The 68,460-nt window shown below is 43.6% G+C and overlaps 6 protein-coding genes across 6 annotated transcripts; 2 read left to right on the top strand and 4 right to left on the bottom strand.

Moving 5' to 3' along the window:
- Window positions 1-967: 967 nt before the first annotated feature.
- On the bottom strand, window positions 968-8,100 carry RAB27B (RAB27B, member RAS oncogene family). The gene is made up of 6 exons (XM_088527892.1): window positions 8,030-8,100; window positions 4,608-4,779; window positions 3,112-3,197; window positions 2,119-2,222; window positions 1,803-1,926; window positions 968-1,154 (listed from the first exon to the last, which is right to left on the bottom strand). Exons 2-6 carry the CDS (start codon window positions 4,758-4,760, stop codon window positions 968-970), a joined length of 654 nt encoding a protein of 217 aa, XP_088384018.1. The 5' UTR covers window positions 4,761-4,779; window positions 8,030-8,100.
- Window positions 8,101-12,324: 4,224 nt separating this feature from the next.
- Window positions 12,325-17,969, bottom strand: DYNAP (dynactin associated protein). Its single transcript, XM_088527882.1, has 9 exons — window positions 17,880-17,969; window positions 16,305-16,529; window positions 15,698-15,904; window positions 15,102-15,335; window positions 14,721-14,874; window positions 13,474-13,583; window positions 13,240-13,353; window positions 12,783-12,929; window positions 12,325-12,446 (listed from the first exon to the last, which is right to left on the bottom strand). The coding sequence occupies exons 1-9, from the start codon at window positions 17,955-17,957 to the stop codon at window positions 12,330-12,332; spliced, it is 1,386 nt and encodes a 461-aa protein (XP_088384008.1). The 5' UTR covers window positions 17,958-17,969; the 3' UTR covers window positions 12,325-12,329.
- Window positions 17,970-22,516: 4,547 nt separating this feature from the next.
- CUNH18orf54 (chromosome unknown C18orf54 homolog) lies at window positions 22,517-29,988 on the bottom strand. The gene is given in 7 exon segments (XM_088527881.1): window positions 22,517-22,613; window positions 23,204-23,277; window positions 24,525-24,633; window positions 25,285-25,435; window positions 26,694-27,455; window positions 29,657-29,951; window positions 29,953-29,988. Coding segments are annotated over 7 exon segments (1,524 nt in total).
- Window positions 29,989-31,145: 1,157 nt separating this feature from the next.
- Window positions 31,146-37,538, top strand: STARD6 (StAR related lipid transfer domain containing 6). Its single transcript, XM_088527856.1, has 7 exons — window positions 31,146-31,270; window positions 31,643-31,736; window positions 31,866-31,915; window positions 34,596-34,722; window positions 35,717-35,834; window positions 36,391-36,484; window positions 36,834-37,538. Exons 2-7 carry the CDS (start codon window positions 31,647-31,649, stop codon window positions 36,985-36,987), a joined length of 633 nt encoding a protein of 210 aa, XP_088383982.1. The 5' UTR covers window positions 31,146-31,270; window positions 31,643-31,646; the 3' UTR covers window positions 36,988-37,538.
- A 686-nt stretch (window positions 37,539-38,224) lies between these two features.
- POLI (DNA polymerase iota) lies at window positions 38,225-45,413 on the bottom strand. The gene is made up of 9 exons (XM_088527855.1): window positions 45,327-45,413; window positions 44,570-44,734; window positions 44,246-44,398; window positions 43,557-43,793; window positions 42,718-42,896; window positions 42,334-42,425; window positions 41,501-41,634; window positions 39,854-40,056; window positions 38,225-39,064 (listed from the first exon to the last, which is right to left on the bottom strand). Exons 1-9 carry the CDS (start codon window positions 45,361-45,363, stop codon window positions 38,234-38,236), a joined length of 2,031 nt encoding a protein of 676 aa, XP_088383981.1. The 5' UTR covers window positions 45,364-45,413; the 3' UTR covers window positions 38,225-38,233.
- A 1,326-nt stretch (window positions 45,414-46,739) lies between these two features.
- Window positions 46,740-65,360, top strand: MBD2 (methyl-CpG binding domain protein 2). Its single transcript, XM_088527853.1, has 6 exons — window positions 46,740-46,957; window positions 54,547-54,706; window positions 58,919-59,056; window positions 62,503-62,593; window positions 63,315-63,492; window positions 65,231-65,360. The coding sequence occupies exons 1-6, from the start codon at window positions 46,845-46,847 to the stop codon at window positions 65,358-65,360; spliced, it is 810 nt and encodes a 269-aa protein (XP_088383979.1). The 5' UTR covers window positions 46,740-46,844.
- Window positions 65,361-68,460: the final 3,100 nt, after the last annotated feature.

Raw genomic sequence — 68,460 nt, 5'->3', positions numbered from 1 at the left:
AGTAACTATTGAACCAGAATTTTCATTAAAATGTGTGTTCCCTGCATGGAGCTGCTCTCCTACCACCGGCTGCACTCAGCAATACGCTGCCCCTTGATTGCCAGAAAGATCCATGTAAGATTTCCAAAATAATCCTGCCCTTTTAAATAGAGGAGTTTTCTTTCTTTTTTCCTTGCTTGTAATGAGCCAGTTGCTGTTTCCGGAGTTTTTTGCACTTCCAGCTTCAAGGAACACCCCTCGTGTTTCACCCTCCTACAATAACACCCTCCCAGGCCCCCTCTTACGGTGAGATTCAGAAGATGCTTCACAAAATCAAGGTTGTTTTTCCATAGATGATGCTCTTCTCTTTCCAAACTGTCCCCGCAGCGTGAGAATCCGATACCTGGTACTTACTGCCTGCAACTCTCCAATCCCTGCTTGGATTAGCGGCAAGACCAGCGCCGTTGCACAATTCCCTGATTAATTTGTTCAGAATTCCCTCTTCCTTCGCCCCATCCCCAAAGCGCCTCCCGCACCCGCTAGTAACCCTGGCACCTTGGCAGCACTCCCTCACAGGCCCCATAAAATCCTTCGTTTGCCTTAAAAATCCCTGATGCAGAGCAAGAATTATAAAGGAATCATAAAGCGGCACAGAAAACCCACCCGCTGCCGTTCGAATTCCTATAGCCCGTCTACATTGACCTCATATAGTTCCTTCTTTAAAAGTGGAGGCTCTTTTTAAAAAAATAAAGTTACTTTCCTTCTAGGCGGTAGCCTGAGCGTAACGACGAGGGCCGGGGAAGAAACGAGGGCAGAAATTTTCACCAAAACGGCACCAATTGGGAAGATGATTCCAAGAGCCTCCCGGAGACAGAGCTTTGCCTTTCGAATCAGTTCTCTGGAGGGAAAACCGAAGCGCGATCCCGAGGGAAGGCGGCAGGTTTGCTCCCGCTGGATTCGGCGGCGCTCCGGGAGGCGGGATGGGGGCCTAGCAGCCGCATCCCCCGCGCGGCGCCGGCGGCGGCTCCGGCTCCGGCTCCAGGCGGGCGGCTCCGTCGGGGCCCGGCGCCCGCTCCACGCACTGCTCCATGCGCCGCATGATGAGCTCCAGGAGCGCGGCCACGGCCTCGGCCACGGCCCGGCCCGTCGCCGCGCTCGTCTCCAGGTACGGGATGCTGCGGCACAAACGGGAAGAGCCGCTGGGAAACGCGCCCCCGGGATGCAGCCCCCCTCGGGGACGGCTCCGGGGCCAGCGGAAGGAATTGGGCGGATTTGGCCTTCGGGTTTGGCTGGATGCTCCTTCCCCCCTCCAGAACTCTGGTTTCTGCTACATATTTTTGAACGTACATCCCCGCTCAAGCAGAACTCTGCTCCCTATGAGGACCCTCCATTTGAAAGCCCAATAGGTGACATATATATAGGTGATATAAGCCATTTATGCCCATTATTTTAAAGCCCTGCCCTTTTCCCCATCATGTCACCATGATCTCGTGGTCCTGCTCATGCTTTCAGCCATATTCCCTGGCTGCTGAAGCAGAACTTCCTCCTTGAAGTCCACCCTGCTCTTTAGCTATTTGCCCCTCAGTGAAAAGGTGCCTATAGATAAGCACAATTTAGCCAAGATGGAGCTGTCTCCATTCTGCAATCCCACCTCAATCCAGTAGAGTACCCTCCAATTCTTCTTTTTCCATCATATAAAGCTTCCAGCATATTCTCCTCAGCATCCCCGAGTTACAGGATGCCTGTGACTGCCTCTGGGTAGCCCTCACCTCCACTTAGCCACTGTTATTAACTAAATTTAGCCTCTCTCATCGTTTGCTTACCCGTATTTGTCGGCCAGGTCTTTCGCTTGCCTTTCGTTGACCTCCCTCTGGTCTGATAAATCCGCCTTATTCCCAATCAACACGATATCCGGGTTCTCACAATACGCATTGGCTTGCAGCTGACCTAGGAGGAGAAAGAAATTGGAATTCCTGGAAGCCAAAGAGACCCCAAACAATCCTGCAAGGGCCTTCTCTACAGCAGCTCTACAGCCAAACACTTCCTTTGCCTGGTTTCCAGCTCACCACGACACCTAGAAGCCCAAAACACACGAGGAAGCCTCAAGAAGTCAAGCAGTGTAGGCACAGCTCTACTTACTCATCCAATTTCTGACATTTAAGAAGCTCTGTTGGCTGGTGAGATCAAACATCAGGAGGAAGCCCATGGCGTCTCGGAAAAACGCCGTGGTGAGGCTCCGAAATCTGCAGGGAGGAAAAAAGGGGAGACAAGACAGCTCTGTTAATGCAAACTGAGCCCTAACGCTCGAGGTGAACGTATTTTTGACAAGTCTTAATTGAATGAAGGAAAATGAGAGGTAGCGCAAAGCTTTTCCGAGTCATTTGGGCAAAAATTCCATTAAACTCTCGTGAAATACGAAGCATCCGTGTGATTTAGTGGATACAGGTTCCCATGGAAGCAAAAGCCACGACCTTCATCTTCACTGTGATGCATCACATTGCTCGATAGCTCTTAATCAGAGTGTTAGCAACCCACCAGGGGAAGCTTCTGTGTGAAAACAACATTGCTGGTGACTAAGGAAATGGGACAAATTCTGTCCGATTTAACTGCAGAATAAAACCCGGGGAGGGGAAAATAACAGGAGCCTTTCACAGAGCTGGGAGCTGCATTTAAGTCTCCACAGATGACACCAGGAGTGACACGAGGCAACCACACATGCTCTGTGACAGCAAAGGCCAGTGCACGTGATGGCATGAGGCCACTGAGGCCACTTAGGGAAATGCCATGGGCAGTCGGCCCTTTAAAATATAATAGGATCAGAAAAACAGGAGAATGGGATAGTTAGTCCCTTCCAGAAGGGCTTAAAAACACGTTATGAAGCCAAAAACCACTACAAAACCCCAATGAATCAATAACCCACGTGTGCTGGAAACGAGAGCTGTGCTGTGGCCATGAACAACCGGCTTGAAATTCCTTCCAGCCCGATTTTCTGGGATGCTCTGACCTCAGTAACAAAGCCACGTTTGGAAAACTCGTGACACACACGTTTGTTGTCCCAAAATAACATGATTTGGGATTCTTCTCCCCCTCAAAACAAAGCAGGAGCTGCAGAGACTGCCCTGAAGCCGTTACCTCTCCTGGCCGGCCGTGTCCCAGAGCTGGAGATGCACCTTGAAGGCCTTCCCTGGAGCTCCATTGGGGCCTTTGCTGCTGTACACCTGCAGAAAGAGCAGCTCAGATCAGGGAAACGAGCACCAAACCCAGGCCTTAACCCAAAGCTGGGCTTTACTAGTAACAGCCACTTCAGAGGGAGGTTGCAACAACACCTGGAAACCCAGAAACATCTTCACGAGGTGCCCCTTAAAAATAATTTGGTCATATGCAGGGGTCTGGCGCTCATTAGCAAAAAGAAAGGGTGAAAATTAACTTAAAGACAGCAATAAAACCCCCCATGGTCCATTTTTGTTGTCTGGGTTAGTTTAGCAGATTCTTGGCAATTTTTACAAGCAGGAAAACAGGGCTCTTGCATTTCCCTCATGGCAACATGGGGTTTATGGACAAGGCCTTATCCAGCATTAACTGGGGCACCAACCACACCGGATTTTGTAAATTAAACAGCTTTCCTGGGGCACCTTCCTATAATATTTAGCAAAGGAAACTGGGAATCACAAGGAGCCAGTTTTTGAAGCGACTTGAACACACCAGAAAACCACTCATTTAACCTTTAAAATCTCTTCCTCAAGAGGAAGGGTTTTTTTCATGTAAGACGGTTTCTCCCACCCTTATCAAGCATCCTACGCCAAAAATACGCTGTAATAGGGAAATTAGCAGAGAATTTAGACAGCAACCTTTAGCAGGAAAGTTCAGCACTGCAGGATGAGCCCGGGGTCCCTGTGCAGACACTTTAATGAGCCTCTGAGCAGCCAGGAAAGAGCACTCCAGCAAGGAGCGTGTTCAGACACTCGCTGGCAATAAAAATCCCCATTAATATTTTACTCTCGTTGCCTCGGTGGAATCTAACGTGGGGAAGGAAGCAGCTTCCAACCTGTGCATCGAGCTGAACCGGTCCGGGCTTACACAACACCGAATCTGGGTGATTTCAGCCCAAATCCGGATCCAAGGCGCTTTTATTGCACCTAAGGCCTCGTGATTAATTTTCTAGCACTGCACAACTACAACTACTGCATTTTAATTGGCAGCATCCCTAGGGACCTAAAAGCACCAAAATATGCCCTAATTAGAGTATATGCAGATCTCATGCCACTGCCTGTGAAATACTTCAGGAACTTAAAAAACAGCGAGTTTAAACAGGTCCCTGTCGTTCAGCTGGGCAAGTAGCTACAATTTCCAACAAGGAAATGTCTATAAGCATTGCCCAGGCTCTAATATCTTGTATTTATTAGGCTTTTATTATTTAAGCAAAGTACAACTGCTGCTATTAGCAAGTTGATTTTACACCCTATATCTAGCCTGTATCTAGCCAAAAACTGGATCAGGAAAATCATTATGAATATAGGTGTTATCCTACAGTAAGAGAAGCAATATGCTAATTTGCTCAGAAATAATGAATAAAGAAGAAAAAAAAAAAAAGAAAATAAATCAGATGTTATTTTTACAAGACAACTTACCACCCGTTTTTCCCGGAAATCTATGCCCACCGTCGTGATGAACTTGGGATTGAATTTGTTATCGGTGTATCTGTACAGGAACGTGGTTTTTCCAACCCCGGAGTCTCCGAGGGCCAGGAGTTTGATCAGATAATCATAGTCTCCATCAGTCATAGTGCTAATTTTGAGGAACCTGTGCAAAAAGGAGGAAAAAAAAATTATTGAAACCAAAACTCCTGTTTGTTTTTGCTTCATTTCTATTTTTGTCCATGGAAATGCTGCTGCCCGTGATCGAGGTTGAGAATGATGTTTGTGTAATCGCATTCCTTTAGGCTGCGAGGTTTTCTCCTGAAAAGGCCAGAAAATACTGAAAAATACCAATGAAAAGGATGCAAAGTGCTGGGGGACAGGAGCAGAGCCCTGCAGAAAAGGTCTTTAATTGTGTCCCCATTTGGCACCATCGCAGGACAGCAGCGGCCAACAGGCCATACCCCAAAGGGATTCCAGCAATTCTGCTCTCTAGAATTATTTTCTTATTTCAAAGGCAATATTTCTATTCCAATTTGATCACGTACCAATTTTATTACACCTTCCCTCACCTTTAAGACGCAACATTTGAGCTAGACTCTTCAGTGCAAAAAAATTCACCTCATGTTTACCCATCTGCAGCCTTCTGCAACTCAAGTGGGGCAAAATTCACCCTTTGGAGAGGAGGAACACGCGGATTTCTCCATCCGGAGTCCAAGTCTTCTGGCAACCACACGTCTAAATCCATCTAAACTCCATCTAAACTCGTGACAAACCAAGCCTGACAGTTGTGGATGTTTCCTTTTGCCTTATGACAGATGTTAACTTAAATTATATGTGCCATAACCACCACACGCCACAATGCGGGGAACGAAGTTGGGTTCTTAAATGAAGTAGGCTTGTTTTTTTTACTGAAGGAAAACCAAAATTAGTTCAAGGCTATTTCTTTTACTGAAAACATATCCATATTTTCTATTAAAAAGTGAATAAAATAGCATTTTAAGTTAAAAAATACGGGCTGCACTTGCACTGATTCACGAGCATGGAAAGGGATGGAGAGGAGAACAAACCTGGCTTCCTTCTTCCATGTGCAGCCTATTCCTTAGGAACTGGGAATATGGTAATTAACTGGAATCTAAATTGCTTTCCGAAGTGCAGGAGCCATCTCCTCTGCTGCAAAGCAAATCACCGCCACCACGGTCCAGCTAAACTTGAAAAAATAGAGATTAAATTAAAGCGATCTGATCCAAATGTGATACTAAGATATAATGCCGCATTATTCCCAGCTCCATCTGCCCTCCCAAAAAAATCCTAAGGGCTGAAGCAAGGAAGACTTCCTAATATAAACCTGGAAGAGCTTCTTGGTCTTTGAAATTCTTCAGTTTTCTCCTTGAAATAGAAACGTGACGTTCTGTAACACTACCGGAAAGCCTCTTCCAGCCCTTTTTTTGGGAATATTAGAAAACCTTCCTTTTCCCACATTTCCTTTTCTTCTCAAGCTCCGGACTGGTATTTCAAGACATGGATACTGTGTCAGAATATACTAGAATATCCAAGGGAAAAACGTAGCTACTGGAAGGAGAAAATAAAGAGGCACACGAGAACACCATGGAACACTAAAACGGCTGCTTATCCATGAGGTAAATCGGGCAGGACGACAAGGCCTTCCCGCTGTAAGCCTATTTTTATCCTAATTTGAGCAATTTCAAGCATATTCCCCCACTCCTCCTCTAGTCCCTCTGCCCTAGAGCACTAACCTCTACCTGTCCCCGCGTTCCACCCCACACGGAAAACCCCAGAAAACCTGTTGCCGCTCAGCCGGGGCGACGTTTGTCACCGAGGGAGTCGATCCGCTGCCAGGAACACGGCCCACGGGAGCCGAACGGGCTTTGGTTCCTCCTCAAAAGCAAACAACCCGACCAGGATGCAACCGGAGCCGGCTTTTCTATTCACAAACCAGGCCCACGTAATAACCGGCACGGAGACGCGGCCAGCAACGGGCGCCGGAGCGGGAATACCGCGCGCCGCGGCCCATCCCGCCATCCCGCAAAGATTACTCGGGATGAAGGAAAAAACCCGCTCCGAGCTCCTCAAACCCGTCACGCTGTCCCAGGAGACCCTGGCAGCTCCGGGGGTGCCATTTTCCCACATCCTGCTCCATGCCGGTGGATCCGCTCCGAATCCCTTCCCTCCACCCAGGGCTCCACCTCAACCTGCTCCTGTGAGGCGAGGAGGGCCCAGCTCCTTTGTGGTGGATAGGAAAAGCAAACACCTTGCAAAAATAAAGGGGAAAAAAAACCCCAAAGGCGGCCAAGGCCTCACCCAGCTGCTTCCAGACGCTCTTATTAAAAAAATACCCGGGTTATCGCGTGGAATAATCCCCGAGGGGCTTCCAGCAGCTCCCTGCTGGCCCTCGGAGCCTCTCCTGCTCATTTGAAGGCAAGCAAAAGCCACCGTTCATTATGTTACTTAGCTGCCTGCGTGTCGGGTGAAAAAAAACATAAATGCTATGAAAATTTATGAGCTAATATAGTTATCTGGGAGGCACGACGGGGTTCGACTTCCCTTTTAACTGCAGCAGCAAGATATCATTATCCGCACTTCATCTCTCACTGACCTTATCAAACTCCTGTTTTGCATCCAAAACTCATCAGGAACGTTCTGCAAAACCCCGACAAAAGGCACCGTTTTTCATTACCGCAGCTCTCCAGATCGCTATTGAAATGGAGGAACCCTGATATGCTGGTGAGGACCCAAAACCGGATGATTCCGTGTGAAAGGGGGACACAGGGCTGAACTCAGCTCTCCACCTGATCCCCAAAGCAAAAGCTTTGGAAAAGCTGCATGGAAAAGGATGCACTGGGATGCAGGTGTAAGACTAGGGAGGCTTCTGGGTTGTACTGCCTGCAGGCTGGGGCGATCTACAACAGAGGAGAAAAATAGATGAAAAAACAGGCAGATTCGTGAGTCAGAATGAGGCAGAGCTGTCTGATCTTCCTCTCCAAAGTAGCTTCTGAAATGCAGGAGAAAACGCGGTTCCGCTTGGGAACTAAATTTAGGGATGAAAATTTACTGGCAATGGTAAAGAAGGTTTCTCAAGAGAGAAAGTCACCAGTTCTAATACACCAGGGGCTTTTAAACGGCGAAATCGCAGCCTTCGAAGCGGGAAATTATTTCTTCTTTGTACCTGGACAAGCTTACGTGAGCGCTGGAGCACTCTGATTACTCCATGAAAGGTTTTAGGAATTTTGGGGAAGGCTGTTCCGCATCAGCCGAGAGCACGGCCCCGCTGCTTGCACCGGGACGGGCAGAAACCAGGAAAACTCCCCGATTTTCCCATCGGCAGCTTCTTTCTCCCAAGGAAGAGCCGTTCCGGGCTCACTCCAACTCATCTGCTCGTTGCTCCTCCAACCTACCTCCGGACGGGACCATCCGCGTGCTGATCCCCGGGAATTGTCTGCTCATCCCTGGGAATCCGCCTGCTCCTCCAGGCTTGCAAAGGAGGAGAAATCTGAAAGCTCATTTTCTAACGTGCAATTGCAAGACTGCAGGATTCAGGATTAATCACCCCAGAGAACTGCTTGTTGCCTGATCAGATTCCTGCTTTTTGGAACGCAGCGGCTTCCCAGACTTTCCTACTGCCCGGTTATTTCTGAACGCCACATTCCTAGCCTGGAATGGGAGATATTCCAGCACTCACCTGCAAAGAACAGTCAGATTCTGATCCCAGCCGCCAAATCCAAGGAACCTCCAAGGTGGGAAGCTCCTTATTTGCTTTTACACCAGGAAGACCGGCGGGGGCGGCGCGAGGCTCCAGCTACTCCGTAAGATTTCCTGAATCAAACCCCATTTTTTCCTGTTTTATTCCCCCCACACACATGCCTGCAGGTTGGCGATCCGTGTAGCCCATGGCAATCCCTCCCGTCTCCAGCTCCGGATCCGGAATTATTTTAAAGGGGAGGAATTGCGGAGCACGGGAGCTGCGGAGCCCAGCTGGGAAGTGCTTGGGAACGGCCACCCTGCACATTCCGGGGAATAAAATGGTGCCTCGCGAACGCGCGAGGGGCTGCGGGAGACGGGCGGAAAGTTGGAAGGGAAAGCAAAAATATATGTGGAAAAAAAGGGGGGGAAGCGAAAGAAAAGGGGGAGAAAAGAAAAAAGGAGAAGCAAAAAAAAGGAGGAAAGCCAAAAAAAGGGGGGGAGAAAGCAAAAAAAAAAAAAGGGGGGGGGGGAGGGAGCCAAAAAAAGGGGGAGGAAGCCAAAAAAAAAAGGGGGGAAGCCAAAAAAAAGGGGAGGGGAAGCCAAAGAAAAGGGGGGGAAGCCAAAGAAAAAGGGGGGGAAGCCAAAGAAAAAGGAGGGGGAGGGGGGAAGCCAAAAAAAAAGGGGAGGGGGGAAGCCAAAAAAAAAAGGGAGGGGGGAAGCCAAAAAAAAAAGGGGAGGGGGGAAGCCAAAAAAAAAAGGGAGGGGAAAGCAAGAAAAAAAGGGGAGGAAAGCCGAAACAAAAACGAAAAAGCAAAAAAAAGGGGGGGGGGCAGAAAATGAAGGGAGCGAAGAAAAAGAAGGAAAAAAAAAAGAAAAAAAAGGTGGAAAACGGGCAAAGAGTAAAAGCAGACAAGGGGCAGGGGCTGCAGCTCGGGCGCTCGCACCTGCGCGCGGCCGCGGCACTTACCGGGGCGCCGAGCGGGGTCCGCAGGCCCCGCATGGAGGCCGGGGCCGCCGCGCTCCCTCCTGCCGCGCCGGGGCCGCTCCGCTGCCCCGCGGCTCCCCGGGAAGCACCGGGAGGAACCGGGAAGCACCGGGAAGGAGCGGGCGGCGCCGCGGCCCAGGCGGAGGCGCCGCTGCCGGGGCCGCGCGGCGGGGCCGGCCCCGCCGCCTCAGGGGCGGCCGCGGGCGGAGCGCGGGGCTTCCTCACGCAAACGTCACCCGCGCGGGGGAAAATGAGGGGAAAAACCGAATTTAGATTTTTTTTATTATTATTATTATTCTCCCCACTGGTGCTCGTGGCTTTCCCTCCTGCCCCTGTAGCCCCCCAGCGTGGTCTTAGTTCTTGGAGCCCCCGAGAAGGGGCTTCCAGGTGGATCCTGGCCCTTGTAGACCTCCAGAAAGAGAATTCCAGGGGGATCCTGGTGCTTGTGGCGCCCCAAAAAGGGGCTCCTAGGTCAGTTCTTGTCCCCATTTCCCCCCCAAGCACCCAAAGGGGCTTCTGGTTGGGTCTTGGTTCTTGTAGCCTTCCAAAACGGGCCTTCCAGGTGGATCTTGGTCCTTGTTGACCCCCAAAAGGGCCTTCTAGGTGGCTTTTGGTCCACATGGATCTCCATAACGAAGCTTCCAGGTGGACCTTGGTCCTTGTAACTCCCCAAAAACGGCTTCCAGGTGGCCTCCATCCTCATGGCCTCCCAAAAGGAAACTTGCAGGTGGATCTTGGTCCTTGTTGACCCCCAAAAAGGGCCTTCTAGGTGGCCTTTGGTCCACATGGATCTCCATAACGAAGCTTCCAGGTGGACCTTGGTCCTTGTAACTCCCCAAAAACGGCTTCCAGGTGGCCTCCATCCTCATGGCCTCCCAAAAGGGGACCTTTAGGTGGATCTCACCCCCTTTTCAATCCATCCCAACTTCCTACACGTGGACTTAAGTCCATACCCCTTTCACACCAAAGATGCTCCCAAAACTTGGGGAGCATCTTGGGTGAAATTATAGCTTAGCAGGTAGTTATGGCTTTTTAGATGACATTTTTTGTGGGAGGTTAGTGATGAGAAGTGATAGGGAGATATCACCGGGGTTAGTAGTGTGCATGGAAGTAGATGGATACCCGTTACCATCAAGTGAGGAAATTAAATCTTCTTTATTTATTACTGAATCGAACATGGAAAGCTCCGTTGGTACCTGCTGATGCCTGGCACAATAAAACTGTCCTGAAATAATAAATGTAGCCAGAACTGTGGTAATATTTTTCATTTTGGTCATCTTAACCCTTTTGCTTGTGCATCTGTGGTCCCAGCAGGAACCGAGTAACACATTGACCCACGTCTTTTTGGGAAGGTCTCATGGAATTGCAGTTTGGGAAGCCCTTCGCTCGCCCGTCCTTCCCCATCATCCAGCCCAACGCTTCCTCGCCCAACCAAACAGTTTTCCCTTGCGTTTCTTTGGAGTTATTTTAATTTAAGGGCCCTCCGTTTCCTGCTTATCCTGCTAAAATTCGGCTTCATGCACAGGAGCAGGAAATCTCTGTTCTCTCCAGATAGAGGAGTTTTGTGTGAAATGGCAGCAAGAGAACAACTACTCGACGGAGTTAGCAGAGCAAATCAGAAGCAAATAGGGCCGAGGGGGTGATATTTGCTGAATAAACCCTCCTTTAAAGGCGGGCCGGGGCTGCTTTGGTGACAGGAGCAGGACGTGGTTGCCGGTGACGAGTGTATTTGCATTAGCTATATGGCCCCACGATGAAAGCAAATATGTTATCCCACTTGTTCTGCCTGTATTTGAATGGAAACCGCCCCTGCGGAGCGGCCTTTTCCTCCAGGAACAGGGAGGAGGCTGCAGCCAACTCTCTCACTCCCCTTTTTTGTTTTTTTTCCCCCTTTAATTAAAGCAGAAAATCATTTCTTAATCAAATCTGTGCTTAAAGCCTGCTCTGCTTTGAGAGAAAAAACATATTAAAGTAATAAAATCATTTCAACCGTGTTTGGCAAAGCTGGCGTCTACCCAAAACGACATCAGAATGTTTATTTATTTATCGCTACCCGGTATCAGCAATTTCGAAATTCCAAGAAGAGCTTTGAAATGAGACCTCATTTCTGCACCTACAAGGATGGGTTAGATCCAAGGGAAGTGTCTGCGGGAAGCGGCGCTTCCCGGCTCCGCCGGCAATTCCCGCTGTTTCCCATTGCTTTCCCGAGCACTGAAAATCCAAACCTTTATGACAGCATCTTCATCTATTCCGTTGCTTTTCCCCAAGCGTCTCCAGGTTTTTGGCATTTTTCCTATTACGCAGCACCCAGGGAATGATATATTTGAAGGGCAAAGCCCAGGTTTTCATTTCGCAAGTTTTCCACCACGCCAGCAATTGCAGAAAGGAAAAAAGGTTGTGCAAAGTAGCAGCCAGTTTAAATAAAATTAATACCATTATTTTATGGTATTAATACCATAAAATTGTACAGTTTGCAAACAGGACAAATCTGTTTTGCACACAGCGAGCCTGGCTCTTTCCAAGGTATGAAGAAGTCCGGAATGAAATTTTCTATTAAAAGGGTGAATGTTGGGTAGCAGAGAAGCAGGTTTTTTGGGAAGCGAAGCAGCTCCCAAACTGGTTTGTGCGATGGTTGATGCTGCTGCTCCAAAAGGCAGCGGAAAATCCCATTTTGGGGAAAAACGTTGCCCTGGCAACCGAGACGGATCGTTCAACTGGAGAATTGCAACTAACAGAGCAAAATGGTATCAAAATCAAAAATAAGGAAATTATGATGATGGGTGGTGCACGGAGCAAAAGGAAACACAGGAGCACAGGTTTCTTTGATATACAAAATCATCACATTGCACTATAAATAAAACAAGTTAAAAAACAAATAGAAAAACACCTCTTGTAAGTGAGGACATGAAATTCTTCCGTTTTCCGAACATGTCGGGATAAATAGCAGGAAAAGTTCCACGAAGTTCTGCTGGAAATTGGGCAGTCGTGAAAAATACTGAGTGCCAGAACGCTGACATAGGTTTTTTGCCTTATTTTTTAGAAGCCTGGGGGATCTTTTGAAATTCCTTCTGCTCCTTGAAGAAAAGCTGAGCGAGGATGTGATCTGCTGTCTTATGGAAGTAGTCATTCATCCGGAGGGTTTCCAGCTATAAAGGAAAACACGGTGTTTTTAAAAGAACGGTCACAATGACTTGCTCAAGTTTGCAAGATGAATAGCGTGGAGTGGTAACGTGGATATCGTATGGAACTTGAACATGAAAAATAAAATAAAAATAAAGTAAAATAGAGTAAATAAAGTGAAGTAAATGAAAATAAAATAAAGCAAAATAAAGTGAAGGAAAATAAAATTACTTCATTTTGCTTTTTTTCCTTCACTTTGTTTTACTTTATTTAAAGTAAAATAAAATAAAGTAAAATAAAGTAAAATAAAGTATGTAAAATAAAATAAAGTATAAAATAAAGTATTCCATGTGAATTCCTACCTGGTTGCCCGTGCTGTAGGCTAGGATCAGGAGCAAGTCCTCATCGCACACGCTCTTGATATAATGCTGGCTTCCCACAGGGAAAAAGATGACGTCTCCAATGTCGATGTTGAAGTTGGCCGTGACGTCAGACGCAATGACCCCAACCTAGAGCAAGCGAAACAGCATTATTAAACACAATTATTTCTGCTTTTTGGGTTTGTTTTTTTACCTCACACTCCCCGTATCCAGGGAAGTGGGAATTCCTATCATGGGCAATTTTTTGGTTCTGCTCTTTCTGTAACTCCATTTTTGATGAGAGAAACTTCCAAAAAATGTAACGGGAAGAAAAAATCAGTACAAAGACGGAATGAGCAGACCTTGAAAGCTTTGTAGGCTCATTAATCATCAGGGATGGGGATCAGACAGTAGCTCTGCAGCTTTTACACAGTCCAAACTCCAGTGATGCAGCAATTACCTTTCCACAGCCACTAATGACGTAGCCCATCTCGTTGGCGTTGAAGTGGAAATGAGGCTGCCCCAGCCCGTTGCTGAATATCCTCAGGGTTGCCAACGTGAGGGTGTTTTCATGCTGAAAAGCAAGACAAAAACGCTCAGGAGCCCCTCGAGTTATATCCATAAACTGCACCTCTGCATGCTGCGGTTGTGCAGTAGGTTTAAATAGCTGCAGGGTCCAGCTGAAAGCACCCACCTGATTCAGAGACTCGCTAAAAATTTTCTCCGTCTCGTTTAACCCGGTTCCATTTATGCGGTAGCGAGCCCACTGGAAGACTCCTCCTGGAAAAGGATATTGGGCTGACCCTAAATAAAGAAGGGGAGAGACACGTGAGCATTTTCAACAAGGTGACCAACCTCAAATCATCTGTGCGTGCTAAACTTCAGGTCTCAAATCTCACCAGCCTCTGGACTCAAAAAGGAAGCTCATTTAGATTATTTCTTTGTGTACTAGACACTCTGCACACTAGAAATAATTAAAGTGGTTTATTGTGCAAATTACTGTAATAAAAACCTCCTCTAAGATTTTTTTCCTGAATTTTCCTGAAATTACTTCTCTCTTGCATGGGCAGATATCTGCCTTTACACGACACTTCTTCCTGTCACAAATATGATTGATTACTACGGACCACAAAACACTTAAAGCACATACTGAGTTTCAGGGTGTTTTTGTCTGTTTGCTTGTTTTTACACTGATATTTAGAACTAAATCCCATCATCTACGTTTAACAAGTGCTCTCTGCTACTCAGTGGGTCTGGTCTGTGCAGAGGGTTGTTTAATACAAATGTTGATAGAACATATCAAAACATTGATATCAAGTGAACATTATTCCATGCTGTTTATAAAGCTGTTTATAAAGGGAGGGCATCGTCAGGTGTATGTTAGAGTGTTTATTCATTGAAGTTTCACATGCAAACACCCCCCTACCTCCGCAGAGAGAAAAACTCCTTCAACATGAAACAGTTTAAAGTGAGATAAGGCCTAGAGATACCACTGAGGAAAACAGCACCACTTCTTGCTTAGGAAATACCGGTTCCTTTTCTTCCTCTTTTATCTCACTAAATACTCATCACTCTTCTGCAGAGCTTTTATTGCACGTGCTGGTGAACCAGCTGCAGATGTGGTGCTCTGCGGACCCAGAGCGCTCGGCACAGAGCTGCTGGGGGTACCTTTGAGGTTGTAGAAGTACCATCACACCAGGGGGTACCTCTGAGGCTGTAGAAGCACCACCACAGCAGGCGGTACCGGGGGTACCTTTGAGGCTGTAGAAGTACCACCACAGCAGGCGGTACCGGGGGTACCTTTGAGGTCATAGAAGTACCACCACAGCAGGTGGTACCGGGGGTACCTTTGAGGTCGTAGAAGTACCACCACAGCAGGTGGTACCGGGGGTACCTTTGAGGCTGTAGAAGTACCACCACAGCAGGTGGTACCGGGGGTACCTTTGAGGTCGTAGAAGTACCGCCACACGAGGCGCTCCGGGGACTGCACGTAGCTGGCGTTGTGCACGAGCTCCTGCAGGTTGTTGGGCAGGTTGACTGCCTGGTCTTCCGGCTGCTGCTCGAACGTCCTGATGAAATCCACTCCTCCCTGGGGCTGCGGGACGCAAGGGACACGGGACGTTGACACAAAGCAAAACGGGGGACTCGAATTGCACAGGAATGCCCTTGGGGAACAAAGGGGGAACACCCTTGGGACAAAAGAGACCTGCTGAATAGGGGGACCTTCCTAAAAAGAAGGTGTAGGGAACATGAACCTGACATGTTAATGTCAAGAAGTCTGGAGAGAAGAGTCTAGAGGAGAGTCTACGCTATTGTACAGACCTTTAATGCTCTTGCTGCAATGTCCTCTGGAGTAGAGAAAAACACATCATCCACATCCAAGGTCTTAAGTTCTTCGTGTGTTGAGAAAAACAGCAGGAACAGACAGTCGTCTTCTCCTACATTCTTCACCCAGTGCACAGTGTTTCTAGGGAAGAAGATGACCTGGCCGGCTGTGACGTTGTAGGTGGTAACCACGCTGTCGTCTGCACCCACTACCCCAACCCAGGCAGTACCCTGTAACACAGCAAAGAAGGGGGTGAAAGGCTCCTCAGAGACTTTATCCACTGTAACCTGTGCGTAGCAAATCAAGGATTCAAAGAATCTGAAATAATAATAATAAAAATAATAATATTCAAGGCAAACAAACATCACCGTTTTTCCTCTAACAAGCCTTTGTGCAGCTGAATCCAGAGGAGTGTTTTAAGTGACAACATTTTAGAGGATTTAAAGAAGAATTTAGTACTGGTTAACATTAGGATATTAAGTTATGCATATTTTTATGTACATATTGACCTTTTCTACCTTTTTTGTACCTTTAAAGCATGATGCTTTTAAAGCACATGCAATTGAGCAAACTGCAATAAGCAGAATGATACCTTGACCAGGTAACCATGTTCATTGGCATTGAAGTGCCAGTGGGGAACTCGAAGGCCTTTGCTCTTGATCCGCAAGGTTCCAAAAGTCATTTTGGAGCGGAAGTTATTGATACTTTTCCCAAATTCCATTTCCTCCACGCTTTCATATTCATTCACATCGTTCCTGAATCTTGCCCACTGAATATCACCACCTGGGAAATGATGCACCTGTAAAGTTAGGGACAGAAGAGAATTTTATTAATATTTGTGGACACATATTTATTAGTATTTTTTTTAATATCTGTGGACAGTGGTGACCAAGTCAATTGTGCTACTCAGTTTATGTTTAGATTTGGGCTTTCCATTTCTGTTTCCCAGATTTCCCTGTAATTCCAGAATCCTGGAGGATTCCCAGAGAACCTGCCAAGGTCTCATATCACCTTGAACATCTGTAATGATCTGGAATGAACTGTGGTCTGGAGATTTGCATCTCTCCTTGTTGATTATAAAAGAAACCTGGATGACAGGCTGGACATCTAGGGCTTAAAAAACTCAAGTGAGGTCAGACAGAATCATTATATTTCATTAGATAATTTTAGACTATTACAGCACAAAAAGGACATTTTACCTTTGATTTTCTCAGCTCATTCAGGAACCGGAATTTGGTATCCACTTCTTTTCCCACTGTTTCTGGGGAGGTCGTGTCCCTGTTTCCAGCAACTGCCTCTGTTACAAAGCCAATGCTTTTGGTGTAGACCAAGGCCAGGACCAGCACTCCTATAGCCGTGGTGATAACACAGGCCAGCAGACAGACTAGAAAGAGTTTCATCAGGGAGCAGGAGCTCTTTCTTTCCTGGAAGAAAAAAAAAATCAGTAAAATATATAACAAACACGAAAAACTGATAGTTCACTTGTAATGAATCCGGCAAACCTTTCAAGAACACACACTTTTGGCCACTTTTGCTCTTATAATGTCATCTACCTTGCCATTGCTGACAGTGTTCTGGCATGCCCAAGCAACATCTTGGTGGGGATTTTCAGGTTTCTGTCCCTTTATCTTTTTTCAGATGAACAAAGACACTGTTCTACGGCCTAATGATAAAAGTGGAGAGATTCTGGGTGCACAGCTTGAGGCACCCTTAAAAGCCTGGTTTTCAGGTGCTGAGGGCCTGAAACTCAAGCTATGTACGTTCTTAAAGTGTGCAGAAAAGAAAAAATTGAGAATTACTTACCAATTTTAACAAAACAACCTCCTTGCATGAATCTAGTGACAAAAGCTCTTCTATAAATAAATTTCCCTTGCCAGCAGAAAAGTGCTCAAAGTAACCCCCTCTTCTATGCCATAATAATCCTTCTTACAGTTTAAATGACTCCTATTTTCAAGCTTGTGTTCAATTAAATATCAAAACAGCAGTACTCAGACCTTTTCTCCTCAGCTCCAAAGAACAAAACTTCTGACTCAAATGCCTGCAAAATCCCCACTTGTCAGACCTGAATGGCCTTTAATTTACAGCATTTTCACAGTGGTGGCACCAAATCAATAATTAGTTTTTAAAATCAAGAGACTATTGTAGTTATTACATAAGAATAGCTAATATAAACATGCAGTGTGTGGAATAAGTTGTATTTTGAGGGAAACACAAGAAGAGGTGCATTTAGAGCCTGGAAGCATCACTGTGCTGGCTGCAATCAGGTGTCTCAGCGTGAGTGCTTTACACCAACCCACATTGTAGCAAGTTAATTCAACCCCCGAGAAGCAACAATTTCAATGGGAAAATTACAGAGAATTACTCTTCTCCAGGGCAAAAAGAAAAGGTTTAATAAAGTATTACACAAATACTTAACTAAGTAGAGACATTGAAGCATTACCATGAGATCAGCAGTTAAGTAGAGCTTCCTGTTAAAGTCAGTGGGGAATCCTCCGAGGATAACTGTTGTATTCAGAGGTTTATAGGAATTTTGCTGTCAACTAAAATGGGTCTGGAGAATCAGGACTCATAGTCCAGATTGCAGCAAGTGCACATATCATTTTGCTCCGAGTCAGCACCTTAGCAATAGCAGCCCTTTAGAGCTTTTATTTTCCTGTATTTTCCCTTCTTAAAAGCACCTGATTGTTTCGTATTTATTAATAAAGGGTTTCATCTTCAATCTGATTCTGTCTTAGTAATATTTTGATAGCATCATAACAGGAAATAAGTCGTACCTCTTTCTTTGGCCATTCGGGTGTTTTGGAAGAACTTGGCATGCTCTCTCCGTGCATTTCAAACGCCTGGTTATCCATCTAGTGAAGCTGAAATGGATGAATCCACAAAAGTCAAGTAAAGCCGTGATCCAAAATCATGTTAATTCCGATATGTTCTCAGTTATGGCACAGACAGCCCAGGGAAGTGACTCATCATCTATGTACAGTAACAGCAATGATGCTCACCATGACAAAAACGTGTTGCAATAGAAACTCTCTTCTTCTCTGAACTACAACAGAGAGGCCTGACAATTTCCACATTAAGTTTAACATTATTCATGAACCCAAAGACACAGGAGATAGAAGAGGAACCACCAAATACTTCTTAAAAAGGCACCCAGGAACCCTCCAAGGCCCTTAGTCTCCTCCCCTGTGTTAAGGGTCCGAGCACATGTAAATTATTTCTTGGGGATGTTTTGCAACATATTTTACCCACCACAGAAAAAACGTTGAGATTCCACAATGCATTTGGCAACCGATTTCACCACTTGAGAATTATTGTTGCTAAAAAGGTTTTCACAGACCTAATTCACTCTTTCTGCAGCTAAATGCTCTGATGTTCTGCACCTGTTGATACCCCCGAGATATCAACTCCTGAGATCTACTGATTCCTGGACTGAAAGAAGACAAAGAACCAAAAAAATAGAACATTTCTTCTGTCCTGCTGGGTGCATTGAGTATTTCCTAGCTCCTGCTCCGTGGGCAGCATCAAATCCATGTTCTCCTCTCCAAGCTGCAGAGTCTCAACCTTTTTATTCTCCCTTTTATGCAGTGCTTTGATCTCCTTATCATTTTAGTCACTCTTCATTGGACCTTCTCTACCACCAGCAGAATAATGAAAATACTGAATAGCAACCGACTTCAGTGTTCGTGTTCTCCTAGTATGGCTTTCCAACCAGCACAAGACTTGCCTTGCATGTTTTACACCATGATTCCCTGTTTTGGGGTACAAAAGTGTGAAAAGATTTGCTAAAGTCAAGATAAATTACCTTTCCTCTCCCTTATCCTCATCTGTAGCTTTCCTTTTGTCTCGTTTCCACGATATCTCCAAGTTTTGATGATGCCCTTCTGAAGTTTTAGGAAATTAAAGTTAAGCTTATTGCCCTAGAACACTTTGGCATCATTTAGTTGACTTTCTGTTAAAAAAAAGAGGTGTGTTTTTATTTTTGTAGCCTTCTGGACTCTTACACGGAGTCCCCAAAGCTTCTAAAAGCTGCTGGGCACAAGCACCTTGTGGAAGGCCTCTCAGAGCCGGTTTTCCTCGCTTAATCTCAGCTTTATCTATTGCCCTTCTCAAGGGGGTGGTAGTTATTTGATTGCTGACGTTTGAAGTAAATAAAATACCTCTACTGACATCATTTATTGCTCTCTGGAGAGGAGGAGTCGAGATTTTCCTGCGTCCTTCCTTGCAGCTAAAAGGGACTTCTCTACTGACCGCCCTGAGCAATAAGGAACTTGGGAGGTTTTGTGTTAGCTTTGACAGGTCTTCCTATTTGGCTCTCATTTTCGGTACTTTGGGCTTTCCAAAACTAACAGAAGTCCACGGTGATTCATATTTAGGGGAAATTCCTGGTATTTCCTTCATGCTTCATTCCTGGAGAAATTTCAAAGGTACAAGCCATATTATATTACTTTTCCTTGTTCCATGTCAATAGAGCCTGTAAATATACATATTTTAAGAACTGCCAAACTCCTGAGCACCTTTTTTTTCCTTACACTGTTTCTCACTGGATTTTGCAAACCAGATCCTGAAGGTGGGTGGGTTTTTTTTTCCCATTCTTTCCACTTTTCCACTTTTCCATTCGAAAAATCATTAAATCCCTGTAAGAAAATATTTGTATTTCTCTCCACCTTCTGCAACAAAATGTATCCTCGCCACAATCTAAAACTATTCTGGATACTATATGGAATTCTGTACATTCTTACATTTAGTTTTCATACACCTTGCTTGAGTTTAGAAACACCTTAAACATAAAGCAGACAGATTCACTATCCTGCATTTTTGTACTCTTTCAATCTGGTTTTAAAAAGCTCTGTGTCCATATGCCTCTGACTGCCCTGCGTGAATCCTATTTTGAAGTCTTCCTCTCTGATTTTCGTAGCCCTAAATTAAAGAAAAATCCTCACGAGCTAGGGCTCTTCTCAGCAATCTTCTCTATATCTTTAAAAATCACGGTTGTTCACGTTGGTGGAATCAGGTCAGGTAGAATTAATGACAAGCTTTCAAGTTTTTCTCATTTTCTTGTGAAATTTCCCATTCCCCCTTCCTCGGGGCGAGCCCTTCCAACAAAAATGTTGGGCATTACTGCGTGGGTAAGATGGAAAACTAGGGTAAAAAACTAACACAGAAGCCTCCATCACCAAGAAAGAAAATATCCGTCATGATTTTCAGCGGTTCCATCTCAAAACTACAACACAGTGGGTTTTCCCACTGAGCATTTGAAGGGTAAAAGTCCCTAAAACGGGCAAAATGCCCTTCTACTCTCCCTCCCGCCACGTCCAAGCCGTTTTCTTACCGCAGGGAGGATCTTCGCGCGATCAAACGGGCAGATGCTTTTCCTCCCCAAAGCCTCCTCATTCCCCGGGCAGATTTAATGACATATATATACACAGCTCGTGCAGGAAGTGCCCTGCTCATAAAAGATTTCCTGTATATGCAAATATGCACTATCACAACCACGCGTGGACCTCCTCCACAAGCACTTCTTGTAACTTGCTGAGCATCCGTGACTTTCCTTCCAACCATGCCAGCTATTTTCTTTCGTATTTCCTCCAAATCGTGGCCTTTATCATTGTGCCTGTCTTTTCCTCTGTCACTCGGTGTCACTGCAGAAGAGATTAGAGCTCAATAAAATTCCTGTCCTCTGACACAGCCTCAACGCTATGAACATCAGTGGCATTACTGGGAAAACAGCTAATACCTCTGTTCAACACTGTATTTACACACTCAGTTCTGGGTTTTATTTTTCCTTGTGGTTTAGGGTGTTTCCATTTGCTGACTAGTGCTGTTTGATTGGCATTATTTTCTATTCTATTCTTTTTTATATTTGTTTTTTGTAACTCGCAGGCGTCGCTTGCTTGGTTCTCAGTTACACATTGAAGGTGCTTTTGGGGTTATTGATACTGTTATTTAGATTTGTCTGCCATGAAACTCCTGATCAGGGACTGAAAGTTGGGTAACTGGATAGAAATGGATAATAATAGTAATAAGAATTAAAAACAAGCATTCAGAGGCACAGGAGAGAGTAGAGATGACTCTTGGGCTGAGAAAACACCCAGGGAGTGAAGAATTGCACAGCTGGCTGGGTGTGAAGCTCTCCAAAGGAGAATTAATGAAAAAGGCTTTCTAAGCAGCAAAGCAGAGCTTTGCTTCAGCAGCAAGGCCAAAGCGGGGGGTGTTTTGTGTGTGTTGCCCTTTGGAACCCCACGAGCAGGATCCAAGGAGCCCCAGGGTGTTACAATATCCAAATTCCATCAGGGTTTAGAGCACAGCTCTCCCATGCCCAGCACTCCAAGGGCCACCTGCCCCTGGGCATGAATAAATGGGTGGTTTTGCTGCCCTCCAGGCAGGAAACTCACCGTGATCCATGCCGAGGCGTGCAGGAGCTCATGGAAAACGTCGGCTTTCCTTCCGCATCCGAGTTCCTTCCCTAAAACCTCCCCTCTGCTTTAAGAGGTAGGAGTTACGCAGCGGCAGTTGCAGGGCAACGTTGGGTGGTTGGTACATTCCTGCCCCAGCAACGCAAACAACTTCTGCAAACACGTTTCCTAGGAAAGGGGTTTTTGGGGTTTCTCTCTGAATTTGCTGCTGCCAAGAAGGGCCAAGTCCTACCCCTGTCTCCTGTGCTCACGGTGGCATTGCTGAGCTCATTCTACTCTTAGCTAAAACCACTTTTCTGCTTATTTAGGATAGGATGAGCTTCAAAAGCCCAAGCCAAGGAAAACTGAAGGGACTTGCCATGAAAGCAGCAGTCTGCAGGTGGAGCCCATCCGCTGTGACTTGTTCTTTGCTCCCAAACACGAGTTCTTCGCTCCTGAACGAGTCACCTTCTCCTTCCAGAGAGCCAGGCCTCACTGGGATGTGGAAAGGGCGCTGTGGAAAAGACTTCAGTCTGGTTACAAGACATCTGATAAGCATGCAGCTGGCAGAACACAGAGCACACGATTACAACTTAAAGCCCTGTCAAAGAACAGCACTAAATATATGGCATATTTCTTCCTAAACCTTTCTGTTCAACTCCTCACATGCCTCTCAGCTCCCACTTCCTGATAATCCGTGCAGTTAAGTAATGACTAGAACTGGCCAAGCACTTTAATATTTACAGTGTTTATTTTTACAAAGACACAGAGATTCTTCCATGAAAGCATTCGTATTATTTTAGTAAAATATTCTCTACAAAGATCTCTCTCAACACATGTTGTATTGGAAACATGAGTAATTTTTGAAGTGGTGCATGCACAATAATGAAAATGGGTTGAAATACTGAATAATTCTGCCTGAGAATCTGAGCTGGTGCAGCTGCCAAAAAAGATTCAGGCCCCCAGATTATTTGTTACACAGTATTTAAAAGTTCCTAGATATTAGCTTCACAGATTGCTCATTTTTGTTCATCTTCTTGGTGATCATCAGTTTGCTCCTGCTTGTTGCTGGTATCTTCAACAAGGCTTTTAAGACGAGACAAATGGTGCAAAGCCCTAGGTGAGGAAAAAGAAGACTTTTGTCACAGTGTACATACAAGCACTTACATTTAAAACAGCCTGATTTCTTACCAACAGTTTAACAGTTTGAATGGTGTTAGATACAGTTCTCACCTGCAAGTCTAACTCTTGCATTCATTCTATCTTAAAGATTATAAAATACACTAAGATTAAAGCAAAAATGCTTTTCTCAAAGTTCAAATATGTTTTCTCAAATGCAGGTCACACAAATAAGCAGTTTCTACTAAATTATTTAAGTAATAGGTTATTTCACGTAGCACATTAAAGGCTGCAAAATACATCAGAACACAGCTTACCAAGACAAAGTTACAGTTTTTAATTAAAAAAATCCTTTTATTTAACATTGCAGTATAGCACTAGACAGCAAACTGAGATTTGTTGAAGTAAATACGTTATATAATCAAAAGCTGTTTCCCATTCTGCCTTTTCCTAAACTTATTATTCCTTGCTGGTTTATTCTAACAAAGTTTATGGATCACACGACAAGCCTCTCAGCTAATTTATCATTTTTTAATGCACATCTTATGGAAAGTGAATGACAAGTCAGAGGGCAAACAACCACTTACTTCTGAAGAGAATTAGTAACAGGGATCATCTCCCTGTCGCACAGTTCTGATTCAGCACCTACTTTTTCAGAAAGCTAAAAAAAAAGAACAAAAAAAATATATTAATTGATGAAAAGGAAGCTAGTTTAGCTGTAAGCATGGGATTTTTATTGCACTTTTCATTGAATTGTGAACAACTCTATTGTACAATTGTAAAGTAATTCACTGGGGAGGAACCTAAGATCTCTACTCCCACCTGTGCTGCTCTTGTTGAATTCCAGGAGGTTTCTGTTGGCCCTTTCCTCCAGCCCACTTGATCCCTATGTAGGGATCATTTCATTCACTCCTTAGTGTAAGCTTTACCAGGTACAGGAGATTTAAGAACATTTAAGAACTTTACAAACAACTTACAAAGTGACAATAAAGTCCCTGAAATCACTTTGAAATCCAAGGAGCACAAAACACAGACTCATCGACTCTGAAGCAGCACAAGGACAGAGCATTTTGGAATGTCCGATTTTCCTAAATATTGCTCCATGTCTCCCAAAGCCAAGGATTAGCTGGGATGTCGTGGGGATGAGAGCAGCTCCCTCAGCGTTGTGAGCCGGCGCTGTCGCCACCTCCTGGGCTGCAAACGCTGCTGGTTTAGTCATGTAATTAGCATCTACCCAGTAATTATGCACTCAATGTTTGGAAAAATGCAAATTAAGTCAAGGGGGCAGAATATATGGACACAAATTAATAATATGCTGTTCGACTAGAATGCTGAGTTCAGTGTTCATCTCATCTCAGAAAGAAAAAAGCTAACAGAAAGGGTTCATTTCATTAAAATGAAAGAGTGAATAATATTAAGTTTTCTGAGAAAGAATGGGGTAAAAATGAGTAACTGAGAGTAAATTGAATCTATGATCCAATTCCAAGACAACAGTGGGAATAATAAGAAATATATTACATAACTTACCTCTTGAACTTGACTCACAGCCTACAGGGCACCAGCAAGGAATTAGTAGCACACACTAACAAGAACACATTAATAACTGAAGCCCTTCTCCCTTTACTTAATATTATTTAAAAATAGAGATTGTAAAAGTAAAACCATTACTAAGCAAAGCATTTTACTGTTGGATGTCTTTATAATCATAACTGTGATCAAGCGTTGGACTATAGGGTTTAATTTAAATAATTCAATATGCTGAAATAAACTAAATTAGTGCAGTTTCACTTTGTGGTTTATATATTTCAGCAAGAATGACAGCAATTTCACAGGCATTCTCCATTTTAATATTTACTGGTCTAATGTGTTTGGGGCACTGTCGTCAATAAAATACCCAGCTTTACTGACCTTATTTTTGTTTTTTATGCAGTCTTCTAGGAATTCATGAACAATAGCTGCCTTGGAGAGCTGTAGAATATCCTCCTCGTCCTCACTGCATACAGGCACGGGTGGTTTGCTAAAGAAACAAGAATGCAGTGGGGAATAAGAGATTTATAAACTAAAAGAAGTGTTTTAGCATATAGCCACTATAATGGGAGCAGATCCACTGCCTCTGTGCAACCCCAACACCCCTCAGAACTCTTCTGGGTAATGGGAAACTCACAAAGGCAATGCAAATATCCTCTTTTTCATTCTAAATAAGGAGTTATAGGAACAGCCAGTGTTGATTTCTAGCATTCTTTGGACCTATAAAATAAACTGTCCCTTCCTGAACACTGGAAATTTCACTCCCAAGAGTGCTCCAAAATTTCCCAAGGCCACACTGCCTTTTTAAAGCACACACCCATTAGCCAGTAAGCTCATAAACTATTAAGTCTAACAATTTAAGCTCCCTTAAATATTTTTCTCTTGAAGTCATCACTTTCTGTGTTAAGGATAAAGGATATAAGAGGCAGTATTTAAAAGCAGCAGAAAGTAATACTGATAGCACTTTCTCAAGCTGGTGAAAAAGGGAAAGCAGGGCATGAATCTCCTGACCTGGAAACAGCACTTCACAGGAATCTAGCTATAAATCTTTTATGTATATACCACAGCGCTGCTGCTTATATACAAAGGCACTAAATACATTATGTATTTGCATAAAAAAAATAAACCTATGTTTACTTACAAAGCAACTGGGATATTTTCCCATGATCTTTCTGCTTCCAGTATATCTGTTGTAGATGGACTGTCATCAGTTTTCAGAGCATTTGACAAATCGTCAGTTGAAGTCTCCAGAGATTCCTCTGCCTTCAAGAGAAGGAGCTCGAGTTGGTCTTCTAAAAAATAAAGATACAGGCTGTTCAACCCGCTTCAAGCTGGCATTATTTCCACACTATGTTCAGTTTTACATAATGCCCAAAGAAAAATTCCTACAGATGAGTTACCAAGCACTGGAAATATTTTACAGATACTGTAGCCACAACACAGATCCTTTGCTTATCTTCATATGACAGTAAGGCATAAAAATCATCTGTACCGAGTGGGATCTGAAAGGTTGTTGACAGAAGGGGGTCTAAAGTACTCAAGCATTTCTCCTCCTACTTTATTTAATACAAATATCACATGCAGCATTCAAGATTTGTAACAGTATTTTTCAAGTGCTTTCATGTTGCAGAAAATACAATGAAGACTATTGCACAAAACAAAGTTAAAAATTATATATTGATACTGTAAATTCCTTGGTTAATTTTCCTGTTATTTTATATAGGTTCTTCTACCTGGGAGACTAATCATGTAAACATACACAGGCATATTATATATAAACTCACACGCAAAATTCACATTTAAAAATATGGTGAGAGAAGCACTCGAAATCACAGACACATTCTCATTTGTTTTGTATCTATCCTGTTCGTGGTTGATAGAAAATTCTGCATGAAAAAAATGGATATAACCATGTCTTAAAACCATAATTTAAAATGGGAATTACAGATGCGAAAGTGATTAACACTTTGAGATACTAGTTTGGGATATCAAAGTTATATCTAGAGAATATCTAATGATACAAAGATTGCTGCTAGACAGCAATGTCCCGTTACAAAAAGGGGCTACCAAATATAAGTGTTACAAATATCTCCTGTTCATTGTGCAAAACAGGTACAAGACTGCATGATAAATGATACTGCTTAGCAATGTGGCAGATTCATCTACACTGTGTTTAAGAAACACTCTCTTCCAAGTCAACACTTTATATAATTACTTCGGTGCTTGAAATTCTATTAAAATATTTGGAATTAATGTTATCTTACTGCAAGGTGCTAAGCACGCTACTGCAATAAATATTCTTTGCTATAAAGAAATACTTAAGTATTAATTTGAGTATTATCTGAAAACTGGAAGTACAGCAGCTGTTTGACTTGGTCAGCTACTAGTAAATGCTTTTAATCATTTGTCAAACAAAAAAGGAGTAAACAAATCCACTGTCCAGTGCAGCCCAACTAACACAGGTAATGCTGGGATTTAAAACACGAACACCTCTTATTTATTTAGACACGTCCCCCAAAATTGACAAACACATTTTTGCAATGCGGTTACCTCTGAATGGCTGTTTTGTGCGTCTCAAAAAGGAGTCACCAAATTGGAAGCAGGAGTCTGGACTGTCAGAGCTACAACTTTCTGCTACTCCGTTATCACCTGTTAGATCCAGGCAACCCCTGTGTTCAAAAAATCCATCGGAATCCTCTTTATCCGTGGAGTGCCTCTTGGTCAGAATCTCTGAACGTTGTGAAGAGGAAGTTTCACGTCGTATATTAAAAGTTGGCCCATCGCTTTTATTAGCTGAATCAGAAAAAAGGTTAGGACTGCTAAGCCAGATGGGGTAGTGAGAATTTGGGATACTGCTTATCCCTGACACACTTAAGTTGGACTTCCCACTGGTAAGCCATCTTGGGTAATTCTTTCCAGGAAAAGCACTAGAGTTCTCTTCAAAAGAGAAGGTTCTTGGATTTTTTTTGGAAGAGACAGAATGGTACCTGTGAGATGCACATGTGCTGTGCTTCTTTTTGTTGAAATTTCCATGGAGCTGCTGATTAAGAACAGATTTGTCATTCTCTTGGAGACGGAATTCCTTTTCGGTATCAAAGGGTGAGGTTTGGTAAGGGCAGGAAGTTGACTTTTTTAGGGATCGTCTATTCCATTCGTAATTTTGATGTCTTGATTTAAAAGGACTGCGCTGGACAAAGGGCCGAGATCCGTCGGGTGGGAACGTTAACAGGTCATCTGTGGTGACACTGACGGAGTCCGGGTCACGCTCGGCCCTCGGACCCCATCCGGGACGTCCCCCGAGCTCCTCCAGGGCTGAAAAAGGAACACAGCTCTCATCAACTGCTAAATTCCACGTGGAGAAAAATAAGACTTTTGTAAGATTGAAAATGAAGCACCAAATCTGACTGCATTATTCACCTGCAGGCACTGAATCCAAGTTCTTGCAAGAGTGATTCCATTTCTAACCAGATTCACGAGAAAAACTTACCAGCTGAAACTTACTCCTCCTTTCACAGTACTCAAAAAATAAAGGTTCTAACATATCCTATTCTTACTGTATTTGAACTTCACCTTAATCTTAAGTGCTCAGCATCTATCCCTTTACCTGATCCTGATGAAACATAAAAAACTTTAAAAAAAGCAACAATGCAAGTATCTTCAAGCTACCCACTTCCCAAAAGCTCCCTTTTTTTCTTACAATCACACTCACATTTGGAAAAGCTGCAATGTCTATTTGCAATTAGAAAAACAACTTCCAGAGATAATCATCTTCTCTGATGCATCATGCACAAAAAAGTGCTTTTCCTAAATTGGGAAACATTAGAGCGTTTTTCTGAAACCTTGTTTTTTAGCACAAAGATGATTTGTACAACTGATTGCTTTGGCTTTAATGCATACCAAGTTACTACAACAAGACAAATACTTTTTTTTAAGATTAATTACACATCTTTATCAATTTGATGCATAGTATAAACTCTCCTTGGATGGCAACTTAGCTAACATTCCAATGATGAATACTGCAGGAAAAGCAAATTTCTAGAAAATATAATTATGTAACAGTATAATTGATGTTGGACAATAAACATGTGGATTCTACAGTCATATGACAACTCCTCACAGGAACTTTTGACAGCATCATTACTACTGAGTTATGGGCAGAACCACTATGCTGAAAAAACCTCCAACTTCCTACAATCTATTTTTAACTACACATTTGGAACTGTGCATTTTGCAAATACATCCCTAATATTTCTGCCTTAATAGTCAGACTTCTTCCATGCAGCATAGAGATTACTTTTCACATATTTAAATACAGCAAATTTACTACAGCAAAAAAAAAGACAACTAAAGGCCAGCCAAGAGGCCTATACACTTATTTCATGATCATGCAGAAAAGCACATACTATCTAAGACTAGAGCTGGATGATTCTCAGAGAAGAATTATGGCATTAAATCCTTATTTTTACTGAATACGCTCTGATTTACAAAAATAGGCTGTCCTCAGCTATTAGATGGAAGTAATTTTTTTCTCATTTTCACTCAATATTGTAAGAAAGCTGTATACAATAGACACCTGTAATACACAGAAATAAAGAATGAAGCAAATGAGACTTAAGAATAACAGAGAAGCCTCAGTGTAATGTATGAAGAGATGATGTCTTTTATAGAACAATTTTTCTATCATAATCAGAACGCTTATTTTTGCTGGCACTATCAATCAAATTTAACTGGAGGGTGATTTATATTACAAAACCATTTTTTGGATAGCTCTATTCATGAAATGAGCAAAAGAAAGGTGTGAAGTGAGGAAAATTACAGCCTAAAGAAGAGAAAAAATATCAAGTATGCTATCAAAATTGTCCTTGTCAATGCAAGTGTAAACTAGCTCAGGCACAGTTATCTACTCTCAATCTTCTCATACAAGTTTAAATATTTAATTAAATATCCAAAATATTTAATTAAATATCCATTAATTGAAGCCAAGTAATAGATGAAAAGCAAATTCAAATCCGTTTAAGTTTACCCCTAGGCCAAGTTAGTTTAGACTGCAGACCTAAAAGTACATTCAGGGCAAAACAATAAATAAGAAGCAAATTTTGTTCTAATTCCTGAATACGAAGCAAGATTTAAGGGAGCTCTCTCCATTTATAACATTCTGATGTTACTTCCTATGGCAAGGGAACTGGGATTTTTGTCGAGACTCAAGTTTAAGCCATGATTTACCTTGTTTTTAGCATATAGTCAACTATAGAAAACACATTTCCTACTCTATGCTCTGGAATTTGCCACTGCATCCATGAGTGTGGTCACGAGCTCCGTGTCTTTCACAAATTTACCAAGAAAGAATCACAGAGGATGACAAAGATTGCCAGGCACTGCCAAATACCATTTGCTACATCACATATTCCTGCAAGCAGCCGTGCAGGAAACGCTCCTTCCCTAAAACTCAGCTGATAGGACGTTGTTGCAACAACATCAGCAACAAAATGACAACACCGGACTAAAAGACCTACTTGTAGAAGATGTCACATATCTATTTTTGGTGCGGTGCTTTGGAAAAGGAGCGTGCTTGGGAGTGCTTTGATTTATACAGATTTTTCCAGTGCTTATTTCGGAAGATGTGAGGCTTAGATCAAAATCTTCAATATATGCCTCCAGGGCCTCGGATGCAGAGCTGTAGAGCTTGTCCTTGTAGTGAATCACGCTGCTTGTGTACGAATTATCACTGTCAATGCTGCAGCTTGCCAGAAGGGAAGACACCGTGGAGTCAGGAGAGATGGCCATGGATTCTTGTAAGGAGTTTGCCACAGTGATTATCCAGCTCTTTATTAGAATCTCCACTCATCCTCCCAAGCAGTCTAAATGTAAAAGAATAAAACAGTAAATGAGCACTTTCATTGAACTTCCTTCACATAAACTGAACATTATATATGAGTTCTATTTTTATGCTTTTTTTTTCTCCCTAAGAATCACTATTACTGTATGTAAGTCTGACACATACACATGTCACTGCTGGAAAAATGAAAGGCAAAAAATAAAGCCTCTAGAAAAAGAAAACAGAACGTTTAAAATTGCTCTATTTGGGCAATTGACAGCACAGCCAAGGCAAGTTGGGTTTATAAAACCATAAACTGAAGAGCTTTAAGTGCAGGTTAATTCCAGGCACCACAGTCAGAGTTTTTATGGCCACTGAAAGAAACTCGGTAGCTCATTTCCTTCCTGCAGGTAAAATCCCCTGCCTGGAAACAATCTAAAACAGTGCTGAAGAAGAGACGTCATATAACAAGGAAGAAAAAACTACTAGCTTTATTACAGCAGCATCACACGCACACTGTGCAAACACGATGTTGTAAGGATTTCTATGATTCAGCTGCGCAAAGGACAAAGGAAGTAAGGTAAAACAAAATAACAGCATAAAATAATAAAATAAGGGACGGCAAACACCCAAACGACGCTGGGCGGCGGTTATTCACCACAGAGAGCCGCCGCGGGGCGCCCCCCCGCCGCCATTTCCCGCGCAGCAGGGAGATAACGGGAATGCCCAAGGCGACACGGTGCCTCCCGCCGCCTCGCCCAGGCTCCAGGCGCCCCCTTCGCCCCCTTCGCCCCGGTGCCCGCCCCGGTGCCCGCCCCGGAGCGCCGGTCACCGCCCGCACTTGCCGCGCCGCGGTTTGAAGGCCGCGCGCCGCTCCCCAGAATGGCGGCGCGCGGGCGCGGCGGCGGCCGCGCGGCCTTGTGGGAGTCGTAGTGCGAGCGGGGCGCGCCACCGGGCTGCGCCGGGCGCCAGGACTACAGCCCCCAGCATGCCCCGCGCGGGCGAGGCGGGCGCGCGGCCTTGTGGGAGTCGTAGTGCGAGCGGGGCGCGCCGCCGCGCCGCGCCGGGCACCGGGACTACAGCTCCCAGCATGCCCCGCGCGGGCGCGGGAAGCGCGGGGCCGTCGCCGCCGCTCTGAGGCGGCCGCGAGGCAGCGCGGCGCTGGCGGCGGCCGCTTTGGCGCTCCTGGCGGGCGGCGGCCACTCCGGGGCGCCCGGCGGCGCTGCTGACCTTGGGCCCGCCGCCCGCACCTCCCATGACAGGGAGCTCCCCGGGCGGGTAGCGGGCGCGCCGCGAAGGAGAGGGTGGCGAGGTGAGGGGCGCCGCGGCGGCCCTGGCGGGGGACGGAGATTGAGGGTTGATGTGGTAAAACTGTATGAGCACAGGTAGCTTTAACACTAGCTTTAATATTAACGCTAAATAACGCGGGGAGAGCAGCGTGCCTCCCGAGACGGTGAAAGTCCGTCAGTGTTAAGATCCACTCCAAGCAGCTGCTTCTCAGGACAAAATATGCATGAAACCCATCTATAATTTCTCTCATTAAGGGCTTTGATTTTTGTTTTTTTAATGGTATATAATGGATAAGAAGCAGCTGATTTGATAGGAATAGTGAAGGCTCGTTGAAGCCTGTGGAAAAGATACAGGTAGATACAAGAACTCAAGCAAATTGCTTTTAAATTTACAGATAAATGGACTATAAGAAAATCACGGATGAAGTTGCAAAAAAACTTTTGTCGTACCACCAAGATACTTCAGGATGGAGAGTGATAAAAATTTCAGTAAGAAAATGTTAATACTATTTCTATTGCATCTATTTTGTTGTTAAAGAGTGCTTACAATTTCTTTTTGCTTTAAAGAATAGTTGAATACTTTTTATCAATTCCTAACAAACTTTTTTTTTTTTTGAGAAAAATGTTACAGTTGCTTCAAAACCTTCAAAAGAGTATTCAGGAAACCTGTAAGTACTTACATTTTGTTTGTCATTGTAATGACGATGAACTTCACTCTTTAAGGGTGCCACTAGCTGACTAGAAAAGCTAATTATACCCTATTCTTCCTAAAAGTGTTAAGTTAAAATTTGTTGGCTGTAAAAAAGCTGCTGCGTGTTGTTACGCAGGGTCAGCCACAGTGCTGGCATCGAGAAGAGATGGGTTTCCCAAGTAATTTTCAAAAATGCTCTGGAGATTAAATGTTGAACAACAGCTATTATTATGGAATAAGTAAATGTGGAAGCACAATTTTAGCCTGAACTTGGCAGCTCTTCCTGGCAGGAAAACTCTATTCAAACCATTGCATTTCCATTTCCCTGTCCACCTCTTTATCCTTATGAAATGACTGCTATCCACACATGTAAACATGCTTTCTCACTCTCCCTTATCTGTCCTTTTTTTTTGTTTTGCACTTCTTTCCAGCATCTGAAACGGAGCACATTGGATCAGCAATGAGAGGCTCACGCAGCCTCTGGGGCAGCAGCTTTAAGCTATGAATTCTCTGAAGCTTTTGTTAAGGAGACGGATTTGGCCCAAAGAGTGGAGTTAGGTGAGGCAGACCAGGCTGGTTGTCACAACTTGCTGTCACCAAGGGAGCTGGTGCTGCTCCCTAGCAATGCTGCCCTCCCTCCCTACCCCTCTCTGCAGTCCTGCTTCTCCTTCACGATCCCTTAGTCATCCCTTAGTCATCTCTTAGTGACCAGAGTGGGGAAAAAATTCATCCAGAAAAGATGGATATGTGTGAAAGGAGAAGCAAAAGATGCACGCATGACATGGCCTGAGCTTCTCTTTTTTTTTAGTTGCCTAATGGTTGTTCAGTCATGTGAAACATCAATCTAGACAGATAAACAGTAGAGAAAGTTCCCATCTGGTCTTTTTTTCAATTATTTAAAATCCAAAAATCTATTTTTTTTCCTAAGAGTTTTAATAACAAAGTTATTCACTACAGAACTCAATGCTGTAACAGCACTGCTGAAGAATCGTACTGTAGTACTATAATGAAAAATAGCCGTACCACCTCCTTGGAAAACGTTAAGAATACTGTTATTTTAATATAAATTTGTATAGTTTAGCAGTGGCATTATCTCTTCTCCAACTCAACATCTTACCCAGTACAGGTGAATACAAGTGAGCAAGAATCTGGATGCCTAGAATTCTTGGCCAAACTTGTTTCCATGGAAGAAAAAGATATAGTCTCAATCAGTCACATAATCATTTTAGCTGTACCAAGTAGCTTTGTCTGAGTAAATTCTTTGCAGTTAGAAGAATCACCATGGTGCATTCTGCCCTTTTGTTTAGGAAGCCCCAAATCTGCCATTTCCTCTTTTTTTTTTGTAGAAATCTTTATATGGAGCTCTGAGGAGGTGCATTGGTCCTTAGCATGTTTGACATTGGGTGTTTATTAACCAGGTATTGCAAGTGCCAGCTTCCTTTTCAGTAACTGACAGGAGTATTAACAGTTTGCCAGCTCCCAGGGGTCAATATGTGATCTGGTAGTGAAAGCAAATGCAAATCCTGCCCTCAGGTAGGCCGAGTGCCCTTCCTTTTATTCCAGCACTTGTATTTTTCAGAGGTCTTGCGTAGAGGAAACCCTTCTGACTAACACTGAGTTTAGGAGAGAAGATATTACAGGATGGAGGCAAGAGCTGCTCACGAGATTGGTAAACACGATAAGTTCACGGCAGCTGTGGCAATAAAGGGTGTATCCAAATATTCATACGCTGATTTTAACTGGCTCTGCCACAGCTTACATTCCCTGTTTTTCAGCAGATGTGAACATGTGTCCCATCATCATCCGTACCTGTTGTAGCTACTGGAGAATCAGGTTTCCGGAGCAGACACGTACACCCACACAGCACTCGCTCCACCAAGGCAGTAAATTGTTGCAGAGTGCAGAAACATACCTGTAATTTTACAAGGCCCGCTGTGCTTGGTTTTACACCTGTCTTTACATTTTCTTTCTTTTTCCTTCTCTCCTCCTGGCTTACATTCATACATCATCGGCGTCTGCGCGTTTCTGGTCTCATGAAAACATTTATGAGCACGGTCTCTTCCTGAGCACATCTGGTTCCTGCAGCATCCTTCCCCTGCGAGGGTAATTGCTGCCCGTGGGTGCTTAGCCGTGATTCAGAGTTTCTCCAGAAACTGGATGTGAGAACTGGCCACGTTCGTGAGCAGCTGCCAGCGCTGCAGGAGCTTCCTGCTTCCTTGCTAGGGGCTCTGTTTCCCACCCGAGCCCCTTCTCGAGATTCCCGGAGGATTATGGACCAAAATTTGAGAAATGCCAGAATACACTAGATTACAAATCTTCTCACTGTTTGTTGTCAATATCAAAATGGATTTTGAAAGTTTTCATCTGGAAAAAGATAAGTTAATGGATAAGTATTGTTACACCTGTTTGAACAAATAGGTTTCTATCTAGCACTTGACAATAAAAAAGTCATTTAAAATGCCTGCTGTCAAAAACATAATATTCTCACAAAAGAGTTACAGAAGAAGTATTGTTATTTGAAGTTCAATCAATCCAGCAAGTGCTTTAGCTCATTGTAGCCCGGCTTAACCAACTGCTAGATCTTTACTGTTGTATAGCTCCTTTTCTAATTCACAAATGGGAATTAATAATTTGCTTTTGTTTTTTATAAAACCCAGATACCGTGGAGAAGGGATAATTAAGGAAGTCCCTAGTAAAATTATTCCTTTTATGTATCTTCCTGAATATCGAAACAAGTGGGACAAAGCCTTGCAATCCTACACGCTGTTAGAGAAGATTGACCAGGTAATACAATAATTTCATTGAATGATTTAAAAAAAATCTTTCTGCCTTAATTGTTGTGATTAAAAAGACTTCTCTAGGATTTCAATATGAAATATATTCTAATTCGGTAAAAACTTTTTAATTTCTAACTGTGCTAGCTGGTATGAGGCAGGTATGAATCGTGTTTTCTCCTAACCCTTTAGGAGTATTTATTATAAAATAAATAACCCTGAGCATGTCAAGAATTCAGTGGATGGGAAACATCAGAAGTCTCCATCAAGTCTCTCATCAAGGATGAGACAAAATCAGAGCAAAACTGAGAGAAAGGACCTTTCTCTGAGTTAGTGTGGCTAGCACCAATTAAAAAAAATACTCTTCTGGCTTGTCGGGGGTAAAGCAGGCGTTTGAGAAGTTAAATGTACAAAATGCAAATAGCCTCAGGACTGCTTGGTTGTGTTTGTGTGGAAAAAAACAGGTAATTTTTATGTGAACACAACTACTATAGACAAGAATTTGATTGCACTCTAGGGAATCCACAGATGAGATCCTTCTTAATTTATGTTAGTATTATAGATGCTATAGTTGGATACTGTCATGCATTCTGCTAGATGCTGAGCTATTTTAGATACACTTAAAGTCAGGGGTAGCATGGAAATTGAATTGATCCTGTACTAGTGCGGTGAAATACTGCATATTCAGAATTCCAGATCTTTTTGGCTTCCCCATGAAAAGTATCAGCTTGTAGCTAACCATTTGAAAGAGATGGCCCTGCAGGTGCTTGAGAAACGGCTGAGAACATATTACCCCAGTGTAAATGACTCAAATGTGTGACAGCGCTCTCCACACTGAGAAAGCAAAAATATTCCCCTTTTCTGCAAAGCTTTCACTTCTCTCTGCCCTGGATCTGCCAGTTTGTCAGATTTGTGTAGATTTGCAGTTTGTATAGTGCTGCCCACGTAACTAAAACTTGGCTTCTTATCTGTTAATTCAACAAATGACATTTATTTACTTGTAGGATACCGGTGTATATCACAGTGTAACACATAGTTATGGCATGGGACTGATCTCATCACGAGATTTTGTTGACTTGGTGCATGTTAAACCCTATCCTGGTGGTATCCTTACAACTAACTGTAAGTCTTACAAAACTACTGCATGTTTATGTATTTTTGCTGCAGTCTGGCAATTTTAATATGAATTGTTAACCAGTTAGTTCAGCGGCTCAGTCACAGTATATAGTATTTGCTCCATGTGTGGTCATACCAAATTAACAAACCGTTTTTTTAAGAAAATGTCATATTGCAACTGCTAAAATTGATCTTTAGAAAAATACTGTGTTCTTTATTCTAACACAATAAGCTCTTGACACGTCTGCTAGCAAACTGACTACTTTGTTCAGAACTAAACCACAGCGCAGCACTAGGTATATGCAAACACATCTCAATGATAATACCTTTGGGCATACCTGTCCAAACACCTGTAGAAATTTCTACATACATTGAATTATTTGCACAAGTATTTCATGTCATTTGGGCATTTTGCCTACAGAATACCATTACTAAACATTCTGCTGATCATGTTGTGGCTTTTTTTTTCTTTTATATAAAAATTCTCTTCTTGAGTCACATTTTATATATATAAAATAACTAATTTGATGCTACTTTTTTTTATTTTTATGTGGCGATACAGCTGTGAGTGTGGAATATTCAGGATGCCCTCCCTCTCCTTCTTGTGTCCGTGGCTTTAACAATCCTTGTGGGTATGTGTGTTCACCCTTGCCAGAGTAAGTATTTAAATTCACCTTATGTTATTATCTTCGATTATTCAGTTACCATCTCTATGCAAAACTTAATAAAAGCCATATAGGAGCTTTTTATTGAGCTAGTTATGGTCCAGGGAAACTTCACTGTTTCCTGGAGGTCAGTTTTCTGGCTCAATCTCCTTTTGAAACTATTTAAGGAACCTCATGAGATGCGTAATAGCTAAAGTTCCCATCGTGGGAACTTTGTCCATAATTCATTCTTTCATATGAGTAATAAGACTTCAGAGATGGACAATCCTAACTGGCATTTCAGTTTTAGCAGCAAGAGCAGGGAGTGCTAATTGAAGGCTTCTGTTCTTTTTCATCCTAGGAACCCCGAGCATTCCAAGTTAGTTGTATATATTCAGCCAGAATTAGGCGGAATGCTTCCCTACTCTGTGGTGGAGACAGCAATACCTACTACTCTCATAAATTTAATCACAGAAACGAGAGCTGGATTGAAAGGCTTGAAAGACCATAATTAAACACAAGTGAAAATTAATACGCACTTATGCCATGTGCATTTTGATCTGGATTAATTTTTAATACAGGATGAAGTTTAGTATTTTAATTGTGGATTATGTGGAAATGTGTAAAGCTTATCTGTTAAATATTAAATTATGAATGCTATTTTTTTCTGCTCTTGGGAGTCATGTCAGAATTTATACTGAAGTGCCATCAAAAATACAGGATCTCTAGCTTTCATTGTAATCCCGTGATGTTTTGTAATATTTTTGCACTTTACATATAGTTACGTGTGAATATGGTGGTGTAAACTATGGCAATGTTAAAATACAGTAATCAAAAATATTTTACCATAGCTTTAAACACATTTTGATATTTTTTTACCTCAAAAGTATGTACTTTTGACCGACATAAGCAAATATCCCGCATACTACAGATTTTAAATATGTTTATTTCTACAACTGTGTAACAGCAACTAGCTCCTCTTTCAGTGTTTTGGAATTAAACATCCAAAAAGTCGCCTTATGAACTCAACTTTATGGCATCTCATTAAAAGCTGCTCTGTAACTCAGTCGTGTCTTTTCATGAATCCTGAAGACCAAAGCCCCAGGCATTTTTTATATGCTGCACACTGTCCAGGAATAGTCTGGTGACACATTTTATATACATATAATATTATATCATAAGTTTATATATATATGTATATTTATTTCAGCCTTAGCCTTGTAGTCTAATGCTTCTAGTTACCAGTTAATGGCAGGAAGTATTGACAAATCTGGCAGAAAGTTTACCAGTCACAGAAGCAAAGCTGTAAGCTAAAAGAATAGTGTGTACCCAGATTTCAGCTCTAGAGCTTCCTGCCCTCCCACATGGCTAATAACACCAAACAATAAGTAATACAAATCAACAAAATATAAATTCAAAAGGTGTTTTTCTTCCCTGCAGGCAGTGTGTGACATTAGTAACAGTGAATACACAATGGCATTTTTTCCAAACCGAACTAGTATTTTAGGACAATGTAAGATTTATCAAATTGTGCTTACAAAATAAGGGGCAAGTCTAAAAGTCTTAAAGAAAAACAAGATGGGCTAATTACTCTTTAAACAAACAAACAAAAAAAACTAGCAGTCATTACGTCTGGTTACCAAAATATACTTTTAATATTTACATCTTTACAATCTACATTGTTTTCCATAAAGTGAACTGTCTTTAGTGTCCATTCTTGTAGTGCCTATTCTTGTAGTGCTCCTTCATTCTGAAAGTGTTTCATTTTGGTTTAAAATATCGTAGTAAACTGTTAGACTGTGACAGACATGATGCTGTATTCTTTCTTCCTCTGTTTGCTTTAGGCTTTTCAGGGCGTTTGCCCACAAACATTTTGGATGCGAGTTCTTGATTCTTCCATTCAGCTAACAGTTCTGCTTGCACAGTTGCAGGGAGTTCAAAAAAAGTCTCTGGGTCAACATGAGGAGGAAATGCAATTCCCTCTCTGTTCCCAGAGGCTTCAGCCTCAGAGGTCATTCCAAAGGCTTGCTCATCCTCACCCAAGCCAGGGGCAGGCAGAGCAGTTTGGCTGGCTCCAGCTTCCAGAGCCAGCAAGTCTCTCTCTCTGAAATCCACAGGGTTCTTAGGCTTTTCTTCCGTATCAGCATCCGGCAGCGTATTTCCAGGATACTTGGAAGAACAACTGGCGCTGGCGCTGTGTGCCAAAAGGCTTGCAGAGTCACGAGCCCCTGTGAAGTGTATGCTGCACCCCGGGGCGTTCGTGTCATTGCTTACTCTTTTGGAACTTGGAGAAGCGCTATTTATCTCTTTTGGAAAACACAGTGATGGTTGACTAAAAGCATTTTCTGTGGGGATCATTTTTCCTGTTCTTTCAGAAATTATTTCTTTCTTAATATCTTCTGGAAGTTCCCTGAAGACTTCCTGGTCAATGTCATCAGGAGACCAATGAAATGGAAAGTTGGGAGTTCCAGCCTTTCTTTTACGGCTTTGCTTTTCTTCTGAAGAACTGGTAATACACATGGGTGTATTTCCAGTTCTGTTGAAATTCTCATTCCAAGAACTTGCCTGTCCTTGTGAGACATCTTCCCTTTCCTGGGATATGAGAGGCACATAGATTAAAAAAAAAAAAAAAAAAAAAACACATAAGCTCCAGTGTGTAGAGCTGTGTAGAGCTCTGTTCAATGCGGAGCAGGAATCAGAAGCTCAAGCAGATGAGAAGCCAGGGCTAGTGGCCAGCAGAGAACTGAATCTTTGACTGATTTCTAGTCTGAACAGGGAGACTTACGAACACAGAGAAAGTGGGATGATCAGATCACTCTAAACGCATTTTTATAATAGCAACAAGATAGATTACAAACATCGGTGAGATTTTATCTGAGGTAAAAATTAAACTTCAGGTTTAAATCAACTCCACCTGAATTTGATCTGTATATGGCTACTACATAAGTATTAGCTGCAGCATTTTCATGTAAAATATGGAAAGATACATTGGCCGAGTGGCTTGTTGTTTCACAAGTGCTCAACAGATGGTGGATCTTATTTGAATGAAGAGCCAAATTTGGGGATTAGTTTTGCAAGACATAGGTTGGGATTTTTCCCTGAGCAAATTCTGTTCTCTTCAGTGTAAAAGGTCAATAACCTAGCTGTCTGTCCCATTTAATCTGCTCTGATTAAATCTGTTTTAATAGTAACTAATGAAAGGAAGAAAACCTGTAACATTTGCTCAAAAGACTCCAAAGGAATCTTTCTTTTTACTACAAAAATGCAATTTGTGATCATAGAGCTCCAAAGCATTAAGCTTTAAATCTCTATCTAGAGACAGAAATATCATCTCAGAACTTGTGTATTCAGAAGGAATTGTCTCGGTGTCTTTCAACTTACCTGGATGTTTTTACCAGAGGCTGAAAGTGGGGACACCTCTGTTAGATAAAAACCAATCGATCCTTTCTTGCTGCTAGGAAGATCTTTGAGGTTGGAGAAGCAGATGCTCAGAAGAGTGAGATGAAATGGGAGCTCTACATTTATCATCTTGCGAAAGAGCTTCATGAGGATGTCAGCCAAGGGGGGTATTACAGTGCTGCTTTCTAATGCAAACAGTGCAGAAAAGAAACGTATGCCACCAAAAGCTTTCTGTAAACAACTGAAAGAGATTATGATTTAAGTAGCAAAGTACAAAGGCAAAATATTAGGCACTCTTAATTTTACATCCTGACCTTTCATCAGTCGGCATGTGGACAAAAACAGGGATCAATAGTAACCCAAGATGACTAAAATATAAATAAAAACACTATTCTTAACATCTTGAGAGTATTTAGTATTTACAGTACCATATACATCCCATGAGGCAACACTTATATTCACCTTGGAAGATAAATTTCTCTAATATTAAACTAAAAATCTGCTAAAGCTTTCCAAGATAGCCTGTTAACATAACAGTCCAAGAGATTTTTCCCTAATCACTGTGTCACAGGTCATTAACATTTTGCCCTGTCACGTATGCCCCGAACTGAATATGGAGTGTTTTTCTCCCCCAAAATGCTGAATCTTACCCCAGGAAGGTAGCTTAACATTAGCACTTAGGTTAGAAGATTCTTGCCAAGCTGAGTAGGGTTAAGAAATGATCTAGCCCTAACAAAAAAGGCCTTTCCAGGGCTACGTGTTCATTACATTAACACTGGTAATAGCAGCACAGCTTACTGGGATTTGCATGACTGCAGGAGACAATAATTTTCAGGCACTTGCAACGTAACAGGAATCTACAAACAATTTAGAAGTGAAAAGCTGCATCGAATCTCAGTGGATAATCTGGGACAGTGAGAGGTAATTTGGGGATTCATAAAGCAACTCGGGGAACAGCGATTCTTTATGCTGCTGTAGCAGTGATTCAGATTTACCTCCTCACCCCCTATTCTGAATTGAAGTGTCAAATTAATTGCAATTGCTGCTTAGGTTAGAAAGCTTAAGTTTGAGAAAGACGAGAGCTATATGTTCCTCATTTTAAAAAGTACCTCAAAAAGAGACATTTTACTATAAATTCCATTTATCTGGGAATATAATTCAAATCCATAGAAAAGGCAAGCAGATAATTAATGCAGGAAGCAGCATCTCCCACCCACCTTCCACTTTAATGCTCCTAATCTGGCAAAGCTGAGTTACAACTTGACAGTAACACAGAAATTCACTGTAGGAAGAATGTATATATATTTTTAGCGTATCTCATCAAGATATATCCATTACAAGTGAAGGAAAAACTTCCAACTATTAGGTCTAAAGAATGTTATTCTGAAACTAAGTAAGGGATTTTTTCAGCAAAACATATTAAGATTTTCTTCTCAGCATGCACTATGACAGTCATCAAGCACTGCAGTAGGTTCATTAGCTCTTTTCAAAACATTCTCTCTACTTCTAGGTTTGTTCTAATGCTCATACTTGACTGCAGCACCACTTAACCAATATTCAAAATACAACTTTCAGGCAAGTTGAAAGACAGCAGCACAAAGTGGGTACTTTCAAAAATTCCAGGCTTACCTTTTCCAAATTTCTGAATGAGATGAGGTGGAATAGGACACTGACGGCTTTCCCGATTAAACCACTTATTAGTTGATGAGAACTGGCGGATGGCCAGTCTTACTGTGTGTGGTTTTCTTCCATCTTTGTGTATTCTAGAGAACATTAACATGCACAAAGCCATAAGCATTCCCACAAATATTTTTCAGGGGGCCAAGGAAACTGTCACAGCATCCAGTTTAAGTTACAAGGCCATTTAATGTAAACATTAGGGATCTCTCTCAATTCCTAAACGGATTACTATGGATTATAAGGGGAACTTTTGGTCCTAGCTGCATCCTGTATAATCTAGTATCTATAACTATGAAAATGAAATGAATATACTTTCCAGACTACCAGGAAAAAAAAAGATCTGCTTAATAGAAGACAAGTGTAAGTGGCGAAAACTAAGGGAGTGAAATTAGAGGAAGCCACACACTGAAAAGAAAGATTTAGGGCTTTTCATAGAAAATAAGGGAGATGAGGGAAGATGCACTAAAATACTGTGATACACCATCAGAACAGTAGAAAAGAATCAGCAAATGGAAAAAGGCACAAGTGTTTGTCAAGGAAGCTGCATGGGAATGGCACGGGGAAGGAGGATGGAAAAGACAGTTTTAAGAGGAAATTAAGGCAACACAGGAGGAAATCCATGACTTGAGACAAAACCAAAGCAAAGGGGAAGAGCAGTTGGAAAGGCAGGTGCTGCCCTTCAAAGGCATTTTAGTGGAAGAAATATTACAGAGTATATAGTATACCTTACATATGCTCAAAGTCCTTGCACGACACAAAGTCAGTCAGCAAAAGACAGTCACCTGTCTAGGAGGTTAACAAGCAGCCCTTCAATTTTCTCTTTAACTTGCACTTCTGATGAGCATTTTTTAAAGGAATCTTCTTCACTAAGGGACTGAAATTAAAAAAAAAAAGCCCTTACAATTTTATAATTAAAATTCTCATCAAATCAAGCATGCAGGATGAAATTTAAGATGCCTTTGACAGTCAGAGCTCAACTGATTTTAAGGTACATTATACCTTAGTATTTCCTAAGTTTTACCAGGGAATGTATATACAAACCTGTAGGAATTGTTATATTAAAGTAGCCCTATAAGTAGGAATCATTTCAATTAGTCTAGTGAAGCTGTATAAGAATCAAAGCATTTTTTTCCCTTTTAAGAAGTACTTCAGAACAAGACTTGTACCTGAGGAGGGCCCGATGGAGTCACCGGGGAGTCATCCTCTCCATAGCTGAGTTTTTGGATACGCTGAGCAGCAGAAACACCAAGTTCCTTCTCTAACACAGCAGGTGAAGCCGCTTGGAGATCACACACACTTTTAAGACCCAGCATTTCAAGGCGTTTACTAGTTTTATAGCCAATGCCTAAATGAAATGTATATTAAACACACAGAAAAGTTACTGAAGGGTTATTAAAAGCTGTCAGACCGATCAAACAAAACATCTACCTCTCCTGCTGGCAAAAGCATCCAGTAGCACTGGGGAAAAATAAAGGCAAGGGGGAATCTGCCACTGGAAAAGACACAGAACAAAGAACTGCCAAGGTCTGCAGTCTACATCATTATTTCTTGGCCAACAGCGTGGTGTCAGCATAGAGTAACTAGAAAAGTGCTTGCTCAGAAAATCATCTCAGGCTCCAACAGACTGGTTTAATAACCCTCAGCAGACTTTTTGGTCATCAAATTAAAAAAGAAAGCTGCATATAAAACTTAATGCCAGCCACAGTGCTTGCAGCACAGTAAAAATAAACTGGAAATTAAGTATTTTTGAATCCTAAAAGGATGCTGCAACGCTTCATTTTTAGTTGTGTCACACAACTGAACTGCTTTTGCAAAATAAAATCCAGAAGAGTGTAAGAAATGAAAAAAAAGAAGGCATCAAAGCCCTAAACACACCTCCAAATCCTGCCATTCCCTTTCAGGAACAAGATTGCAAAATTATTTGAGCTGCAGCTTTTGGAGAATCGTTTTTCTCCTACGGGTCAGAGCTCTCTCTGCTCTCATGCTCTCCGTACCAGCCTCTTACCGGGCACTTTGTTGATGTGCTCAAGGTTGCTCATGAGGGCCTGGGAGCTTTCAGGCAGGAGCAGGGTTTGCTGGTTGGGTTTGAAGGTCCCAGACACCAGCTTGGCCAGCACTTTGTTGGCAGCCACCCCGGCGCAGCCCGTGAGGCCCAGCCTGGCGTGCAGAGCTTCCCGCAGCTCTCCGGCCACCTGGGAGCCAAGGAGCAGCCTCACGTGCACGGGGTCCTGGAAATCCAGAGCTGCAAAGGAGAAAGCACACAGGGCTCGGAATGGAAGCAGTCACCCTGCTAAGTTTCTGTAAAAACATAGAGGGCTTTTTGCAAAACTGATGAAAATAAAATAAGTGTGGTCCCATGGGTCACATGCTGCTGCCATGGCTTCAGCATCCAAGCTTAAGCTCACTCGCAAAAACCCAGCAAAAAGAGAAAAAAGCTATTTTCCAAAAGCAGGGGTACGTTCTTCAAGAATAAATAATGTTTGGGGAGCATTTCAAATAGCAAATATACACATCAAAGGCAAGTTTTAAATCAGAATCTTGCATCAGTGTAACCAAATCAGTGTAAACCAGGTTTAGGAAGGCCTGCCAGTAAACTTCTACTACTCAGATGCAAACATTAGTGAGGAAAGAGCCTTTTGATGAAACCTCACAAGGATTTCAACTATTTCTCAGTAGAAAAAAGGCTCAACTCACCTTGGTTGTTGTATATATGGCCAGACACGCATACTGTGGAGCACCCACTTTGTTGGAGCCGTTTCAGTCTTTTCTCTACAATCTCTGTGATATCCACAAAGTTTTCATCAAACCCAAGCCTTTCCACCAGTGGACAAAATTCTTCCAACAAATCTAGGAGGAAAAGACAATAACCATGGCTAATTCATACGCAACCTAAAACTGCCCCCTCTGGACACAAGAAACCCAAACACAACGCAACAAAAAATAATATTACTGCACATGCATGTATGTGAACAGAGTTGAACAGAGAGTCTTTGTCCTCGGCTGAATAACAGTTTGTACCTGTAACCTTGTACGACATTTCCCTGTATTGAGTTAGATCCTCTCCATTAACCAGTGTCAGCTGAGGAAACTTCTCTTTAGCATCCCTCACAAGCATCATTTTCTTAATTTCAAGTTTTCTGGCTTCATAGTTACACGTAACTACACAGTTTTTCTGTTGCACACCTGAAAAATAAAGGTTAAGTGATTTTAAAATTCAGGTTTCGCTGTATTTCACAGAAGTCCGCAGTGTGCCACACCACTGCCAAAATCTGCAGTACGCATGCTTTGATCAGAACAGTGTTACAAAAAAAAGCAAGCAAACAAAAAAATACTCTTATTTCAGAAGAGAAAGATCGATCTCTTAAGCTACTGAGATGCTGATGGTGAGTGAAATGTTCTCACCGATGGTGAGAAGGTTTTAGCTCTTTTTTAGCATTTGACCATCACGCTCAATTTGGGGCCTTTTCAGACAGCTCTGTCTGGAAAAGTGCTCTATAAAGCAGTCAATTTAAGAAGTACTTTCTCCACTCATCCTGAACACTGATGGCATTGCATTTATTCCCAACTTCGGAATGGAATAAAGCACCTTCTGAGCGTGACAGTGCCAAAAGGAGCAGACCGGCCTGTGATCTTTGCTCCTGCAACCGCTCAGACGTTGGCAAGGGAGGGTTTATCGGGATTCCCCGATGGGAATCCTCCCTCCTTGCTCCCTGTTAAAGCCACGGTGCTGCCTGGCCGCACGCAAGCCCCAAGTTAAGCAGCAGCAAACTCCTACCCAAAGGTTTATCTCGCAAATCCGGATTCCGGAGCATTTCCACCTGCGCGTAGAAGCAGTCCAGGTCAATGTGAACGATCACCCTGCACGCCGGAACGCGCTTCCCGTGGCCTGCTGCGAGGAAGGGAAATAAAGATTACCAGCAGCCTCACGTACAACGCTTAAAAAAACAAGCTATACCAGCACAGAGATGCTATAAGAAGCTTTACATTACTTCTAGAATTTATGGACGTCATCAATCCAGAGCAACACTAATAATTAGCAAAGCGCTTTCTAGAAGTTGGAGGTGTTGAGGCTCTCCCAAGGGCAGCCCGTGAGGACTGAAATGGGGCAGCTAGCAAACAGCAAACCTTATTTTTGGGGGGGAAAAAAGGCTTTTTTTTTTTCAGAACTGAAAGGACTTCAGTTTGAAGCCAATGTTGTCCAAATGTTAGACTCGGCATCTTTTTTTAGACTTCGGGTCATTTCTAAATATTTTTTCCTCCCTCTAAATTCCTACTGAAGTCAGCTGAGCCGACTGGGGAAGAGAGGCGATTACCGGCAGCATCACGACGACCAAAATTCCTGTTTTTTAACACTAAACTGAGCTGCGGAGCCCCCGGAGGCCGCGGTGGCAGCGAAAACGCCCATAAACGCCCGCCGAAACGCGCAAAAGCAACGCGGCCGTCGAGCGGGCCGGGGCCGCTCCGCGCCCGCCTCAGGACGGCGCCGCGCGGCCGCCATCGCTCCCGCTGCCCGCGCGGCGGCCGCGCTCACTCGGGGCGGGCGGAGCGGCCGGCTGCGGGCGAAGCCAGTTCTCCTCCTCCTCCTCCTCGTCCTCGTCCTGCTCGCCGAGGCCCGTGGGCGGCGGGGAGGGCCCCTCCATGCCGCCCCGGGGCTGACTCATCGGCCGCAGCGCCGCTGCCCCGGGCCGCGCTGCCGGCGGCGCCTCCGCCCCCGCCGCTCGGCTCCGGAGCAGGCGGCGCCGGTGCCGCCGATCCGCGCGCGCTGCCCGAGCTCCTCGCGGGAAGGGGTGGGTTGAGACCGGGGATAAGGTCGACACGAACGGCCGGAGCTGCTCGGGAGGCGCCTTCCGCGGGCAGAGGCCGGCGAGGCGGCGCCGGGCCCTGCGGCGAAGCTCGGGCGCGGGATGAGGCGGCGCGGACGGCTCCTCCGGGCGCTCAGACAGCGTGGAAAGAGAAGAGCAAATAAAAAGCAGATAACGAGGGGCTCGAGTGTTGTGACGCGGCAGGCGCCGGGAGATCCCTTCCTGGTGCACGTCCAGAAAAAAAAATATTAAAAAGTCAGAATAAAAGGGCGCTGTGGCCCCGCGGCGGAGGCGGGTGGGCGGGCGCGGGGCGCGCTAGGCCGCCGCGGCCCCGTTGCGGAAGCGGTCGGCGGGGCGAGGGCGAGGGCTGCGCGCGCAGCCCGCGCTCCCGGCGCCGAGCAGCGCCGCGGCCGCCATCGCCAGGGGGTCCCGGCCGCGGCCGCCGCGCGGAGAGGCGCGTTGCGGGCAGCGCCGCGGAGCGCGCCCGGCGCATGGAGAAGCAGGGCAGGATGGACTGCCCCGCGCTGCCCCCGGGCTGGAAGAAGGAGGAGGTGATCCGCAAGTCGGGCCTCAGCGCCGGCAAGAGCGATGTCTACTACTTCAGGTAGGGCACGCGCGGCCCGCTGACAGCCGCCCCGGGTGCCCCGCGCCGCCGCCTGTCAGCGAGCGCCGGCGCCGCCCGCCTGTCACGGAGCCCGCGGCCGGGGGGGCCTCCCGGTCCGCCCGCTGCCCTCCCGCCCGGAGCGGCGGGGAGCTCCGTCCCTTCCCTCCTGTCAGAGCATGGCGGGGTCGGTCCCTTCCCTCCTGTCAGAGCATGGCGGGGTCGGTCCCTTCCCTCCTGTCAGGAGATTGAGGGGAGGTCGGTCCCTTCCCTCCTGTCACGGGATGGGGGGGGTCGGTCCCTTCCCTCCTGTCACGGGATGAGGGGATCGGTGCCTTCCCGCCTGTCATGGGTTGGGGGGGGGTCGGTCCCTTCCCTCCTGTCACGGGATGGGGGGGGGTCGGTCCCTTCCCGCCTGTCACAGGTTGGGGGGGTCGGTCCGTTCCCTCCTGTCACAGGTTGGGGGGGTCGATCCCTTCCCTCCTGTCACGGGTTGGGGGGGTCGGTCCGTTCCCTCCTGTCACAGGTTGGGGGGGTCGGTCCCTTCCCTCCTGTCACGGGATGGGGGGGGGTCGGTCCCTTCCCTCCTGTCACAGGATGGGGGGGGTCGGTCCCTTCCCTCCTGTCACAGGATGGGGGGGTCGGTCCCTTCCCTCCTGTCACGGGATGGGGGGTCGGTCCCTTCCCTCCTGTCACGGGTTGGGGGGTCGGTCCCTTCCCTCCTGTCACGGGATGGGGGGGTCGGTCCCTTCCCTCCTGTCACGGAATGGAGGGGTCGGTCCCTTCCCTCCTGTCACGGGTTGGGGGGTCGGTCCCTTCCCTCCTGTCACGGGATGGAGGTCGGGGGGGTGTCAGTCCCCTCCTGTCAGGGACCGTTTCGGGAGGTCCCAGGGCAGGGCAGGGGGATGCCGAGGTCCCGGCCATTAGTGGGAAGGGGTGACACGTTGGGCCAGGCTGTGGGGACGGGAGCCGTCCCGTCACCACCCTGTCTGCATCGCAGGGTGGCCAAGGGAGGCAACAGCAACCTGGTTGTGTTCCGCCCTCCCGCTTGCCTTCAGAAACTGAGAAAAAACCATATTATATATAAAATTTCCTTTCTCCGCATAGAAATAAGCCCAATTCTGCCGCCTCGCTCTTAAGCCACGCTTAAGTCCAGCCTGCTGCGCACCAGAGGAAGCTCTTTTGCAACGGCTAACCTCTTACCCACAGCTCCTCTATTTATAGCTCCGTAGGCATCCGAGGAACCACACCTGAAAGCTCCGCCGCTTCCGAGCAGCGCTGCCGCCCGCGCCGCGTCCCCCGGCCGGGCCGGGCCCTTCCGCTGTCCGGCGGGAATTCCTGCTCGCTCACGGATCCCCCGAATGGAAAAGGCCGTTTCCCGTTGGCACCGTTTGCCCCCTCGCACGTTGCTGCGCGAAAAACCCCCGAGCATCTGGCAAAGCGGTGCCTGCGTGCGAGAAACGCGGAGTTTCTCCAGGCTTCGGAGGGAGCCCGCTGGGAAACAACTTGTATTTTTATTTTTTTAGGCAAGTTCTGTTTGCGTTTTGCTGCCTTTTGTCTGCCTCGCGCTGCCGCCCGGACGCTAATAGGTTGGGTGGCAGCTGGCGTCGCTGGCTCCGTCTTCGCATCTGCCTTTCCTTGCTTCAGTGCTGCCCCACGGAGCCTGTCGGGAAGATTCGCCTCGAGTCTACGCATTTGCATCCTGTTTTCTGGGCAGGTTTGCTGCAAATTGCTGAGTCGCCCGCGTAGGTTTATTGTTCTCTTGGGTCTAAAGAGCAGGCAGGCTCGCTGCTGAATTTCATAGAATATCGTTAATGTGGCAAAAACTTAACTCCAGGGGGTTGCTGAAAGGGACCTGTTTTAAAAACACTCAGTTTAGGCACGTGTCTGTCCCATCAAAATGTAGGGATGTCAGTATTTAGCATCTTTTAGGTTCTTGATTAAAATATAAAAATACGCAGAAAATGCAGTAAGTTTGAATGCCGCCAGGTTTTAGTTCTCATTGGGCAAAGAATGATACGTAACCTCATTAAGTTCATTAAGGCACCTTACTCAGCTCCCTAAGAACCTCCTGCCTGGGTTTTTATGATTTCTTAAGGCTAGAAAAAAGCAAGGGTTTGGACAAAACTTCATTTACTGTGATGTTCTAAATAACGATCAGTAATTAAGAGGAACTCTTGCAAGATTAATAATTGTTGCAATCTACCTGACTTGCATTTTGGAGCTTTTTTTTTTTTTTTTTCCTTTTTTTTTAATCAGGATTACTTTATGGAATTGTAGCATATCATGGGCTAGGAAGATGTGAATCATGCAGAGTAAGACACTTCTAGCAGTTTCTGGTAGGATATCATTTGCCCTTTCTTCAGATGTAATCATCAGTCTCACTGACCTTCCTAATTATCATATAAAAGCTATTAAAACACGGGTGGGGTGGAAATACTTTACAAATACCATCCCAGATCAAAACAGCTTTTGAGGTTAGCCCCTTATGTATAATGATCTGTGCCTTCATCCTGCACATTTTGCTGCTGCTGCCAAAAATCCTTTTAAGAAAGTCTTTAACACACTTTTTGTTTAAGATGCAGGACTGTAATCTGCTCATCACTGACTCCAGAATTCTGCCTTTTTCATGTGGGAAAGCGGTAGGAATAAATGTTTCAAATTTTAGGACGCCTTCCAGCGTGGTTTGCAGTGATGCAGATCTTCTGCCAAGCAACCGCAAAATTGAAACTAAAAACTTACCAGGCAACTCATAGCTCAAGAGTCTGTTGATTTCACTACAGATTACAGGTTTGCAAAAATAAGTAGTCATTTATGTGACTATAACATAACTTCTGTTCAGTCGCAGGGCTACTTCTGCTCAACCAAAGCGAAACAAATAAAAAAATGTTTTTATGGCTTCGGGCAGGACTGGCATAGGAATTTTTTTTCCCCTTTCCATTCTGTTATAGCTATGAGGCAGATTTCAGCATTGCTATATTTAAAACAAATGAAAATCTGTTTTGATCCAGTAAGTAGAGCAGGCCAAACACATTCGAAAGACTTATGTAGCTCTTAAAAATAAATAAATAAATAAATAAATAAATGTCGATAAACACTGTGTTGCTAAAATTTATAGCAGGGCACAAATTGGGACCTGGTTAATATGCCCAAAGCAGACTAGTATTCCCTGTAAACTGGCATCGTAGGGATTTGGCATCACCTTTTGTAAAGCAATAATAGTCTTTTTCTGGCAATTCAGTGAAGCTAGAAAGGGGTTTTTGTTCATCCTCTTTGCTAGGATGTCTCTAATAATGTCACCCCAAATTTGCAGTAGGATGATCTGGGAGCTTTCCTTCCCTTTCTTTAAATGTAATACGGGAAGGCAATGTCTTGCCCATAAGGGAATCCATCTGATTTTTCTTTTAAATCAAAACCCTGTGTATGTAGGAACCTCACTTCCAGTTTGTCTTAACAATTCTCTTAATGTAATCAAAACTATCTGCAAAGTTTCTGCCTTAAGAAAATGCTTCTCCGGGAAAATGGCTCTACTAGAAGCAACTTATTTCTCACCCCGTGGTTATTATGATATTTTAATGTTTTACTTATTCAGGGCACTGTGAGGTAGGGGGTGCTGCTGCCCCATGGAAAGGCTCCATATCGCTTCAAAAGACCTGCAAAAGTCTGAGCAACTTCTGCTTTAGTGACCTCTCCTTTCCAGCAGCAAAATTCCCTAGTGCACATCCCAGCATTTCCTCGACTCGGGCATGAAGCTGCTGCTTTCAGAGCAGCAGCAACTTAATATTCTGTTTTGCTGCATTTGTTTTGTCGTGGGAAAAAGGCAGACGAGAATTCCTGTGCCTTTTCCGGGCAGGATTTAAAAAGCCAAGTAGTTTGACACCACTTTCAGTGGATTCTAATAGGCTCTTAAGTTTGCCTACAGAAGCTTTTCCAGGCTAGGTATAGCCACGGGGCAAACAGACATCCCTTTTGAAGTTTGTTTTGTGGTTTGACAGGAAGATAAGTGCCAGAGAGCTTCCAATGACAGTAGGATTAGTTTAATTCTGTAATTCTGGGCCTTTTCTTTTCGAGGGAGACCTTTACCCAGATACTATGAAGTTACCTCTCATTTGCTTCTCAAATAATGTTCCCGGAGCTTGAATCTGGCCTGTGTTATATATAGTGGTTTGGGTATCTTTTTGTTGCTTTTTGGAAGGGTAAACTACAACCTCACGGCATCTTTTCCACCCAAGCAGGGACGTTTTTGGCAGTGCCGTTGCTTACGCAGAAGAGCACAGCCTTGGACAGCAGGAGCTCTATTCCACGAGGACGGAATGAAGGAGTCCTCTGTCTCAGGAAGGCACCTCTTCAGCCTGGGACTTTTAGGAAACAGAGAAATGAAGCAAAAATGTTTTCAGAAAGAAAAGATGGTATTAGGTTGGTAAGGCTGGTATTAGGTTGGCTTGAACATAAGATCAAACTTACTGTGGGCTTTCTCTGGTCTCACTGCTGCATCGTGAACGACTCAGATACACATTCAGTCTCTGCCAAATTAACGTGCCTTTAAAAGAAATATCCACTATTAAAATACATAAATAAAATAACCACTCGCAGCCCACCAAGAACTTCCATTTGTGCATTTACACAAGGGCCGTACTCCCCGTTTGATCTTGTAGAAAGGGATTTGAGGCTCGATAGTGTTTTTGAGTGAATAGCTTTTAGATTTGGCAGATACTTTTGTGCTGTAATATATATTACATTCCTACTTGGGCAAAAATATGGAAACTTAACCGAAGTTAACTATTATTATTTTTAAATTACAGAATGTTAACTATATTATGCATGTTTAGGTAAGCTTAAACACACTTTGTAGCATTTATCAGAATAATAGTCCTGCGGTCTATTGTATAAGATATAAGTGGAGATATTTTAGGGTGATTCCACACGTATCTTGCAATTTGAAGTTGTCTCAGCGTTGGGTCATGCTGTAATTTAGGCAGAGCAGAGCTCCCCGTGGCACAGCACCCTGAAAGGCCTCATTCACTGCCTTCTCCCTGCATGAAAGCGGGCAGTGTGGAAGCAGGGAATGTCCAGAACACGGGGATGAGGGCCACTTTTACTGCTTTCCTCCTCATATATGCAATTTCTCCTTGAAATAATGCACTAATCCGTATGTCTGACCTTTGTGGCAGTGTAAATTCTAGAACGTGTGAGCTCAAAGATGCCTTTTAAAAAGCTTTGACAGCAAGGGTGAGTCTGAGGCTTCTTCAACATCCTTTTCAGTGTGGCTTCCAAGCTATCTCCTTCCTCCAGAGTCCCTTCTCAGCAACCCAAGTGTAGAAACCTCTCCTTCTTCCCTTCTTTCCTACAGAAAACCAAGTTTGAACCTATATTTGCTCCTCCAAGTGGGGTGAAACCGTAAGGCTTGCACCTTCTTTCTATATTTTTCTCCATCTCCTTATTTCTATATCAAATGAACCTTTGGAAACCTCACAGTGTGTAGCAGTTACGGATAGGGAGGTTAGGGGTAGGTGGAATTAGTTGGAATATTCAGCTTTTTTCAAAGTGTGTTCCCTTTAGCTCGGCCTTTTAAAACACTTTAATATTTTTAATCTCATCCTAAAACCGTGCTTCTTCTTAACCCCAAATTCAAGGTGAAAATAGATATTTTGCTGATGGATTGCAGCCTGCCACCACTAATCTTCACCATTAATTAAAGTGGTAGATTTTGTGCTGTGAATTGAAATAGCCTTTAATGCCACCCCTGCCAATGATCCATGCGGAGACCAATTAGGAATATTGGATCCCATTCTTTTGTTTGCTTTTAGGTTAATAATAAAAAAAAAGTTAGAAGCATAAATATGAGAATTAAAAGGCTGTATTAATAAAGTTTGCTTGTGAATTCTGTTTTCAGAGGTCTGCACGAAGGATGGTTAGTGAAGCTAGGCTGGTAGCTGCCCACTGCTGCAACCCCAGGTGTATGGGAGGCATCTCGACAAGGAAGCTGACGAGGAAAAGTAATCAGAAGAGTCTTTTCCTGATGAGTCTGTTAGTTCCTTCCAGAGCAAAAGAAGGAGGCGATGCAGGAAAAGGAAAGAATGAAATGAATGGTACAAAAAGCAGTATAGAGTAGAAGATGTATTGGTCAAATGTTTATATCCTTCTGTAGTGATGTAGCTATTGCTAAAACAACTGAATGTTTGCACGTTTTAATTCCAAAAAAAAAAGGTTTGGGAACAGAGAGCATAAACACTGACTTGAGGGTTTGCTTCCCGAGGAGGACTGGGAAGACAACAGACAGGCTTATTCCAGTGGGAATTTGAGCTGCCACACAAGGAGTTTGCTCATTCCCTGACCTCCAGCGCAGGAGTTTTCCTGCTGCTCACAGGCTAAGACACCAATTTCCACTATTCCAAGTAAAACTCGTGTCGTGTTTAGCTTGGCATACACCGTAGCTCCGATTCTCCGCCTGACGAGACGTGGAATAGGGTTTGGGAGAGGGAGAGCTCGGGTTTTTTCCCCTTCCCACACCCGTCCTTGAGGAGGTTACCTGAGATCGCAATCTGTTTTAAGACAATTTTTTCTCTCTCCCACCCTTTACCTCTTGTTAATTATCTTTCTGTATTTCTGGATTCATTTAAATAACCTTTTAAGCTGGCTGCCTTAATTAGTTGTTTTTCCCAGAATCCAATACATATTCTTCTGTGTGGAAGTTCTTGCCTTGAGGTATTGGTATGTTTGAAAAAACCCACTTTGGAGAAGTGAAGACAACAAAAACCTTTAGCATCTTTCTGCACAAAGGAAGTGGCCTAAAAATACCATGAGTTAATCTGGCGCGTTTCAGCATTCCGGAAACTTTGGACATTTGGCTCAATTTGTTGGCTAGAAATTTGCTTTGGACATTCAAGTGCCTGTTGCCCCCATGGATGAATATTTAGGTATTTTGCTGACTCTTGCTGTAGCCTGAGAGCTTCATGTTTGGCACTTGCTTTTCTGCCAAACGTTTGGCACGAGGCAGCACTTGCAGCTGGGTTGGATGCTTGAGACCACGGGATAGAAAGTTCTGCAATATGAACATCAGGAGAAGGAGCACTTTGTTAGGATGATGTAAATGGGATATTGGGCAGTAAAACTCAAAGCTGGGAATTTGGGCTAATAGTTGCAAGTGAAGCAGATTTCGGTGAATTCCGTGTAACCGATGTCATCCGTTGTGCAGCTTTGGACCTGCTTCCTATTTTGCATCACCTTGCTTGCTGCTTGCTTGCCTCCTGCAACTCGGTTCCTTTTCTGCCTTTGCTCCCCAGTGTTAGTGGCTGCCTAGGTAAGTGCTGTGGCACCCCGTTGCACACTGCTTGTGTCCAGTTTAGTTTGGAATACTCTCCACGGCAGCTTTCCTGGTGTCCATCAGCCTGAGGCATAAGTTAAATCGTAGGTGGGACTGGATATGCCAATATTGGGCCAATATCATTAATCAGGACGAAAATGAACATGCCACATGGAATAAAGATATGGAAACTTCACAGATATCTGACCAGGTATAAAGCCTGTTATAAGAAGTCAAGGTTGTATCTTGTTGTACAACAAAACATACTAAAGTGTTTTCTTCTTTTTAGTCCAAGTGGTAAGAAGTTCAGAAGCAAGCCTCAGTTGGCAAGATACCTGGGAAACACTGTTGATCTCAGCAGTTTTGACTTCAGAACGGGAAAGATGATGCCCAGTAAATTGCAGAAGAACAAACAGAGACTAAGGAATGATTCTCTCAATCAAAATAAGGTTTGTTAGTAAATACTGTGTTTAAGGATATCCTAAAACATCCTTTCCTATAGTTCATTTAGCAATTTCTTTTCTGCTTAAAGCAGCCTGCTTCTGAGATGTACGTGTATGTTTAATTTTGAGTAGTGGTAGATGCAAATTTTTAAATAGAGGGAATGCTCTGCTACTACAAAGAAAATACCAAGGTGAGGTTAAATATGAAAAAAAAAGAGTAATTCAGGAGTTGGCTTGTGACTAAAGAGAACAAACCTCATTGCTAGTCATCTGCCTGAATAATACTCTTCTAAATGAGGAGAGTTATGACTCTTAGCACCCATAGATTCTCCTGTGCCAGTTTCAAAGTGATGATGTTCATCTTCCTGTTCTGAGCTGAAATAGTTCACATTTTTAATATGTGCCAGGAAGCTTGTTTTCTGAGGCCACTGCATTTCTCTGTACAGATCTGGGTGTCTGTTTATAGCCATGCAGCTAAACAAGGCCAGGTATCTTTTCTGTGTTTATTTGAAGACAAGGCCTTTCTTAATTTCTTGATTTTCAAACAACACAGAAGCTTTCCAAGTGCTGAAGAATAGAGCAGTTACACAGTAACTTCAAAGCAGAGGCTTAAGTAAAATAATTGATGCACCAGACAGGGAGATGAGAAGTGACTTTAACTGCTGCTCAAATATTACACTGCAGGACATAACGCAGATACCTACTACAACAATTCTAAATTTGAAGGTTTTCTGTAAAAGCTTGCAAAGTTTTCCTCTTAAAAGTCTCTTATTCTGAGGAACTTCACACAACTTATAACCAAAATGTGTGCAAACACCTAACAGCTTAGAGCCTCGTCTCGTGTGCTGGTGTTTTTGTCGTCTGCCATTTCTCACGTGTGAACCACACATTTCATGCCAATTTCTTTTTTATTTAAAGCATGCCTTTCTGATTTTTCATAAAGCAGTCATTTATTATTTTTTCCCCCCACAAGCATGCGGCCCTCAAATAATGCAGCTATCTGGGGTAGTCTTCAGAGAAGGTTTTGGTTAGACTTTGTGCATCTGGAGCAATTAAAAAGCTGGCTGTATAAAATGTAGATGGAATTATGCTCCCTTCATATTCCTATAATTTCAGCTTGCTTGTATATCGCTAAGAGTAACTACATTAAATGTAAGATTAGAATCTAAATTAATGCTGTTTGTTTTGTTTCATTTTAATAAAAAAATTGTTATTCCTGCGTGATCTAATCTGTATTCCAGGGGCTTTTAAGAATTCCTTCAGTATTCCTGAGTTAGTTACAGCCAGGAGCTCGGCTGAATCCCGAAGTTGAGCTTTTCTTCCTCGGATGCTCAACGGGACTGCTTGTGGCCGCTTGCAGCTGTGCACAGACACTTGCACAGGCAGGTTTGTGGCTAAACTGCCTCCTATTTACCTGCTGGTTTGTTTTTATACAAACAATTTACCACAAGTGCTGCTGAATTCTTTGGCACCCCGTGTGTTTCGAGAACAAGGATTGAGCCTTCCTTCCCAGGCGTGTCCAGGCAGTTAAACTGATGCTCGTGGAGGACCTAAGTGCCTGGGATTTGCACCATGAGCAGCCTAGAAGGGTGTCTTCAATGACTTATTAATGTCTCCAGCTGCAAGCGAGCATGTGATACTCTCCTAAATGCCTTTGTTTTGCAACATGAATATACCATGATGCACATGATTGAAAAATCCCATTCCAGGAAAATCCTTCTCTCCCGTATTAGCATCCTGCGTTCTTCCTGGCCTCTCTGATGGTGGCAGGGCTGAGCTCCTGCAGAGTTTTGCTTCCTCCTGCCCAAATCTTCTCCCTGCTTTCAGGGGAAACATTTTTACATTTCACTTGCAAATGAAGTGATTTGCATTATTTGAAGTGCTTTTGGAGAGACAATGGAATAAGATTGAAAAGGAATCCAGGGGAATCAGCAGGCTGCTGTGCTTATAAAAATATGCCCAACAGTTTTTCTCTTCAAAGGAAAACACAGTAGAGACTAATGATTAAACATACTGCCTAGTTATAAGTTACTTCCTAGATTATAGGGTTCGAAAGATCTGGAAATATGGTATTTTAAAATGTTTTCTGTAGTGTCTGGAGCACATCGATGCTTCTGGAAATACATCTTTGGAGAGATAGCGAGCGGAAAGGTCTTTTAGAAACTTTTTGTGGCGCTCAAAGTGTTGTTAGTGATGAATAAAACCGAGCAGGGAACATAGATACGTGGCCATAGCTCCCAGAACAGGAGATTTTGTTTCACAACAGTAAATGAGGACACTATGGCTTTATTTCTGGAATACTGAATCTCTCCACGCACAGTTCAGCAGAGGTGCTGCCTCTAGATATATTACTTATTCCATCTCTGAGGACATAACTGTGACAAGCTTTTCCCCGGTGAATGAATCTTGCACATGGGCTGGGTTCTGGTTTGGTGCAGAGCAAAGAAAAACCGACTTATCTGAACATGAGTCACTTCCTGCCCCGAGTGATCATTTTTTCCCCCCTGTACACGCAGAGATCCGCAGGCTGCTAGAAATGACCTAAGCAGCTTTCTGGAGCAAAACGTTTCTTTCCGTGGTTCAAAACTCTCAAGCCTTCACTTATTCCGAATGAATTCAGAAAGCCCAGGTGTGACTGCAATTAATAAGGCAAAAAGTCATGAGAAAAGCGTGATTACAGTACTTAGGAGTGGATCTATTTTTAATTCCAACAGTTTCTCCCAATGACCAGTTTCTAGCATATGGACATCTAGGTAACTGTCCTGGCATTGCCAGAATTCCGCATGGTCTTTGCTTGGCAGTTGCTTGATAACCTTTATTTTCTGCATAGATGAGAACTCCTCAGGGTTTTGCTTAATTGTAAGGGCTCAGGAGCTCTTTAATGCAGCTGGATTTGCTTAAGCACTCGCAGTGCCTAAGGGCACCTGTCTGCTTTGTTTCATTTTATCTTTTTGAGGGGGGATCTTAGTGTATTTGGGGTACAGTACAGCAAAGTTGAACTTCCCTTCAAGTTCAATTTCAGACCAGACGAAATCTTGAAATCTTTTTCATGAACTGAAATCTCAGCCCTTTGTTCTCCACGTGTTTCCTGGACCAGATTTGCCCCCCATCTTGCAGGTCGGTGGTGGTGGTTTTGTTTTGCGCTTCGCCTTTTGAATTTTCATTTTATTTTCAGCTTTAATAGCTCTTTTCCCGCTATTACTGATGCTGCTGCACAAAACGCCCCGGAGGGGTGGACTTCAAAGCTTCCAATGCTGCTTTGAACTTGGTGTCCCAGCATCAGGGAATGCAAAGCTTGCAGGATAGGGAAAGCCTAGCAAGGTTCTGGTGCAGATTATCCTATCTGCTGTGATGGCATTTGATTTATAGCACTCGGGGCAAGTTCAAGGGCATGTTGTTGCTGTCTAGCTCTGGTGCTGTCAGCTCCCTTGCTTTCTCATCCGGGACACCTCGCCCTGATAGTGAGATGCTAAAATATGGGGCATTTAATTGAGCTACCCAGTCTGATACCTAGCAAAGCCCTAAAAGAGGGGCTAGCACGAATGCATCACCCAGCTCCAAAGCTTTGAGGGTGTTTTTGGTACCAGAAACGTGATGCATTTTCATATGACCTTGCCCTCTCATTAAACATCAGATAAAACCGCTTCTGGGGAGGCTCATACCAGCTTTGCCTTGTCTTTATGACACATTTTGCAAGCAGTCGATGAAGGAAGAAGCCCGAAACTTCTGCGGTGTTAAATAATGGGAAATGCCTTAAACTGGTTGCTCTGGGGATGCTCTTTCATGACTGAAGCTATACAAATTGCTTAGTAAGGAAGTATTGGGTTAATAAATAAATAAATTTTGCCATTTTACAGCCTTGTGCTCCGTGGATCTCCATTCCTTAATTGCTCCTCTGTTCTTCCCTTGTCCCTCTGTGAATGTCAGATACTTTTCCCAGCAGTCAATGAGAAAAATACGTAGGTTTCCAGTGGATTTGTCATGATTTGAGGCTTTTTCAGGATTATATCTACACAGGTGAGGTGTGTACCCGTACAGGCTTCATGGAGGCAGTTAAACTTTTATTTTTAAGAAAGGATGACTACAAAGCTTAGTTGGACATAACACTTCAGGGAAATCTTTCCTCAAAATAAAAAAAAGGGGCTTCTCCTTTTGCAAATCGATGGATTATCTTGTGTGTGTATAAAACTTGCTAATTCCGCCTTTTTCTTTTAACAGGGCAAACCAGACCTAAACACAACTTTGCCCATCAGGCAGACGGCCTCGATTTTCAAGCAGCCGGTCACCAAAGTCACCAACCACCCTAGTAACAAAGTGAGGTCCGATCCGCAGCGGGTAACGGAGCAGCCCCGGCAGGTAAGAGGCACCGCTGCCCTCGTTGCTCTTCAGAAACAAGCTGAAAATCCGCTGGGTTTTGCCCGTGCTTCAGTTGCAAGGGAGAACTTCTACCCTGAAGGTCACTTCTAGCAAAGTGTTGCAGTTTTCCTAGGAAATTATCAAGCTGTATTGGATCATCTTGTTGAGATGTCTTTTAGCAAGATTCGGAGGCCTCAGCTAACCTCCCTTTGGTCCCATGAAGTTCACCAGGGGCCATGTGAGTGGATCACATTCGGATCTAAAAGGTGCAAAGTTACATGTGATCATTGATTCTCTTCACACCTTTGTGAAGGCACCTTTGTGACAAGAGAAGTGGCAGTTCATGTCTTGATGGCTTCCAAACCCTTCAAGCTCCTTCAAATGATCTTCCCCCATCTGTCCTAGTCAGGTGTGTGTCATCCCCGGGCATCCCTGTAAAGATAATATCAACAGTGGCTGTTAAGTGAATCCAGAAACACTGCCTATAAAGCCTATCTCTATATAAAACTTCCTCAGTTACTGCTCCCCGTTTCTTCACTCCTTGGCCCACATCCCTAAAGGAATTCCCGCTTCTGCTATTTCCAGATACCCATCTCCAAAAGCTTTATCTACTCCTATCTGTTGTATCTCCCTTTCCAACAGACAGTCTAAGCAGAATTTGCTGCAAACTCTCTTTAGCCTGTCTCCTTCTCCCGAGATCAAAATAAAGCAGTGTGGTAGCTCCCTTGGCAGGCAGGAGTTTCTTCATGATCTGAGAGCTTCACGCTGCTGGCAGGGAAACATTTGGCAGCAATTCCTTTGGAAACAGTAAATCCCGTAGTAGTTCCTGGAAAGAAGAGCTAATAGCAGCCTGCTTATGGCTTGGATTTAGGTGGATCTGGCAACTACAGCAGCAGATCCTCGTGGCAGCTGCTGCTTCCCCGTTTTCTCCTCTCCATAAACTCATTTTTGACAGTTTTTCTGACTGTTTCTGTGGTTCTGGCCTTTCTTCCTTGCAGGTGCTGCCAGCAGGTCATTAGAACAAATCCCACTCTAGGGAATCACAGGGATTATTAGTGCACCTTGGAAGGAAACCCCAAAATCAAAAAATAAAAAACTGTGCAGTACCTGAGAGCTCTGATTCCTGACAACTGGATTAATTACAAGTTAACTCTGTCGTATACTGATGAGAAGGTTAAGGATCATTTGAAATCACGCAAAAAAACTGTTTATGGAGGTGATAATCATACTACTGAATTTAGAAAGGTTTAACTCAGGATCTCCCTGATGCATTTAGCTAAAAGCATTCCCAGAAAATGCCTTTCCTGTTGAAAAGAAAACCAACCTCCTCTTTGAAGGTCGTTTTGAGGAATTCAGGTATTCATTTAATCATCAGTTTTGTCACCTGGTGCTTCCAGTTCTGATGCAGACAACTTTTGGAACCACCTTAGGATAAATGGGAGTTGCAGCCTCCATCCGTAAGCCAAAAGTACTCCTTAAAATGGGCTTAAAAATCGCTTTTATGGTGCCTGTCATAGATACTTGTAGTGAGTTTGTATCATCATGGATGATTAAATAGGATGGTACATCACCAGCCAGCGCTGGCCAGAGTCATTTGTGCATGAGATATATGCAGTCTAAAAAGCCTAATTTACAAAAAAAATTACCAGATGTCATTCTCTATATGTCTCCTTATTAATGGTTCTTAACAAGGTATCAGCACTTCGTGCTTTGTCAGATTGATGCATTTTTATTTCCTGGGGATGAAATTTTAAGGGACTGGAGTCTAAAATGAGGCTGTGTTGGAACCTTTTAGAGAAAGCCCTTTGGTTGATATGTTAGAATTACAAAAAGTGCAATGGAAGGATCCGATGAGACTGTTAATTTCCATCTCCCTCTCCCAGGCAAACTCAGGAATGGTGAAATTTTAATTTCATTTCATTTAAGAAAATCCCAGGCTGGTGGCATCTGTAGTGTAATCCACGTATGTTGACTGTATTTTCTATAGTCGTGATGAAGTTTTAATCAGCCTGCATTAAATATTACCTGGCATGTGTGTGCAAGCAACAAGGAAATCCGTATGGTCCCAAGGAGCTGGGAAGATACCAAGGCTTTCCCAGGTCTCCAAGTCATGGAGAAGTCAAGAACGTGGCAAGTCCTGCAAGAAGTTCAAGAGCTTGAATGAGGCTGCCTGGATTTAGGCTTGGTTACAAATGTGGCCAGAGAAGAGCACTTAAATAAGTAGTTCTTTATAAAAAGCCGTAGTGCTTTATAAAAAGACCTAGTTCTTTATAAAAAGACATATGGAACACAGCTAGCGTTCACCCTACTGATTTATTACCTCTGCAGACACGTTGTGGAGGTCACTACATTTTTCTTACCATACTTCCCTGCTTTCTTTGCAGTCAGTACTACTCTTAATGCTGAAGTACCCGTTCTTTGTTGCTTTTTCCTTGCCTTTACTACCTCTGTCACTGAAAAAAAAGCTTTTTTTCTGAATAAGAATCATTGATGTGCAGTTTTAATGAGGTGAGACTGGTGATACAGTCCCCGCAAAGCGGGAGGGAGGAAACTCTAGTTGTTTCACTTCCAGTTTTCGAACAGAACGTGGCATTTGAAAGCCCTGTCTTGAACTCTCCAACTCCTTTGAGCTCCCAACTCAATTAGTGTAGCTGCTTGCCTTGGAGCTGCTTTTTTGTGTGTGTGTGTCACATTTTTGGGAGGCATGAAAAGCAATAATTTTCTTTTTTCCTCATGCACATGCTGCAGAGAAGTCTTAACTATTTCAGAATACTCTTCCTACAGGAAATTGCATGGCTACGTTCTCACTTCTTACCAAGATTATTTCCTAAACATAGCTTGGAAAACGGAAAACATTTCCAATGAGCTTTCCCTGCTATCCTGCTAGCTAGAAGAGGTCCATTTTAAAAAATCCAAGTGGCCAAACTGCAGCAGAACTTCCTAAAGCAAATCTTTAGACCAGTTCTGTGGAAATGGAGGGGGAATTCGGCATTGTGAACCCAAAATCTCTTAGGTTGTGTTGCCAATTACTAAATCCAGCAATAAGAAGTGAACATGAGTTGAGTTTGCACATCTTTCCGAAAGGATTTGTCTTGTTTCCAGATGAGTCTAGAGGTATCTACACAGCTTAGGAGATGATTGAGGCTCAGACTGTTGAGACTGGGTAGGTTTTGAAGGGGTTTAGCTCCTCTTGAGCATTGATTTTGGTGCAGCTGCACTGCAGAAATGCTCAGAGGTGGCTCCTACATCTCCATGAACCTGCCCAGGTTCCTGGGGAGCCACGAGCAGAAAGTTGTAGCCTCGTTGTAGCTGGTCCAACCATGAGACTCCTTGTGCTGGAAGCAGCTCCACACTCTGTCCACTTGGCTGCTGCGATCCTGATTTTTTTCCACCACGAACTGCCCATTTTTCCATTCTCCTGAGCAATCTTGTTTCCTGTTTTCCAGCTTTTCTGGGAGAAGAGGCTACAAGGCCTCAGCGCGTCCGACGTCAGTGAACAAATCATAAAATCCATGGAGCTACCGAAAGGTCTTCAAGGTATCGGATTCATTTGCTGCAGTTATCCCCCATCTGCAAAGTGCTTTGTGCTTAAAAAGGACAGACTTTCTGATGCACTTGGAAAGCTTTTAAGATTACAATCACATTTAGTGAACTCCAAATTTGGAATGTGTTTGCTGACAGAATGCCTCCGTTCCAAAACTATTTATTTTTAATTGGTTTATGTAGTTAACAGAAACCATACCTCGGAACTGTGCTCTTGTTGGTGAAAGTTGACCTAAAACATCAGCAAGTTGTAGTCCAAAATGAACATTTTTGTTTTACTGCTTTGGAGGTTGTCGTAGGAATTTGAGTGTTGCAAAAACGCTCCCTATTTATTTTCCAGAATTAGTTTAACATCTTTAAAGCATAAAAGCAAAGACTATTGAAATATTAGTATGTATTGGTATAGCTTAACCTAATGAAGTTGTTAAGAAATTATTTCAGTGTGTGACTGACAAATTTATGATCTGATCATCCTTATTAAAAAACTAGGGATATTGTAATTGGTACTGTATTTTAAAGACACCAGCCCATTTTAGAAGCAGGACGATTTGCAAAATGCTAATTTATAGTGAAATGGCAACCACGTTATCACGAGACCATTCATCAGGAACTTGCTTTTAAGTGTTTAGGTTATATAGGCAGATAGCCAGCAATAATAATAACATCAGGGTGGATAAAAATGGGAATATTGACTGCTCCCTTGTGCTTCTTTTAGGAGTGGGCCCGGGTAACAACGACGATACCCTGTTATCGGCTGTCGCCAGTGCCCTGCACACCAGTTCTGCACCCATCACGGGGCAGCTCTCTGCAGCCGTAGAAAAGAACCCAGCCGTGTGGCTCAACACATCTCAACCCCTCTGCAAAGCTTTCATAGTCACAGATGATGATATCAGGTGAGTTTTCTAATCTTGCTGAGCTCTAGGAAGCAGATGGGATGAACACGAGCTGTGGCATCACATCTGCAGCAATGAATTCTTGGTCGCGTTGGGAATTTGAGGACCAAACTTGGATCTTGCCACTGAATGGAATTCCCAAGGCACCAAAGTCAACTACAATCACATTCTTTTCTAAGCCATTTGCTGATTTTTTTTTGCAGAGTAGAAGATTATCTTATTTCCAGTCCTGTGTTTAGGGATTTACTGTCCTTTATTTTCTTAAACATCAACTTGAACTGCTTGCAAAGTTAAACTCCTCTGTGTTTGTTGCTGAGAGAACAGGATGAAGAGTAGTATTTATTGGTAGCAGAACTCTGTCTTCTTTTTTTATTGAGCTTGATTTTGGAGAATGGAGAAGGACCCGGATCCTGAACTGAAACAGCTCTAGGAATAAACTCCAAGTTGGGAATCTCTTCTGCCTCTTGGCCGTGTTCTTAGCTCCCTGCAAATGGATTCAGTGTTCATAAAAGCCTAAATTTTGTTTTAAGACCGTCCAGCAAACACAGTGCACGAGAAAGCAGAGTCAGAACGTGGCACCAATGGGGAAAGAGGTGCAGTTGCTTCCCGAGCTTGGGAATGGGCAGGAGAAGTGGGAGTATCTGGTCAGCTGCGAGCACAGCTCCTTTTGTGCTACAGATTCCTCAGGAGAGCTTGTAGCAGCTGTTTCCATCTGATAAACTAGCTCTCAGCTCGAGCCGTGCTTAACTTAAAAGTATTCCTGGTTAAAATGGAAATCGGACTCTTTTGCTTCCACAAATTCACTGAAAAAACAGTAGATATCCTCCTGTAAATGTATGATGAATTAGATCCTCCGGTTCCTTATCAGGAAAAAACACCTTTTTCTTTTGCAGTTCTGAGATGCATCTTCAGTAGTTTTGGGTGTGTAAGTCCTTTGTGAAAATCATAGTTTTTGGTTTTCAGCAGCTCTTTCTCTTGCTCAGCCCAGGCTCTTTGCTGGCTGCTTGGTGTCACCCAGCAGGTCCCGTTCTGAACTTTCTCCTTCTTGCATGGGCTTAGGGACCTCCTCTTCTTAACCATGCAAACTATTAAGTGCCAGAGGAAGAAAATGAGAGCTCAAGGATCAATCTGAGCTCTCCTCAAGTTCCTGAGCTTCTGCTTTAGCATATGTTTTCCCAAACTTCATCAACGTAGTTAAGTGTCATTTAAAAGAAGGTTTCACTTCAAGTAGCCCATTGAGGTGCTGAGGGTTATGATTTTTTCGTGCCAGATTCCTCAGAGTTGATATATAAGATAATTTGCTGACATTTCTGTTGGATTCTGTGTGTGGAGAGCAGCCTCCTTGGAGACCAAGGAAGGAACCTGTTCCAGCACCAACCCCACTTGCATCTTATCAAAAAAAGGAGGACATAAAATACACTTAAACTGTATTTCTGTCATCTTGACCTTTTCACAGTCTCTAGCAACATTTGAAAACTATATTTTACCTTCCAAACCAAAGATTGAGTGAAAATCCGTATCTTGATTGTGTGTTGATGCCTGAATTAAAGGTTTTCAATCAACTTTTTCCATTAACTTTCTGCATGCGCAGGGGCAGCGTGTTAAAGAGCCAATAAATAAAGGTTGTAGTTGGAAGAGGGGTTGAGAAACCCGTCCTGAGTCACTGTCTGTGCAAGTGTTATGTCTTAGTTGAGTAATATACTGGGAGGACTGATGTTTGGGCCCTTATTCCCTGCAGAAAACAGGAAGAGCGGGTGCACCAAGTGCGTAAAAAGCTGGAGGAGGCGCTGATGGCCGATATCCTGTCCCGAGCAGCCGACACGACGAAGGATCTGGACGTGGACATGGATAACGGCGAGGAAGCATGAGAGGAATCAGGTGGGTGAGGTGCTTGGGAGCCCAGGATCTCCCCAGGATGACTGGATTGAGATCCAGTTGATGGAGATCCCATTGATGGAGATCAGGATCGCAGCGGGAGCAGCCCTGCTTGCTCCCAGCACACACGTGGGCCACACACAGCACCTGCATTTTAGCTGCATAACACGTTCCTGAAAAGTTCCAGTTGGATAATACCTCTTAAAATTCATTTTCCCAAGGATCCTCTTGAACTTCGTCCCTGTGTGTGGTTTCGATCTGCCAAGAATTTTGTTAGAATCCTCTTTTTTTTTCTAAATTATCTGCAGAGGGATGACAGTTCATGCTCTTTTCTCCATCAACTAGCAGTGCTGATTTGTGAAAGCTCCCAGCTTTGAGATGTGACCTTTTTCATAAGGAGTAAGCAGAAATTTGAACAACTAAGCATTCTGCCTGGAAATTGCTTTGGCTCCAAGACCTCCAATTTTAAAGGATTTCATTCCTTTTCTTCTGGATCTGCAGCTGCTATCCACAAGGGAAAAGAATATGTGATTCCCATTTGACAGATATGAAGAAGTTAACTTTTATACAACTGCAAAGGGTGTCTTGTTTCTAAGATTAGAAACAAAATCTATTTGCAATGCACCCACTGCTTAATACTCGTGTTTCCAATACAAGTAATTTGTATTTTTTTCTGTATTGGTGCAGCATAAACAGAAATCTGATCTTTATATCATAAAAGCTGTTTTCCAGTGCTGCTTAGTCTACTTAACCAACTAATAATCTTGGCGTTTTCCAGTCTACTGGAGTCTTAATTATTTTAGATTGCAGATATTTATAAATAAACTTTTAATCTTGGAGCATTTCTCTATAAAAGTCCAATTATTTGTATTTTTGAACAAAGCCAGGCAAGAACGCTGACTAAAGATGTGCTTCAACCCATGCTATTTTAGGATCAAATTGTCAATGGGAAGATTTTAATTCAGCCCGAAATAATTATTTTGTAATAGAGGCATCAATCTATTTATGGAAGTGCTTATTTTTGCACTGCTCCTGTAGTTCTTTGCAGAAATCAATCTGATTATTAGGCCTTGAGTGTCATTGACTGGTGAACTTACTGCTTATATATATATATGTGCTTATATATATATATATATAGCCAACACGTTGGCAATATTCTGTAAAACCCCCTTCCCCCAGTGCTTTTAATTTATAGACTTGAATAAGATTTTGGAGGAAGTGGGTTAGTTAATAGCTTGAAAGCTAAAAATGCTTTTCCTAAAAAAAAAAGAAGCTTTTTAATATACTTTATGCTATATTTCTTAAAAAAAGAGCTCCAAAAGTGATTTAAGAGCGTAATGAAGCCCTGCAGAACATGGGCACTAGGCACAAGTGTGATTTTTTTGGCAAAAGGAGTCATTTCTTTCTCTTTTGCAGGTACTTGGAACTGACTTGTCCCAGGAGGAAATTCCCAAAAGCCAGAGGCACTTTTTCCTTCGGTCTTTCGTTACGAGAAGAAACGGACCCGTGCACATTTATATAGCTTTCTAATAGCATTAAAACCAATGCCTTTTTTAGACTCCTATTTTTGATGTATATATCTTATTTGAAAAGCAACTTTATTTTGTGTCCTATGACTTAAAGTCCTTTTTTAAGTATTGAACATTTCCCTTAATCTAAAGCTGAGCTTTTGATGCCAGGTTGCAAACCTACTGGAATTCTATTGCCTGTCCTGAATATTTGTTTTTCCTGTGGTTTTTAGTAAGGATGGATCAGGAGAACAGAACGATTTCCCAATTAAAGATTATTGTGACGCAGTGTATATAAACAGATTTTTATACCTAGGGGTGAAAACACCTGTACATTCTTCCGTCATCACTGTAAAGATAAATAAATGATTATATTCCAATCCGTTGAGCACTTGTTGTGTCGTGGGTGGAGAATGTCCTGCCTATATTGTGTATTTTATTGTATTTTATTTTTGCCCATATAGCAACAGAGCAGAGCCACTTGCCAACAGCAACAGAGCAGAGCCACTTGCCAACCAACTTCCAGGATATCAGGAAGACACGGATTTCCCAGCAAATTGTGGTTTTTTGGGGAATTTCTTTAAGGTGCTTTTGGGGAATACTGCACTCCCTGGTCACTCCTCAGGACACAGGGGGTGTCTTCGAGCTGGGATAAATCCTGGCAGGAAGAATTTGAATGGAAAGCAGGGAATACCCCCAGCCCTGCACCGCTGCCACCCGATTTAACAAACATTTGTTTCATTTGCTGACACGTCTTTTATCCCTTTATTTTTTTAATATTCTGCTGAGGAACCGCTACTATCAAGGAGCATGAAAACCCCTGGGGGGAAGGAAAACTCAGCGTCCTAAAAAACGAGAAGTTTCCTAAGTTTTGTCTCAAAAAAAGGGGAAAGAACGAGGAGGGAATTTCCTCTGCTGCTTTCAGCACCTTTTGGTCATCTCCAGGGGTTTGGAGGCCTCCTGCTTTCTCTGCATCACTTTGATGCTAAAAAATAAGTCTGACAAATGACATAACTGCTGTTAAGTCCAATTTTGAGTGTGCTTTTTCGTACAAGGTGTCAAAATCAGAATACAGAGATGATTCAGGGTCTATTTAAAGGGATTTGAAAGTTCAACCCAGCGAGGGCGCAGAAATACTGAAATTGGGGTTAAATAACGTGATTTGTAGCACGTGCAGGACGTTGAGTTGCAAAGGCCCTTTAAAAGAAGGATGAGAGATTCGGGAACCGCTTGGATTCTCTCTTCTGCCTCCTCCCCAGTCCTGATGAAGGGGTTTTTTCCAAGGAAAACCTTGGGAAGGGTTTTTTCCAAGGAAAACCTTCGGAAGTGCTTTTCTGGCTAAGATATCCATCCCCTCGCCAAGTTTTAGGCAGGAATCTCCCGGATTGCCCGTTCCGTGCGGCAAACGGGGCTCGGGCTTCCGCGTGATCCCGTTATCCCGAGAGCAGCCCCAGGAGCGCAGCGGGAAGCGGGACGTTGGAGCAGCTCCAGCAGCTTGTGATGGATCCGGGCCCCTCTTTTCGCTCCCCGTTTCCCAGCGCTCCGGGATTGTTCCCATTTCCCCCGCGCTCCAGCAGGGAAGATG

This window comes from Tinamus guttatus, unplaced genomic scaffold (assembly GCF_059628265.1).
Source record: "Tinamus guttatus ecotype Peru unplaced genomic scaffold, ASM5962826v1 Tinamus_guttatus_pri_ptg000293l, whole genome shotgun sequence".
NCBI classification, from domain to species: Eukaryota; Metazoa; Chordata; class Aves; order Tinamiformes; family Tinamidae; genus Tinamus; species Tinamus guttatus.
The sequence above is the reverse complement of the archived record's forward strand: the minus strand, read 5'-3'. Positions and strand labels throughout refer to the sequence as shown.

Bases quoted from the DNA above. Each gene is read 5' to 3' on its own strand.
- RAB27B (XM_088527892.1), bottom strand. From the start codon at position 4,760: ATGACTGATGGAGACTATGATTATCTGATCAAACTCCTGGCCCTCGGA. The intron at 2,223-3,111 runs GTAACGGCTTCA...TCCTCCCTGCAG, and splicing joins GACACGGCCGGCCAGGAGAG to ATTTCGGAGCCTCACCACGG. The intron at 1,155-1,802 runs GTAAGCAAACGA...TTTGTGCCGCAG, and splicing joins GACCTGGCCGACAAATACGG to CATCCCGTACCTGGAGACGA.
- DYNAP (XM_088527882.1), bottom strand. From the start codon at position 17,957: ATGGATAACCAGGCGTTTGAAATGCACGGAGAGAGCATGCCAAGTTCT. The intron at 15,905-16,304 runs GTAAAATGTCCT...CTAACTTTACAG, and splicing joins ATGAGCTGAGAAAATCAAAG to GTGCATCATTTCCCAGGTGG. The intron at 13,354-13,473 runs GTGGGTGCTTTC...CTTGCTTTTCAG, and splicing joins TTAGCGAGTCTCTGAATCAG to CATGAAAACACCCTCACGTT.
- STARD6 (XM_088527856.1), top strand. From the start codon at position 31,647: ATGGACTATAAGAAAATCACGGATGAAGTTGCAAAAAAACTTTTGTCG. The intron at 31,737-31,865 runs GTAAGAAAATGT...TTTTTTTTTGAG, and splicing joins GGAGAGTGATAAAAATTTCA to AAAAATGTTACAGTTGCTTC. The intron at 31,916-34,595 runs GTAAGTACTTAC...TATAAAACCCAG, and splicing joins AAAGAGTATTCAGGAAACCT to ATACCGTGGAGAAGGGATAA.
- POLI (XM_088527855.1), bottom strand. From the start codon at position 45,363: ATGCTCCGGAATCCGGATTTGCGAGATAAACCTTTGG. The intron at 44,399-44,569 runs GTACAAACTGTT...TTTTCCTCCTAG, and splicing joins AATGTCGTACAAGGTTACAG to ATTTGTTGGAAGAATTTTGT. The intron at 41,635-42,333 runs GTGACTGTCTTT...AATGTTCTCTAG, and splicing joins CTTGTTAACCTCCTAGACAG to AATACACAAAGATGGAAGAA.
- MBD2 (XM_088527853.1), top strand. From the start codon at position 46,845: ATGGAGAAGCAGGGCAGGATGGACTGCCCCGCGCTGCCCCCGGGCTGG. The intron at 54,707-58,918 runs GTTTGTTAGTAA...TTCTTTTAACAG, and splicing joins ATTCTCTCAATCAAAATAAG to GGCAAACCAGACCTAAACAC. The intron at 63,493-65,230 runs GTGAGTTTTCTA...TATTCCCTGCAG, and splicing joins GTCACAGATGATGATATCAG to AAAACAGGAAGAGCGGGTGC.